The sequence below is a fragment of the Schistocerca serialis genome, chromosome 7, assembly GCF_023864345.2.
Source record: "Schistocerca serialis cubense isolate TAMUIC-IGC-003099 chromosome 7, iqSchSeri2.2, whole genome shotgun sequence".
Classification (NCBI taxonomy): Eukaryota; Metazoa; Arthropoda; class Insecta; order Orthoptera; family Acrididae; genus Schistocerca; species Schistocerca serialis.
In genome coordinates, this window is record NC_064644.1 from 251,896,508 (window position 1) to 251,968,596 (window position 72,089).

Here is a 72,089-nt window from a genome sequence, read left to right on the forward strand (position 1 = left end):
TTCGGCTTCCTGGCAACGGGTGTTTCACAGGAAGAGTCCTCATCAACATTTATTTCAGTGTCCTCTAGAGGACGGTTTTTAGTGGGAATCTCGCTGTCACGGGACGGAATTTCAGCAGTTAATGCAGGTTTTAAAGACGGAACTTCATTAACATTAAGTGCAACATTTACAGAGGTAGTAACAGGATCCACGACAGCCGCCGGCTCTGTTGTATTACTGGATGGCTACAAATCGTTGAGTGTTAATTTCCAGCGTTGCGTATGGTTATTTGTTAGCACAAAAACACGGCGAGGGCAGTCCTGACGGAGGTGACCAGACTCGTTACATACATGACATGTAGGGGTTTGACCTGAGTACATAACATGCGCCTTGTGCCCGTCAACAAAGATGTGGGAGGGAATGTTTGCCTTCACTTCCATCTCCACGGAGCGACTGCCGTTAAAACACTGCAGCTTGAAATGTGTAAGTAGGCTTTTTATGTTATCTTATTCGCAACGTTACGTAGCGCTCTGTACGAAAATCACTGGCTGTGCTGTGTGCAGTCTGTGGCTAGTTTGCATTGTTGTCTGCCATTGTAGTGTTGGGCAGCTGGATGAGAACAGCACGTAGCGTTGCGCAGTCGGAGGTGAGCCGCCAGCAGTGGTGCATGTGGGGAGAGAAATGGCGGAGTTTTGAAATTTGTAAGACTGGATGTCATGAACTGCTATGTATATTATGATTTTTCCACACTGTTAAGGTAAATACATTGTTTGTTCTCTACTAAAATCTTTCATTTGCTAACTATGCCTATCAGTAGTTAGTGCCTTCCGTAGTTTGAATCTTTTATTTAGCTGGCAGTAGTGGCGCTCGCTATATTGCAGTAGTTCGAGTAACGAAGATTTTGTGAGGTAAGTGATTTGTGAAAGGTATAGGTTAATGTTAGCCAGGGCCATTTTTTTGTAGGGATTTTTGAAACTCAGATTGCGTTGTGCTAAAAATATTGTGTGTCAGTTTAAGCACAGTCATGTGTAATTGTTCAAAGGGGACGTTTCATATGGCGACCCTGCCAGGATACCTCAATGGAATCTTCTGATTTTTTTCTTGTAGTTTGTGTAATTAGTGTAGCTTTTGTTTATCACTAGTGCGTAACTGTAGAGAGAATTTCCTTTGTAGTTGTAGTTTTTCATTCTTGTACAGTAAAACAGTTGTGGCATGCATGTAGATTTGCACCAAGTATTTCGCAGCTGCAATTGCGATTAACTAGATATTATTTTCAATGCTATGTTAATGTGTTTTCTTATTTTGCTCTTCAAATTGTGCTATTCTGTGTTATCGTGTGAAATATTGTGACAATAATGGCGTGTGGAAAACGTAATACTAGGCTCCAAAGTAAACTGAGACATGACAGTGAAGACAAAAGCTGTGTGTTAGCGCCACCGTGTAATGAATTAACTAATGTTCGAAGTAGTAATTTGATAATTGTTCATAGGGAAATGGAGCGGGGTGCAAATACTGGTGTAGGCAGTGAAACAATTAGTGAACAGGGAAGCAGTATCGATCGATCGGTCAGCAACAGGAATCCGAAATGACAGGTCACAATTTCGCAAATACTGTAGATTCAGGTTTTTTCTCAAATAAGTCAAGACACATTTTCTGCTTGTAAAAATGTGAATGTTGCCGGTGCAAATTCACTGCCGAAAAGCACTGAGGAACATGTTTCAGACACCAGTGCATTGTTATTACAATTAATACAACAAATGGGACAAACACAGCAAAAGCTTCAAAAGTTTGACAGAGTGGAACAAAATATTCAAAAGTTAGACACAATGGAACAACACCAGAGACAAACACAGCAACAGTTAGACGCAATGGAACAAAATATTCACACCACACTTGAAGAAACATGTGAAGATTTAACTACTGAGTTACATAAAATCGAATCGAAATGCCAAAAAGTCTCTAACGAAGTAAAAACACAAATTTGTGAGCATTTCCAACCTATTTTTTCGCGTCATGAAAATGCATTACAGAATCACAAAGCAGCCATAAAAAAACTGCAAACTATTGTTCATGAAAATCATGAGACCTTGCAAGTTAAAATTGACTCATTTGCATCTACGAATTCGGTTACACAACTTGCAAAAACTCAGGAAAACTTAAAGGACACAGTAGGTACTCTGAAAACTGGTTCAGAAAGACACATGGAGGAAATTAGTTCATTATCAGAGAAAGTAGTTGAACTTTTGGATCAGCTAAATAATTTATCTACAAAAGTAGATGATGATCTGAATAACACAAAACCGGTAGTCTTTAATGACACAGAAGAGTGTGAACAAATTAGGAAATTCAAACAAAATCAGAATCAAATTAATACGCAACACCAAAGAGAAATCCGGGAAGTACAAGATCAGCTGACACAGGTAATACAAGAATTACGTATTTCAGAGGCCACTCGCGCTCCAAAATGGGAAGAGGGATATAGAAATACGGAACAGCCACAAAATAATAACTCAGGGCACTTCGGAAATTATGAAAGAAATTGGCAAGGTACGCCGAATTTTGAGATGGAACCGCCGAAACGACGTAACAATGACCGACATGCGACTCGCCGACATGATGATTTTGACTATAAGCTGTTCATTACTACACGTAAATTCAAAACATTTAAGAATTCTGGCAACGACATTCATCCACATGCATGGCTCCACCAATTCTCTCATTGTTCTCCTCCCAACTGGAGCACAGATTAGCACAGATTAGAATTTATGTGTGGCTATTTAGAGAATTAACCAGCTGTAAGAATGCGATCGGTCATTTACGATTGCCACAGTGAAGGAGAATTTTACCATGCCTTCCTCTCAGCATATTGGTCTCAAGCTACACAAGACCGAGTAATGATGAAACATTTCGAATAATCTGAATTTTCCAGTCTTGTGAAATATTTTGAAGACGTGTTGCACAAGAATCAGTACCTGTCAAACCCATACAGCCCCTCAGAACTCATCCGCATTTGCTTAATAAAATTACCTGAACATTTACGACATATGTTTTTGGCAGGACGTTGCAAAGACGACATTGAAGCTTTTCAGGGACTGTTACAAGAATTAGTAAGTGACACAGGCAGTCGCGGGAATGTGAAAACGGGAGCACAACAATTACAGCTCACATGGGTCACAATTCCGTGACGACTTAAGTAATAACTGGACACGACAAGGCTATTCTTACAACGTAAATCGTGACCAAAACAGACATCACCCGTATCACAACCACTGGCAGAGTAATAGTTACAGAGAAAGTTGGTATTTCCATAGTAATGAATATGATAGAGACAATCATAGGAACAGACAATATGGCAACCAGAACAATTGTTATCAAGGGAGACAGAATAACTTCAGATACAACAGTCCACTGCGCAGTTACGATTCCAGGAGAAATTCTCCACCATATGACTGACAAAAAAGAAACTATGTAAACTACCGACAAAACGACAGCCTGAATTTCATCAGAACTGGCGGGATTGAAACAGAGGAGGGGACTCTCGACAAGGTGAATTTGTAGAAGTTAGGTCTCCTAATCCTAATGATGCACGCCAACAAAGAGACAGACAATGACCCGCACCGCAGGCAGCCACGTGCGCCGGCTGGCTCAGGGAAAAATTACATAGATGCTAACCTTGAGAAAAATTTTAGCATTCTTTACCGATGTACCATATACCACATGATAATTCCACTTAAGCTGAAACTCTGCTACTAGGAAGGGTAAAGGTTTACACCACATTTCACATGTAAAACCGTTTATTGAAAGATAATCTGCTCTTTAACTTTGTCTTTGCCATAAAACTTTTCACTTTACATTACCAGTATGCTTTGTCGGACTTAGAATCTGTTAACATGCAACAATGTTTGAAGTTAAATATCTAGTCAAGAACCAAGAGAACTTATTTCAACATAAATTACGAATGCATTATTATAGTGAGCAGATGACACAGTGTTGTTATTTGTACATTCTTGCTTGTTAGTTGCACGATCACATAACGACTATAAGGCTCACATATTTAGAACATATACTGGCACTGCTAATGAGATTTTCATGCAACATTTTGGTTTACTTGAAAAGACATTCTTTATTTGAAGTACTTTCTGTGGGATTAAAGATGACTTAGCACTTGGTTTCTTTGACAGCTACACAATTATATCACGACACTACTAATGTGTGACACAATTTACATTGTTGCTTTTGTGCTGTATCTGCTTTATATCTGCACAGTTTTCTGAATTCTTCTGGAAAGTAAAACATGTTTGATAGTAACTTTGTGGTATAGCTACAATAAGACAGCCTTTTTTTGTTTTGTAGCACAACAATACATTACAGTGTAGTACTTTCTTGATCACGGTACTGTACGTAATAACTAGGATATCTATACGCAAAGCATTTCACTTTGTTTATCATGAGGTAAGTACATTGACTTTTGCGGAACTTAGCTTTCGGAGGACGATAACTACAACACTTCCACAGATATTATCTTACAACAAGACGCACAGTTTAGTGCTACAGTACACGTATTTGAGTGATTAATTTTGTACTTAAAACATTTATTTTTAAAGATATTTGAAGTACAATGATACAAAGGTTTTCCGTGATACATTTCATTCCATTGCTGTAATCTGTAACACCTGAGGGTATTATTCATTAATCCTCAGGGGGGTACACGTCTACTTTGTGTACCATGTGTTTGGCAAGCACAAGGAGCCCTAGTTAATATGGTATTTGCTTATACAGCTTTACACATTGGTACCATATTCCTCTAACACACAAATTACACAGCTATCTGATCATTTAAATAAGATATAAACATTTTTTTTACTACATCAGTGACACATGTTTACACAATTACACAGTTGGATAATGTCATACTTATGAAATTGTATTTTGTCTGTACTGTGTGAACTGTTCATATTTTTTTGGAACCATTGCGATGCTATGGTGTATTTGGTATGGGGTCATGATTTTTCAAGTATGTTTGAGGTAGATGACACTATTGAAATGAGGAGAGAATTTTCTTTAGGTTTTGAAATTATTGTAGAAAGCTACGACGTTTTTGAGCTTTGGCTGAGTTTTTACGATGTTATTATTATGATGACGATGTGTATTATGCTGTTGAGGTATGTTTATGATCAATAAGCTGATCCTATATGAGGAATTTGATTATTCTACGTATTTATTATGATGAAATATTGAAGAAGTGTCGACGAATATGTGTATGTGTAATAAGGTAAGAAATAATGAGTAGTGGTTAGGGACTCTGACTTCTGAAGAAGTATGTTGGAAACCAAGAATCGTACTTTAAGAGTTATGCAATGTGTCTAAATGCGTGAATGTATCACAGTGCCAATGAATATTTTTTGGACACTGTTATATTTATAGGATTTTGTTTCTACACATTTGCAACACAAATTCTCGACCTGTGAAATTTTTTATATGAGACTGTCACTGTAGTTGCAAATTGGTGTCATAAATATTTCGGTGAGAAAGTTAAGTGACCACCTTCACGTAATGCGTCATGGCACCCAACTGCACGACAGACACCTGGAAAAAGCCATTTGTGTGTGCCTTTCAGAGGCACAGGTGGAGAAAAAAAAAGAGGCCATTATCCTCACTATTAACATTCCTTTGTAGAAAGCATGGCAAATACGACACACTCAAACTTGAAAACATATGATTACACTGTGGAGCTCTTAATTTATGATATTTACTGAAATGCCTAATGAAATGATGAGAAACATTTTACATTTATTGTCTTTCTAGTTGAGAGGTTCTTTTGCCTTTGGAGACGCCATTTGCCTAGTGAATGACGTTTCATGCATTGCTCTATATAGGCTATATATATTTGCTCATTTCGTTTAATATCCAGTTTCTAGTTGTACTGCAGCATTGGTTAAAATAAAATTTAATAGATGTACTAATATAGTTATTTTATGCCTACAGATCCAGTCAGTTATAAATTAAAGATCTACTTCCAAGAAAACGAGGGCATATAAATAGACATTTCCCTTCACAGGAATTGCATAAATAATTTTTTTATGATTTGGTAACTTATCTGCTAGCATAAGTTCTCGTGATGCATCACCCTCGTGTTAAGATGTGACATAGGTATTAGACATGGCCATCTTTAGTGTAATATTATTTCTGATTGAGCTTTGTCATGTTTAGATATAAGATATGGCAATTGCTGCTGCTGTTTGCCAGGCATAGTGCTACTAAATTTCACTTTGTATTACTCTGTTAAGCTAGTTTTACTACTGATTTATTTTTCTTGTTGCCGCACATTGGCTCATATTAGTTGTAATGTGGCATTGCTTGGTAATTTAGATTTATTGCAGCTTGATTTGACAATTTCCATTTTTTTCATTGCTGTTTGTATTAATTGTTTTATGCTGCTGCATTGCCTCATCCCTTAGTTTAGCATCTGATCTCAGTAGATTTAAGTTAGCTTAAGATGGGGTAGGCTGCATAAGAGAACGAGTTGTGATGAATGGAAAGAAATGCATTGACAAGTTATATGAAAAAGATTTGGGCCAAAATGAGTATTGTACACTGAGAAATTATTATTTTGAAAGAAATATGAATAGAATACGGAAAGCAATTATAGATAGGACTTTTTGGGAATAATGATGAATTAAGGGAGATCTCTAAGAAGTAAAGAAAGTTTTGTTTGCAAAATACTGCAGTAAAGCAAACCTCGTCCTTTCCTTTTGTATTATTCCGCTATGTGTTTGTGTACCCTTGTGTATTTGGTATTTGTGTTCTTCTTGTCTTTATGTGTTTAGCTAATAAGAGTTATGTTGTAGAATTTTCTGATAATATGTTATTTACCTTGTAAATATGCTTAGACATTATATATTCTGTTTTGTTTTAATGCTCATGTGTGAAGTTGATGTTTCAAAAGTTATTCTGATCTTTATGCATGTACTTATGTCATAATTCCTGTAACACTGACGTATCTGTTTATTTCTATTCTTTTGTAAAGCCTGTACTACTACAGATTTATCTGTATTGTTATGTTCTTTAATGATGTATTTTGTACCTTTGTAATTGTATTCTTATGTTATAAAATTGTAATTGACACCAGTTTATCATATTATTAAATTGTAAGTTCCATTTCACTGTACACGTTTCTGTTGGTCATAGTATATCGACTATATGTGAGAAGTAGGGACTGTTAGTGTCTGCACGTGTGTTAATAATTCCGCAAGGAACTGGATAACAGCATTGCTGGTTCTAAGGACATTTCAAAACATTTTTGTGAGTGCACAAGTGGTGGTTTATGTACTTGTTATATTCTCTGCAAGACTCTTCAATGGTGATTGTGCACCTGCACAGTCACAACAGATGGCTGCTGGCCATCTCTACAAGGACTACAGTGTATCTGCATCTTTGATGACCCACCAATACTATTATTTCTACAAGGACTAAAACTTCGAATGACTCTGCTGTGGTTTCGCTCTGTTGTGGCCCATTACCTGTCTGCATGTCGAGAGTAAGCACTGTCTTTCCGTTGGAAGGACAACTCTACTTCTTCAAGACTGCATGGAAATCCACTACTTTCGTGTGCATTTCCTTTTACTGCTCAGACTTTGAGAAAAACACTGCAATTTTACTGTGATGAATGATCAGGACTGTCTTTACGGACTGTGAGAAAATTTTAGCTTTTCACCAACATTGTATCAATAAGTGTGTGCATTTGATATCTTTGTTATTGTAATTATGAAAAATTTTATCAAATCTTTATTGGCCACTGCCCAAAACAATTTGTAAAATTTTTTGTGGGAAGCATGGGGGCTATGTAAGTAGGCTGTTTATGTTTTCTTATTCGTAACGTTACGTAGCGCTCTGTATGAAAATTACTGGCTGTGCTGTGTGCAGTCTGTGTCTAGTTTGCATTGTTGTCTGCCATTGTAGTGTTGGGCAGCTGGATGTGAATAGCGCGTAGCGTTGCGCAGTTGGAGGTGAGCCGCCAGCAGTGGTGGATGTGGAGAGAGAAATGGCGGAGTTTTGAAATTTGTAAAACTGGATGTCATGAACTGCTATGTATATTATGATTTTTCAACACCGTTAAGGTAAATACATTGTTTGTTCTCTATTAAAATCTTTCATTTGCTGACTATGCTTTATCAATAGTTAGTGCCTTCCATAGTTGGAATCTTTTATTTAGCTGGCAGTAGTGGCGCTCGCTGTATTACAGTAGTTCGAGTAACGAAGATTTTGTGGGGTAAGTGATTTGTGAAAGGTATAGGTTAATGTTAGTCAGGGCCATTCTTTTGTAGGGATTTTTGAAAGTCAGATTGCGTTGCGCTAAAAATATTGTGTGTCAGTTTAAGCACAGTCATGTGTTATTGTTCAAAGGGGACGTTTCAAATGCCAAGCCTATCTTTCGTTGACTATTTGCCTGACAACCCCATACTTTGAAAGGACATCTTTAATTTTCGAGTTGTCTACTTGTATGGGAATTTTCAAAACCCTAATATTCCTAATTACACACTTGAAATTCCGGAGTTTTACAGTACTTTTAGTACCATCACGGTGTATGAATTCGGTTTCATAACCACATTTTTCCAGAAAGTGGTCTGCACTCACGGAGTCGGCAAACTTTACAAAAATGCAGTATTCATCAGTGTCCAGATGCATGGTATGAACAGATTCAGAATGAAGGCCAATTACCTCTGTAATCCAGTCGTGTATTTCAAGTGCAGAGGGCTGTACTCGACGGGTGTACTTGTCGAAGGTGAAAATCACGGTGTTTTTTCTCACAGAGTTTGCCATGGTGTTCTGCAGCAAAGAAATCTCGGACAACACCGAAATCCCAAAGGCACTACGTAGAAAGACGACACGAACGAAGACCAAATGCTCAATTGATAACGCTTAATTCACGTGCAAAACGCCAAGAAACGATCACGAAACACGAAAACACTGACGTAAACACTGAACGTTCACGGAGCAAACTTGATGAGAGTGCAACCGCTGCGACAGCTAAAGCCAGACTAAATAACATCATAGGCCACAACCTTCTCAATCGGTGAAGTTTCGTTTAGTCTTTTTTTTCCAGTTCCCTCTATTCACACCTAGCAGATACATTGCTTAAATGTAGTTGTAGCTCCTTTTCATCTACTAACGAGTTTCGAGGCGCAAAACTACTGCGTCATCTATACACAAACTAATAGGACTGTTCCGATTGTCACATAAATATGTTTTGAAGATATCTATGGCTTGGTTTCATTTGATGTTCATACCATTTATCTTCATTGTTGTCTACGGTGACACAGAGTTTTCAAAGCTGGTGAGAAAGCGTGGCGTGGATTGCTAGTCTGCCTCCAGAGTAAGCGGATTTAGCTGCGTTCTCTTCTCGCAGGCCGCTCGCACCGGCCAGCTTTCAATAAGCGCAGCCAACTCCCAACTCCCCAACTGCGCCCGGAAATGGCGCCGCGGCGCGCCGTGCGGGGGGCTTCAGCGAGAATGAGAGAGAGCTGGAGATTAATTCCCCTGCCGTAGGCCGAGATCGCCAGTGCACGCGGCTGCCGTGACGCCCCTGACGAACAAAAGTTGCAATACCGTCGGACTGCACGTGCCGTTGTAAAACAGTGTCTGCCTAAAGCTAAACTTGTTAATAACACACTCGCATTCAACAACGTAAAATGCCTGTGGCTCTCGAAACAAGCTGGTGCACGATGCTTATACGCGTGCTGAAGGATGCCCTGCCGCTTTTCGACACGTGTCTCAGTGATACATGTAACCTCCACCCCTTCTCCCCTCCGCGCCCCCCTTAATAATCGGTTAATGCGATAATAGACCCTGATAGCGTATACTCAATGAATTTGATTTTCGATAAGGCTATCGTGACCGCAAAAACATGGACCGGGTAGTCGAGAAAGGTGTACAACAAGTTATTCAAACTTTCTACTCATGCCCAAAACAGTGCCATCACTGACTTAAGGTACGAAACACAAAGGGGCATCACGTGACTCAAAGAGCCTACAAAACACGTAACTGAAATAATCCAGAAATTAATCAGTACAGACGCCAAACCAAACTGGGCACTGTCTGTTCAGTATGTAAGTGATACTGCGGACAGCAACAAATATGAAACTGTTTGACTGTACGTTTGACAGTAGAGGGTTGACATACATTTCTGGGAAAACTACAAATTACAAATAATTATGAACAAAGAAGGCGGTCTTATATCATTAATACTCAAATATGTCAGCTTTGATTGCAAGTTTAAACTCGTTATTGAGAGGTAAATGATTGACTGCGTCAACAATTTACGTAACCTCAGATTCACTAGCTTCCTGGATACTGAAAGCTACCTTACGTTTTTTGAATAGATTGTGATTACTATGAAATTTTACTAACTTGAACAAGCAACTGTTGGTTTTCAACAAATGGGCAACGACAAAATGCGAACGAAGGCGGAGCACAACAGCTTTACGACTACAGACTCTGAATGTTATGGAAGAAAACTTTTTGAGGCATTATTATTAATTTCTTTCAGTTACGTTTTCAGCAAGCAAACAGAGTTGGCAAGTAAGTTTTCTTAGTCTTCTTTTAGCTTTAACAACGACACTCGGGTATTCAGTACCTAGAAACGAACTAAACTTTAAAGACATACATAGGGTAAAATGCATCCTTGCACGTATACATGTATATCACCAAAAACATTACACTTAAAATAGTAAAACTTGAGACTGTTATTTACAACGTAATGCTAAGTATTACGTGAAATTTTTGTTGGATAATGCGCATCGACATATAACTTATAAGCACTTGGAGTTTTCGTAACCACTGTTTCTATAATGTTCCTTTTCTCGTAAACTATTCAACCAATAAAACTGAAATTTCACAGTTTAACACCTACATAAAAGACCAATAAAACGTGTCGAACAGATTTTTGTTTAAGGTCATAATTGCTTCGAAATTAATTTTTCACTTTTGTGTTACCCTGGACTACTCTATTTTTTTCAAATTTTAAGGAGAACCCTTTTCAGGGAAAAGATAACGGAAACCTACTCCACAGGATTATTCAGTAAGGAATTCTTAAGAACTGTATCAAATTTCAGAATCTTTACTTTTATTGTTCCTGAGAAAAGGAACATTACAGCTCAAAAAAGTCAGTTTATTCCAAACCACATTTAAAGTTATTATTTCTATCTTCGACAATATTGCTATACCTCTAGTGACTAATGCTGTGCATATCCATAATCTTTATCCTCTTCCTTGTCTTCATGGAGTAATCTCTTCCCTGCCTTTGCCTAGCGAACTCTTGCACTTTTTTCTTCTGCTGCCTGAGCTTTGATCAGTCGCGCTTCATCGATGCTGCTGAGTATTTTCCGTGTGAAAGCACCTGGATGGAAGCCTAGTCTCTGCAGGCCCCTAATCCTAGTTACAATTCCACTACTTAACACTATAAAGACCTCAAATGCAGCTACCTTCACAGCAGCTGAGGATAGAAATACTGATTGTGGACTCCGCCTCCAGGTAAGTTGATTGTAACTCTCACTTATATTCTGTGTATTCCCATGTATATATTTTTTTCAGCATTTCAGGATTGTCTAGGTGCCTGAAAGCTGGTTTCACATAATGTGAACATCAAGTGGAAAACAACGTTAGTGAGTATATGGCTTTGCACAGGCTTCTGCTTGAAGATATTTGCACCACGATATGTCACCAAGGGAACGTTGAGGACTATCATCTGTGAAAAGTTTTTGAAAGAATATTGCCCACATGGCTTGCTGCATTTTTTCCACACTATTTGTATCTTCAATCTTTCTCACAGCCTTCTGGACTCATCTACAACGTGTTTCGATCGCGTGGTCGAAAAATTAAGGCACAAACGTATGTAGCGTAGAGAAGGTGTGGATCATAGCTTAGAAAGAGGGGGATTGGCAGGTGGAGACGCCTATGCAAACATTTTAAAAACATATTTCTAGCGAGAATTTGATTATGATACTTTGCGATGTTATTCTTGAGGAATCGATCTAATAAATTAGGTAATAAAAATTTCGATTATTTACCCAGTCTTGTCTACATCGTCCTTAACTAGATGACAATGACTGAGAAAAATGGTAAGATTAGGTACCCACAATTTTTAGGCATCTTACTTAAAGTCACTCAAATTATGCGATTGGGTAATGCATCACAAAGTTTCAAACGTGAACGAAAATGAAACGATCTTACAGATCGTTGCACACGTTAAGCCGTCGGCTTCGTTGTCGTCGGCAATGGACCTATAACTCCATGCAATATTGTAGACACACATTGAATAGCAATAACGAATCAACGGTCAGGATTCTCATGTTATTGTAGCCACTTACATATGCTGACACTTTCCAAGCTCTTGATGCCTTGTTAGTAACGTATCCGGCTGACGTTATCCCGACTTTCTACTGTAAACGTCGCTTGCATGTGTTAGCTCTCTCGTCTCACCCCTAAGTAAGTCCTCAGCACACTCTGCTCTCACGTCACACTCGTGTCTTACACAAGATTCTGCTCGCAGCCATCGATATTGCTTTTCCTAACTTCCCTTAACGGCATCATAAATCAAAATAATTTATACAAGTTACGACACATATTACATCCTACTTCTAAAAAACATAATTGCCAAAACCGTTTTAGTGGCACATCTGTATTATATTGTCACACACAACTGGCACGTATGCTAATCTATCGGCACTGGCCTGAGGAACTTTTTTTTTCATCGGCTCATCAGTCTTCTGAATGATCTGAATACACCCACTAAGAATATCTCTCATGCCCCAACCTCTTCATCAATTCCCTCTAGTACCATGAAAGTCATTCCGTGATTTCGTAAAACATGTCCTATCATCCTATTCCTTCTTCTTGTCAGCGATTTCCACATGTCCCTGCCTTCGTTAATTCTGCGAGGAACTTCTTTATGCCTATTTCGTCCACATTGTTTCCAACGTTTTAACCACATCTGAAATGCTTCGATTCTCTTCCTTTTCAGTTTTCTCTTAACCCTTGATTAAGTGCCATACATTGTTTGGTCAGAAAGTACATTCTCATTATTACTGCCTCAAATAAAAGCCTATGGTTGATATCAGTACACCTTTTCGCCAGAAATGTACTCTTTGCCTGTGATAGTCTGCCTATTATGTCCTCCTTGCTTCGACCGTGACGTTCCATTTTGCTTCATAGGTAGCAAATTCCTAACTTCGTCTAGTGCATAGCAACCTGCGTTAATGTTAAACTTTTAACTAATATCATTTCTTCTATCTCTGTTTACTTTCATCTTTCTTCGGTATGTTACAAGGTATACTCATTACATCTACATCTACATCTAAACGAATACTCCACAAATCACATTTAAGTGCCTGGCAGAGGGTTCATCGAACCACCTTCACAATTCTCTATTATTCCAATTTCGTATAACGCGCGGAAAGAATTAACACCTATATCTTTCCGTACGAGCTCTGATTTCCCTTATTTTATGGTGGTGATCGTTCGGCCATATGTAGGTCGGTGTCAACGAAATATTTTCGCATTCGGAGGAGAAAGTTGATGATTGGAATCTCGTGAGAACATTCCGTCTTAACGAAAAACGCGTTTTTTTTAAGGATTTCCAGCTCAAATCCTGTATCATTTCTGTGACACTCTCTCCCATATTTCGCGAAAATACAAAACGTGCTGCCATTCTTTGAACTTTTTCTACGCACTCCGTCAGTCCTACCCGGTAAGGATCCCTCACCGCGCAGCAGTATTCTGAAAGAGGACGGACAAGTGCCGTGTAAGCAGTCTCCTTAGTAGGTCTGTTACATTTTCTAAGTGTCCTGTCAATAAAACGCAGTATTTGGATAGCCTTTCCCACAACATTTCCTATGTTTTCTTTCCAATTTAAGTTGTTGGTAATTGCAATACCCAGGTATTTAGTAGAATTTACGGCTTTTAAATTACACTGATTTATCGTGTAACAGAAGTTTAACGAGTTCCTTTTAGCATTCATGTGGATGACCTCACACTTTTCATTATTTAGGGTCAACTACTACTTTGAGAATGCGCTAGGTGACGATCAGTTTGGCTTTAGGAAAAGTAAAGGGACGAGAGAGGCAATTCTGACGTTTCGGTTAATAATGGAAGCAAGGCTAAAGAAAAATCAAGACACTTTCATAGGATTTGTCGACCTGGAAAAAGCGTTCGACAATATAAAATGGTGCAAGCTGTTCGAGATTCTGAAAAAAGTAGGGGTAAGCTATAGGGAGAGACGGGTCATATACAATATGTACAACAACCAAGAGGGAATAATAAGAGTGGACGATCAAGAACGAAGTACTCGTATTAAGTAGGGTGTAAGACAAGGCTGTAGCCTTTCGCCCCTACTCTTCAATCTGTACATCGAGGAAACAACGATGGAAATAAAAGAAAGGTTCAGGAGTGGAATTAAAATACAAGGTGAAGGGATATCAATGATACGATTCGCTGATGACATTGCAATCCTGAGTGAAAGTGAAGTAGAATTAAATGATCTGCGGAACGGAATGAACAGTCTAATGAGTACACAGTATGGTTTGAGAGCAAATCGGAGAAAGACGAAGGTAATTAGAAGTAGTAGAAATGAGAACAGCGAGAAACTTAACATTAGGATTGATGGTCACGAAGTGAATGAAGTTAAGGAATTCTGCTACCTAGGCAGTAAAATAACCAATGACGGACGGAGCAAGGAGGACATCAAAAACAGACTCGATATGGCAAAAAAGGCATTTCTGGCCAAGAGAAGTCTACTAATATCAAATACCGTCCTTAATTTGAGGAAGACATTTCTGAGGATATACGTCTAGAGTACAGCGTTGTATGGTAGTGAAACATGGACTGTGAGAAAACCGGAACAGAAGAGAATCGAAGCATTTGAGATGTGGCGCTATAGGCGAATGTTGAAAATAAGGTGGACCGATAAGGTAAGGAATGAGGAGGTTCTATGCAGAATCGGAGAGGAAAGGAATATGTGGAACACACTGATAAGGAGAAGGGACAGGATGATAGGACATCTGCTAAGACATGAGGGAATGACTTCCATGGTACTAGAGGGAGCTGTAGAGGGATAAAACTGTAGAGGAAGACAGAGATTGGAATACGTCAAGCAAATAATTGAGGACGTACGTTGCAAGTGCTACTCTGAGATGAAGAGGTTAGCACAGGAAAGGTATATGTGGCGGGCCGCATCAAACCAGTCAGTAGACTGATGACAAAAAAAAAAAAAAATAAAATAAAATAAAAAAACATGAAATAAAAAAACTTCCGCACTATTCATATATTTCTTCTAAATCATTTTGCAGTTTTTTTATCTTCTGATGACTTTATTAATCGGTAAGTGACAGCGTGATCTGCAAACAAAAGAAGAAGGCTGCTCAGATTGTCTCTCAAATCTTCTATATAGATTAAGAACAGCAAAGGGCCTATAACACTACCTTGGGAACGCCTGAAATAATTTCTGTTTTACTCGGTGACTTTCCGTCAGTTACTACGAACTGTCACCTCTCTGACAGGAAATCGCAAATCCAGTCACATATCTAGACCAGGACCGTCCAAGGCGTACAGATCTCGGTGGGGGCCAGACGTGTGGGCCATGTGTCGGCTGACGCTCGGCCTATCTCGCCTTATGCAGGCGTATAATCGACGGGTACTGCCAATTCGCTATTTAAAGATTTAGTTGACAGTGAAAGAGCAAAAAACTACAATGACCGAAGACATTAGTCATTATTCTGTGGATCACAAAGTACTTTCTGCTATATTTGCAGTTATTGCACCAAGTGAAGACGTCGGACACACTACTCAGTTGTGAAATGCAGCCATTTTCAATGGAGGTGAACGAAGAGTTCGGAGACTTTATTAATTACTTTGTTGAATTTGTGAAGGAAGTCCAAGAACAAAAATTAGAACATCCGGAATAGATTTCACACTTCACACTTTAATTGCACTTCCACTGCCCACAACAAGACGTTGCTATGTTTCTGATTTAATGATGACACACTTAAAAACAATGACATTATAGAAGGGACAGATTCTGACAAACACAGTGGAATTCCCTAAACCCACTGGCATTAAAGATAACGTGGATTTGAAGAATTCATGGAGGTCCTGAACAAATGACGAGGACATTTTTCTAAACGTTTTGATGACACTGCTAACTGTACACCTATTTTGGAGCGCCAGAGCAAGAGTCCTACTTCCAGTTGACCAGTTCCTATTTTTCCTTTTTTCTTTTTTTTTTGGGAGCGATTCATCAGGGTTACTACCTTTACAGTCTTTTCTAGCAGAGATCGGAACAAGTATCTACAGCGCGATCGATCAAGTTACATTTGACAAGCTGCAACGAAATTGGCAAAACACCGACTTCTAAAGAGATGTTTGATACATAACCAATAGAAGTCGCATTGAACTGTTCAGAAATAACGTAAAAAAACGTTATATACACGTCTGTAAATCTTACGAATAAATCTATACGAATTTTGGAAATGGTTAATTTATTATCGAAACACTCTTTTTTCATGTTACAGTGTCTGCATTTTGTTTTCATAAAGTGATGAAAACCACTCGGCATAGAGACATCATATAAAAATGCGCACCCATTATGTCATCGTTAACACTTTATTTGTCAAATCTGGCTTAAATCTATGATGAAGCTCCCTTTGCTCTCCGTAACAACTTAGTAATACGGCTACTGAAAGCCTGTTGGTCTTTCGCACTTCTCACAACTTATCTCGGCACGAAATGATCAAAGGTGTATTGTACGTTGCATTTAAATTACTTCATTCTAGCGTCTGCAGCGTAATATAGGTCACCGTATGTCGTTTTCATGAATAGGTAATTCCTTTTAGCTGCGAAGAGTTAATTATTCTTTCGTACTGTAAGCTCTTCTTGGTGTAGAGCGATTTTCTAGTAGACCTTGCCATCATTAAACAAGTACTGAAGTTTCTCAGTTAGAATGTAGTTTACATAGGATATTTATAAATGCATATCTACGTTAAGTTTTACATAACGCTTGAACATACTGCATATGTATCTGGTCGCTAATTTCTTGCTGTCAGACATTGCGAGCAATTATGTGTTTTTCATAAGATCTGACAAGTGGTTCACTGTTGACCGATTTGTGGCCTGATCCACAGATGCAAAATGTTTATACACTACTGGCCATTAAAATTGCTACACCAAGAAGAAATGCCGATGTTAAACGGGTATTCATTGGACAAATATATTATACTAGAACTGACATGTCATTACATTTTCACGCAATTTGGGTGCATAGATCCTGAGAAATCAGTACCCAAAACATCCACTTCCGGCCGTAATAACGGCCTTGATACGCCTCGGCATTGAGTCAAAGAGCTTGTATGGCGTGTACAGCTTCAACACGATACCACAGTTCATCAAGAGCAGTGACTGGCGTATTGTGACGAGACAGTTGCTAGGCCACCATTAAAAAGACGTTTTCAGTTGGTGAGAAATCTGGAGAATGTGCTGTCCAGGGCAGCAGTCGAACATTTTCTGTATCTAGAAAGGCACGTACAGGACCTGCAACATGCGGTCGTGCATTATCCTACTGAAATCTAGGGTTTCACAGGGATCGAATGAAGGATAGAGCCACGGGTCGTAAAACATCTCAAATGTAACGTCCACTGTTCAAAGTGCCGTCAGTGCGAACAACAGGTGACCGAGACATGTAACCAATGGCACCCCATGCCATCACGCCGGGTGATACGCCAGTATGGCGATGACGAATACACGCTTCCAATGTGCGTTCACCACGATGTCGCCAGACATAGATGCGACCATCATGATGCTGTAAACAGAACCTGGATTCATCCCAAAAAATGACGTTTTGCCATTCGTGCACCCAAGATCGTCGTTGAGTACACCATCGAAGGCGCTCCTGTCTGTGATGAAGCGCCAAGGGTAACCGCAGCCATGGACTGCGAGCTGATATTCCATGCTGCTGCAAACGTCGTCGAACTACTCGTGAAGATGGTTGTTGTCTTGCAAACGTCCCCATCTGTTGACTCAGGGATCAAGACGTGGTTGCACTATCCGTTACAGCCATGCGGACAAGATGCCTGTCATCTCTACCGCTAGTGATACGAGGCCATTGGGATCCAGCACGGCGTTCCGTATTACCCTCCTGAACCCACCGATTCAATATTCTGCTAACAGTCATTGGATCTCGACCAACGCGAGCAGAAATGCCTCCATACGATAAACCGCAATCGTGATGGGCTACAATCCGGCCTTTATCAGATTCGGAAACGTGATGGTACGCATTTCTCCTCCTTACACGAAGCATCACAACAACATCTCACCAGGCAAGGGGAACGCCGGTCAACTGCTGTTTGAGTGTGAGAAATTGGTTGGAAACTTTCCTCCTGTCAGCACGTCGTAGGTGTCGCCACCAGCGCCAACCCTGTGTGAATGCTCTGAAAAACTAATCATTTGCACATCACAGCATCTTCTTCCTGTCGGTTAAATTTCGCGTCTGTAGCACGTAACCTTCGTGGTGTACCAATTTTAATGGCCAATAGTGTATTTGTTTGTATCATATATATTTTACTTAGAGTTGTTGTTTGTGCATTCTTTAACGTATGTTTTAATTTGGTTCAACCCTTCGAAATGGTAGTAAAATTTTCTACATGTTGGTTGTGTTCGGTTGTTGTTCGTTAGTTCAGAGTATCTTGCGGGTTAGTTTTTATCCGTAGGGAAATTTCTATTTCTTCAAATTATCCATTCTGATCCCGTTGGAGATTTTTGTAATATATGGAGCGCTTGTTTTCAGTTAATTTTGTCTTACGATTATGTGTTTTTAGATGTAGAAATAAAGGAGGTGCGTTGGTGTCGGCATCTTTTGCGTGTTCTCTACATCTGGTGTAGAAGTCATGTCCCATGTGTACTACGTAATAGTTTTCGCAGATCCCACAGTTAATTTTATTTACTCCGGGACATGGGTGTTTGATATTATAACTTTGGCTGTTTTTTTATGCTTAAATTGTTAGATGTTTTTAAAGCTAGTTCTGCAGATGTGTTCTCTAACGTGACATTTAACTTGTCTGAGATATTGCCTGTATAAATGGCAGATATATCTGTGTTTTCTCTTTGCGGTTGAATTTTCGTATTAATGCTGTTGTTTTATTTATAGGTTGGTGTGTGGATATGGGTTTTTCTTTGTATAATCAGTGTGCTATGCCTAGATTGAAGTCATTTTTTTATGCTACGTATTCTACTGTTTTTATTTCATTTTGTATGGTTTCTGATTCGAGTGGTAGAGCTATAATTCTCTTTACCATAGAGTGGAACAATGCTTATTTTTCACATTTTGGGTGGCTGAAATTGTCATTTATTGTGGTGTCGTAGGAGCTTGGTTTTCTATAAATTTTAAAGATGTGTTCGTTGCTAGTGTTGCTTGCCTTTAGATCCAGGGACATATTCCCCTAGAAGATTGTTAAGTCCTTGGTAGATTAATTGTGCGTCCATTTCGGTTCCTTCTGTTAGCAGAATGTATTATCTACATATCTGTATTAATACATAAATTTGTTGATTAGTGGATAGTGTGATTTCAAATATTATTCTTCTAGTTTGTCTAAGAAGATGTCTGAAGTTGTTCCCGCTATTCGGCTACCAACGGTTACCACGTCAGCTTGTCTGTACATTTTGTTGTTAAATGAGGAGTAGTATTATTTCTTCTATTCTTGTGATTGGTAATTTCCTCTGTTTGGAGAAGTTTTGTTGAATAACGTCTCTTGTTTCATCTGAGGGAATATTTGTGTGTACGTAGAATTTTTAATCGTAAATATATTTTCGTCCGTGTAGAATTTTTTTAAATTTTGTTCTTAGGTTCTTTGTTAGATACATCAGGCTACTGATGCATTTAATTGTGGGGTATACGGGATTAATGTCTTATGCACCTTCGGTTGTCCTCTAAGTGTGAGTATTGAGCATTCACGACGGTGTTGTGTTCCATCTCAAAATCTGTCAGTAATGTACGACAATTATTTATTTGTTTCTTGATTGTTTGGTTATTTTTAACTATGTAATATGGTTTGTGACAGATAAATTTATATGTGGTTGATGATGCTATTACCGTTACCAGATTTTATTGCTGTAGCGTTATCGCTTGTCAGTTTATGGCTAATTTTCCTTAGTGAGATTTCTTCTGTTATTTATCGTGGGCCATATGTGATTTTGTCATATATGACTTTCCCTAGTAAGTTAGCTATTTTTATTGTGATTCAAATTTTGGTTTTATCTGTGCTGCGTCGATTTCCGTTTTCGTTGTGGTAATAATTTTTTTTGTTATTATTATGTTGTTTCGGTGGACTACTATATTTAAGTCCTTTGCCTGTTAGTTTCTTGGTTCGTCCGTTCTTGTATCACCTTACGTGTAAATATTAAGTTCTTGAATTTCTTTTTGTGTAGTTCTGTGTTTTGCCTGCTATCATGCCACCTGAATTTAGCTATGTGATCAAATGTTTTAGTTATGACGCTATGACTGAGACATAAGTGTGCTGAATATATTTCTTGATGCAGATCTTTTTTATGAGGAACTTTGTTTCTGATTTCTTCTTTTATCTGTAATCATTCACCATATTTCATCAGTTTTTTCTCTGGTTTCTACCATCTTGATTTTCAGGCGAATAAATAGCGAAATGTTCCGCTTGACTTCGCAGGATATTACTGTCTGTAATTTCCGCATTGTAGTGCCTGCAGCGTAATACAGGTCGCGGTATGACATTTTAATGAATAGATAATTCCTCTTAGCTCTTTAGAGTTTGTTACTGTTCTGTAGTAGAAGCTTATTTCGGCGTTATTGCCATTTTGTAGTACAACGTCCAATTATTATACATAGTACAGACGTCGTTAGTGAGAAGGTAGTTTAGAGTTGTTACAGCGAGTTTATATAGTGGACTTGTATTTGGTCGTCATTTTGTTGCTTTCTTTTGCTGTGAACAGGTACATATTTTTCAGAGTATTTAACAGGTAATTCAATATTGACAGCCTTATAGCTTGATCCATAATGCTCTACATTATTGTCCAAGAGTGTTCTTTTTAATGCAGACTACCCTAGTACTCTGTTCCCCCTCAGTCTTGATAAGCAAAAATATTTTCCGACTTCTCATAACATCCATGTCAGACCATGAATTACTGATGTCGTCCCAGTCTCAAGATTTATCAATCCCATCTCTATATTAACTGACTTGTGAAACATGAGTCGGTTGGTTTCTATAAGGTCTGACATGGTACCGTGACTAATTTTTTCTCTAATTATCTGCTTGAAGTCTGTTTCAGCCATAACAATCTGATCCCCTATCTTTGGCAGCAGTAGCGATCAGATACCTGTCCCATTCTATAGCCGGTAAATTGAAGTCTCCTTCTATTATAACAGCATGTTCAGGAAACGTATTCCTGATCGTCTTCAGCTTCTCGAAGAAGTGCTCTGTCACTTTGGTTACTGAAGCAGATGGTCTATAAAAGCAAATGATTCCTTTGTTCGATCCACCTTTGAGCGTCACCTCCACACAGGTTATTTCACATTCGGATTTTGTTATAACTACACCAGATATTATTAAGATTCTTAAGGCAATAAATAAGCTGCCACGATTTGCATATATCCCGTCCTTTTGATATATATTTCTATCTTATTTATTATGTACCTTATTACACTACCGTCTCCTATACCATAACCTTGAAGATGGAGGGAGGTCGTGAAATAAAACTATCTTGTTAAAGCAATTACGGTATAAAGCAACAGAGCAGTGCTACCCTCTGAGAGGAATTTCGTTATGTTGACCGTGTTGTACCTAATGGAGGTGGATTATCGGAAATGAAAGTCAGAATTACGTAAATATTTAAACAGTAACAAACTATATTTTACCTATCTACACTGTTCAAAGAATAAAGAAAACGGTTGACAGCCGAATTAGGCAAGAGAGTGATTGACATTCTGGTTCAAGAAAATAGGTATGATTAACTTCAACGTACAAACACAACCTATAATTTCTTACTCGCGAGTGCAATGAGCTCTGGCACCTGAAAACAGTATGTTCACGTTAACGTTGGAGCTACCAGATCAGAACAAACTACTTGAATAAATGTAACAGATAACAAAACACATTATTACCTTGAGGACTTAGTCAAACTGAATGACCTCAATAACGTTACTCTTAATATTCGCTGTAGAATCGTAAATAGGACGTAGCTTTATTTTTACTTTTCAATCAAATTCCTATCTGACATGAAATGTGGATCTGGTTCACAACAAATTTATGAACTGGTCATAGGTTAAGTCTCTCTCAGCAAAATACTTTTCTATTTAGAATGAAAATTAAATGTGTTTCACTAACAATCATTTTCTCACTGAATATAAAAAAAAGAAGTTCCTGTTTTCATAAACAGTGGTCTTTCTATTAATTTTTATTTATCATGAGCAAATAACAGACCAACTGTTGATCCTGTTACACCAATAATATGCACTTTTAATACACAAGGGGAGTACAATATTGTACAGCATTTCACTTGAATAGCAAGAGTAATTGTATCTTACTATAATTAAGTAAATTTTGCATTTGAAATACTTTCTGTGGAGGGGGCCTTTAATCTTGACCACTGTAGCAGAGCATACTAAACACAATTTCAATACACTAAAGAAACAAGTCCTTAACAAATATGATCATGTTACGTTCAACAGTATTAGTTCTCAACTCTTACTGCAGTAGAACACAACTTGATGTGGTTATAAGACATTGGCTTCTCTTTGGTTGATTTTCAACAGACTGCATTGTGATCATTTACTAAGCAAAACTTTATAAGCCTCAGTTTTGAGAACTTTCACTTTCGAAGTTGGCAATGAAATTTTGATAAGATGTTTTAATAGAAAAATTATTTTCAGCGAGCATTATTTACTATATTACTCAATTCTGCTAAAACAATGAGCTTCAATGTTCTTTCAATAAGGACACTCGACAATCACTTTAGCATGGGAAGGACCCTAAGTGGTTGTGTGACTAGGGATAAAAAATCAAGACATCCAATGAGCTGATCCTTCACCATACGTTTGTACTATTCCTTGGTTCCTTTTCAGTGATTGTGCAATGTGGTGGCGATTGCATGTTGGCAGGTGGACTTGCAGTTGGAATTGCTGGACTCTGTCATTTCTTGGTGGCCATGATAGATATCAATTACAGAATAGCTCCAGCTCTTTATCCATCCATCCGAGGCATTGGAAAGCGGCACAGAAAGCCTCTCTCGGCACCAGCACAATATACAACTTTTACATGAGCAGGTGACTGTTTGGTAGCTCGTCCCCGACTGACTTTCAGTTCTACCTTTCTATCCATGCCAACCACATTTTGCGCGCACTACTAAGTTCCGTTCCGGAGGGGAACCACACAATCTTTTACATACAATAACTAAGAAACCTAAGTGAAGATCAGCAGCTTACATAACAGGAACCAAACATATTAAATAAAAAACCAAAAAAAACATTTGCACATATTGGTAGTTCTACACAAAATTATTTAAATAAAATTATTTAATTTTAAATATAACCAAAGAAATTATATGACAAAGACAAAACAAATAATTTGCTCATGTTGTACATATTACAGAGATTACACTTCCTACACTTTAAAAGACAGCAAAGTTTCTACAAAGAAAGCAGTATACAATTTTGTGTTATCGATTCAATCAAACTCATTTACAGAAGCTCAACGATGTAACATTAAATAAAACAAAGGCAGAATAAATCAGTAGAGCATTAGAGCTATGGTGTTACAAGCTGCTACTTACATCTTGTTTCAGCCAGTTTTTTGTTCCTAATTCTGTGTGGGTACATTACCGGTAATAATCGAAACTAATTCCGTGACTTTTCCATTTCCGGTTAATGAACAAAACATAAATATAAATTTGGCACTTTCTCCCTGCAAGGAGCTAACATTAGACTCTAAAATCCTAATATGGACCCTACTGTTTCTTTATTTTCAGGAAAAAGTTACTCCCAAAGTTACGTAATGTACAATACTAACACCTTATCCTTTTTACGAACTCACTACACAGGGGTTCTGATGCAGTTTTTTCGCCTGGCAAATGGGAAGTTGCGTTACACATAAGAGAAACAAAATAGCGTCGATGTGGTTCTGACGAAATCTGATAGTCTGTGTAATGTTGCACTATTAAATAACGTGTGCATTGTGTATCTAGTGTGTGCAGTGACTAGGAATGAGAAGAGGATGAACAGTGAAGCACTAACCTTCTACATCATTAAATAACTTGTTTGCAAATCACTATTATGTACTAGGGATAAATGGAATTAGTTAGCAATGAGCACAGTTTCACTGGCTCTGTCTTTGGCAGGGTGAATATTCAGATCTGTATCTGGCCATATTGATGTAAGTTTTCCATCGTTTCCTAAATTACTTTAGGCAAATGCCGAGATGGTCCCAAATGTAAGACAATGGCGAGTATTATTCTCATAGCTATCAAAATTGAGTTTTAAGTATGTAAATGCTTGTACATATGAATTACATTTTTTTTCTTAAACCAAAGTACAATGAAATGTCTAATATCACTGAAAAATTAATCAAGAAATGAGTAAAACTACTACTGCTATTACTACTTTCACAAATTATAAGCTTGTAATGGTCAAGAGAATATAGGTACTGATGATGACGCTGAAGAATCCACATTCAACCTGGTATCACTATCACCTACTGAATCAGACATAATGAAAACCTTTATACGATATACAAAAAAAGACTTAAAATGTGATCTCTTTTGCTACCAGATATGAGAACGTAACAGAGACATGAGTATTGTTTTGTGTAATACTGGAATTTTTATTGAAGATGAGGAGACTAATGTTGTTGCCCTTATTGTTTTCATTTTATTATGTATACAACACACAAAATAACAGTTGTGAAAAATCGCTTTTATCCATATCATATCTGAACAAATCATTCACATAACAAACAGCACTATAACATGTTCATATTATAGTAGCATACGTGACTTTTTGGAAAAGTGACATTGATTTCTTGGCAATTGTTGCAGTTTTGATGATCAATTTCTCTAATTTATTTATAAATTGATTCAGAAAATTGTCAACTCAGAAGAGAGAAGGTGTTGCGCCAGAAGATGTTGAATCTACCTCGTTCAAATAAAAAATCTTCTTTTAGGCGCAAGAACGTATTCGGGTATTTTCCTTTTTCCTGTTATCTTCTATCTGTTTAATGTTAATAATTTAGAGGATGTACTGTTAATTGTTAAGCTTTATATTAATATTTGTGCTGCAGTTTAATATATTTTCTTATAGCATACGCGAAATAAACATTTAATAAAGTTAAGTAGGGATGACTTTTAGCAATAAGCAAGAAATTCACCTTAGACGTAGGGTATGACATAATATATTGTTTATCAGACCTATTCGTTACATTGTAGAAATAGGTTTTGTAAATGTTCTCCACTGACCTATCTTGTCATAACATGATCACTGTATCACATGCGTTAGCTCCATCCGTTTCGTTTCAGTGAATCGAATGCAGATGCTCATTCCCTTACGCTCTCTCTCGCACTAGACAGCTCGTTAGCATTGTAGATGCAGTCTACTGCATGCGGTTAGTTGTCATATGGCTCACACGGTCTCTGCTTAAGGGAGAATCCCATAACCTCCTTAGGTTATTACGAGGGATTCTCGGATTCTGACAGCATAGGAGAGTGAGAAGCAGAGCCGTCTTCGGCGGCTGCCTTTTAGTCCTGATGCCTGTCATCATACACTGTGTCATCAAAAGATTCCGGACAAGTGGCTGAAAACGACTTACAAGTTCGTAGTGCCCTCCATCGGTAATGCTGGAATTCAATATGGTATTGCCCCTCCTCCCATTAGTCTTGATGACAGCTTCCACTCTCGCGGATATACGTTCAATCAGGTGTTGGAATCCTTCTTGGGGAATGGCAGCCCATTCTTCAAGGAGATCTGCACTGAGGCGAGCTATCGAAGTCGGTCGGTGAGGCCTGGCACGTAGTCGGCGTTCCAAAGCAACCCCGAGGTGCCCTATAGAATTCAGGTCAGGACTTTGTGCAGGCCAGTCCATTACAGGGATGTTATTGTCGTGTAACCACTCCGCCATAGACCGTCCATTATGAACAGGTGCTCGATCGTGTTGAAGGGATACAATCGCCATCCCCGAGTTGCTCTTCAACAGTGCGAAGCTAAAGGTGCTCAAAACATCAATGTAGTCTTGTGCTGTGAATGTGCCACGCAAAGCAACATGAAAAGCACGACCACAACACAACACCACCGCCTCCGAATTTTACTGTTGGCACTACACAAGCTGGCAGATGACGTTCACCGGGCATTCCCCACAACCATACCCAGCCATCGGATCGCTGCATTGTGTTCGTGATTCGTACTCCCACACAACGTTTTTCAACTGTTCAGTAGTCCAATTTCTAGGCTCCTTACATCAAGCGAGGCGTTGATGGTACTTACCGGCATGATGTGTTGCTTATGAGCAGCAGCTCGACCATTACATCCAAGGTTTCTCATCTCCCTCCTAATTTTTTCATCTCCATATAATTTTGATCACGTAGTACTTGCGGTGGATCCTGATGGAGTTTGGAATTCCTGTGCAATGGATTGGATAGATGTCCACCTATTACACTGCAATGTCCCCTTAGAACGATCATACATGACTGTGCTTAAACTGACACAATATTTTTACCGCAACGCAATCTGACTTTCAAAAATCCCTACAAAAGAATGGCCCTGACTAATATTAACCTACACGTTTCATAAATCACTTACCTCACAAAAATCTTCGTTACTCGAACTACTGCAATACAGCGAGCGCCACTACTGTCAGCTAAATAAAAGATTAAAACCACTGAGGCACTAACTATTGATAGGCATAGTTAGCAAATGAAAGATGTGATAGAGAACAAACAATGTATTTACCTTAATAGTGATCAAAAGTCATTATATCCACATCAGTCCATGATATCCAATATTAAAAATTTACTGTCTCTGTCCAAGTCATCCGCTCTCTAAACTCGGCCATCTCACTTCCCCACATCCACCACTGCTGGCGGCTCACCTCAAACTGCGCAACGCTACGTGCTGTTAACATCCAGCTGCGCAACGCTACAATGGAAGACAACAATGCAAATTAGCCACAGACTGCACACAGCACAGCCAGTGATTTTCATACAGAGCGCTAAGTGGCTTTACCAATACAAAAACCTAAACAGCCTACTTACATAGCCCCCATGCTCCAAACAAAAAATTTTAAACAAAGACATCAAATGCACACACTTATTGATACCATTTTGGACAAAAGCTAAAATTTTCTTACAGTCCATAAAGACCGCCCCTATCGTTCATCACAGATAAATTGCAGTTTTTTTTCTCGAAGTCTGAGTAATAAATGACAATGCACAGGGAAGTAGTGGATTTCAATGCAGTCTTGAAGAAGTAGTGTTGTCCTTCCAACAGAAAGACAGTGCTGACTCTTGACATGTAGACAGGTAATGGGCCACAACAGAGGAAACCCACAGCAGAGTCAGTGGAAGTTTTGAAGAATATTGGTAGGTAGGTCATCACACAACAGACCACTGTAGTCTTGCTAGAGTTTAGGGTATTGGTGGGCCACCTGTGGTAAAGACCCACTGCAGTCCTTGTAGACATAATGGTATTGGTGAGTCATCAAAGGTGTAGACCCACTGTAGTCCTTGTAGAAATAATGGTATTTGTGGCTCATCAAAGATGCAGACCCTCTGTAGTCCTTGTAGAGATGGCCAGCAGCCATCCGTTGTGTCTGGCAGGTGCACAATCACCATTGAAGAGTCTTGCAGATAATATAGCAAGTCCATAACCACCACTTGTGCACTCACAAGGTTTTTGGAATTGTCCTTAGAACCAGCAATGCTGTTATCCAGTCCCTTGCAGAATTATTAACACATGTGCAAACACTAAAAGTTCTAACTTCTCACAAATTGTTCATATACTATGACCAACAGAAATGTGTGTAGTGAAATGCATCTTACAAGTTACTTAATTTGATGAACTGGTGTCAATTACAATTTTATAACATAAGAATACAATAACAAAGGTACAAAATACATCATTAAAGAACATAACAATACAGATAACATTTGTAATAATATGGGCTTTACAAAAGAATGGAAATAAACATATACATCAGTGTTACAGGAATTATGATATAAATAAATATATAAAAGATCAGAATAACTTTTGAAACATCAACTTCACACATGAGCATTAAAACAAAACAGAATAAATAATGTCTAAACAACTTTACAAAGTAAATAACATATTATTAATGCAAATTGTATTTGAAGATAACAGTATTCCTCATCATAGTGAATGTACCTTAGTACTAGAAAAATTCTACAACATAAATCGTATTAGCTAAACACATAACGACTGGAAGAACACAAATATACAAGAGTACACAAACACATAGCGGAATAACAGAAAGGAAAACGACAGGGTTTGTTTTACTGCAGTATCTTGCAAACAAAACTTTCTTTACTTCTTAGAGATCTCCCTTCGTTCTTCATGATTTCAAAAAGTGCTATCTATACCTGCTTTCTGTACTTTTTTCGTAAAACTTCTCAATGCATTTCTTGCAATTCATCGCAACTCATTCTCTTATATAGTCTACCCCTCTTAAGCTAACTTAAGTCTACTGAGCTCAGATGCCAAACTAAGGGACGAGGCAATGCAGCAGTACAAAACAATTAATGCAAACAGCAATGAAAAAATTGTAAATTGGCAAAGCTAGCAGCAGTAAATGTAATAACTTTTATGTAAACATGACAAAGCTCAAGCAGAAAAAATAGTACACTAAAGACAACAATGCAGATAAGAGAAATGTATATTCACATCTTAATGTCTATGTAATTAAAGTGGTGCACCACAACTTATTCTACAACAGAAATTACCAAGTACATGAAAAGAATATTTTCTATGCAGTTACTGTAATTAGTCCCTTCTTATTGCTCTTTCCTTTTCAAGTGCTCCTTTTTCGAAGAATGTGGATCATAAAATTATTATTTAATAGATCTGTTGACAGAAAGTTTTCACATTAGCAAATGCATTTAATTTTATTTTATAAAACCAGTGTTGTAACACAGCTGGAAACCAGATATCAAATGAAATAAGCAACTATGAAAAGCAAAGCATAAAAATATCAATCAATAGTCATGTGGCATTTCATAAGTTAGTAGAAATTCTTTCAACTCCCGTAGAAAGACACTTGTCATAATCAGGAGTGCAGATGTAAGAATATTTCCCATCAGTTCATAAGCATTTCAGTAAGTAGCACAAAGTACAATATGTTTCCAACTAATGAGCGTGTCGTATTTGCGATGCTTTCTACAAAGGAATGTCAATAGCGAGGTTAATGGTCTCTAGTTCTTTTTCCTTTAAGGGCTTTCTTTTGTCAGACGGCTATCTCTCAGCTGGGCGCCCAAAACGCATTACGTCACAGTCGCTTACCTTTCTTGCCGAAATATTTTATTTATGACAGCAGTTTCTGTTACAGTGACAGTCTCATACAAAAATTTCACAGGTAGAGAATTTGCGTTACAAATGTGTAGAAACAAAATCCTATAAATATAAAAGTGTCCAAAAAATTTATGTCGGCATTGTGATACATTCACGCATTTACACACATTTCATAACTCTTAAAGTACGATTCTTGGTTTCCAACATCCTTTTTCACAAATCAGAGTCCCTAACCACTACTCATTACTCATTACCTTATTACACATATACATATTCGTCGACACTTCTTATTTCATCATAATAAATACATATCATAATCAGATTCCTCATATAGCATCATCTCATTGATCATAAACATACCTCAAAAGCATAATACACATCGTAGTCGTAATAATAACATCATAAAAACTCAGCCAAATCCAAAAAAACGTCGTAGCTTTCTGCAATAATTTCAAACCCTAAAAAAATTCTCTGCTCACTTCAACAGAGTCATCTACCTCAAACGTACTTCAAAAATCATGCTCCCTTAGCAAATACATCATTCAAAGGTCTCATAGTATCACAATGGTTCAAAAAAATATGAAGGGTTCACACAGTACAGACAAAATACAATTTCATAAGTGTGAAATTATCCAGCTGTGTAATTGTGTAAACATCTGTCACTGCCGTAGTAAAAAAAAATTTTGATTCTCTGTTAAATAATCAGGTTGCTGTGTAATTCTGTGTTGGAGAAATGTGGTACCGATGTGTAAAGTTGTATAAGCAAATACCATATTAGCTAGGGCTCCTTGTGCTTGCCACACACGTGGTACACAAAGTAAGCATATACCCCCTGAGGTTAAAAATGGTTCAAATGGCTCTGAGAACTATGGGACTCAACATCTTAGGTCATAAGTACCCTAGAACTTAGAACTACTTAAACCTAACTAACCTATGGACATCACACACACCCATGCCCGAGTCAGGACTCGAACCTGCGACCGTAGCAGTCCCGCAGGTCCAGACTGCAGCCCCAGAACCGCACAGCCACTGCGGCCGGCTAACCCCCTGAGGATTTATGTAATTATACCCTCAGATGTTACAGATTACAGCAATGGAATGAAATGTATCACGGAAAACTTTCTTTGTAATTCAAAAATCTTTAAAAATAAATGTTTTAAGTACAAAATTAACCACTCAAATACGTGTACTGCCGCGCTAAATTGTGCGTTTTGTTGTAACATAATCTCTGTCATTACTTAAGGGTAAGAAATGTGCCAAATGCCGTAATTATCATCGTCCGTGAGCAAGGTTCTGTGGAAGTCAATGTACTTACCTCGTAATAAACAAAAGCGAAATGGTATGCGTATAGATATTGTAGTTATTATGTACAATTTCGTGATCAAGAAAGTACTACACTGTAACTTATTGTTGTGCTACAAAAAAGGTTGTCTCATTGTAGCTATACCACAAAAGTTACTACTAAAACATGTTTCACTTTCCAGAATAATTCAGAAAATCTGTGCAGATATAAAACAGATACAGTGCAAAAGCAACAATGTAAATCGTGTCTCATATTAGTAGCGTCGTGATATAATCGTGTAGCAGTCAAAGAAACCAAATACTAAGTCATCGGTAATCTCACATAAAGTACTTCAAATAAAGAATGTCTTTTCAAGTAAACCAAAGTGTAGCATTAAAATCTCATTAACAGTATATGTTCTAAGTATGTAAGCCGTATATTCGTTACATAATCGTGCAACTAACAAGGAAGAATGTACAAATAACAACACTGTGTCGTCTGTTCACTATAACAATGCATTCGTAATTACTTGTCGAAGTTCCCTAGGTTCTTGACTGGATAGTTAACTTTAAAACATAGTTGCATGTTAACAGTTTCAAAGTGTGACAAAGAGTACTAGTAACGTAAAGTGAAACATTTTATAGCACAGACGAAGTTAAAAAAACAGATTATCTCTCAATAAGTGGTTTTACATGTGAAGTGTGCTGCAATTCTTTACTCTTCATAGTACTTAGAGTTTGAACTTGAATGCAACTATCGTGTGGTATACATCAGTAAGGTATGATAAAATTTTTCTCAAGGTTAGCGTCTACGTTATTTTTCGCTGAGCCAGTCGGTGGACATGACTACCTACGGTGCGTGTCAATGTCTGTCTCTTTGTAGGCGCGCGTCGTTATTGGGATTAGTAGACCTAACTTCTACAAATTCACCTTGTCGAGAGGGCCCAACCCTGTTTGAATCCTGCCAGTTCTGATGAAATTCAGGTCGGTCGTTATGATTCTATTGCTGTCGTGATGTCGGTATTTCCTGTAGTTTCTTTCTTGTCGGCTAAGTGGTGGAGAATTTCACCCTGTATTATCATTGCATGGTGGACTGTTGCGTCTGAAGTTATTCTGTCTCCATTGATAATACATATTTTGGTTTCCATATTGTCTGTTTCTCTGATTGTCTCTGTGATAGTCATTACTGCGGAGAGGTGATCTTTCCCTATATTTATTACTACCCTGCCAACGGTTGTCATATGGGTGGTGTCTGTTTTGGTCACGATTTGTGTTGTGAGAGTAGCCTTGTCGTGTCCAGTTATTATTTCTTTCATCGCGGAATTGTGACGAGTGTGATCTGTAATTGTTGTGTTCCTGTTTTCGCGTTACGCGATTGTCAATGTCAATTTCCAATTCTTGTAACAGTCCCTGAAAAGCTTCAACGTCATCTTTGCAACGTCCAGCCAAAATAATATGTCGTAAATGTTTAGGGCGTTTGATTTAGCAAATGCAGATGAGTTCTGAGGGGCTGTATGGGTTTGACAGGTACTGATTCTTGTGCAGCATGTCTTCAAAATATTTCACAAGACTGGAAAATTCAGATTGTTCGAAGTGTTTCATCATTTTGATGCTATGTTTTACTCGGTCTTGTGTAGCTTGAGACCAATATGCTGAGAGGAAGGCACGATAAAATTCTCCTTCGCTGTGACAATCGTGAATGACAGATCGGATTCTTTCAGCTGATTCATTCTCTAAGTAGCCACACTTAAACTCTAATCTGTGCTATAATGACCAGTTGGGAGGGAAACAATGAGAGAATTGATGGAGCCACGCTTGTGGATGAATGTCGTTGCCAGAATTCTTAAATGTTTTGAATTTACGTGTAGTAATGAACAGCTTATAGTCAAAATCATCATGACGGCGAGTAGCATATCGGTCATTGTTACGTCGTGTCGGCGGTTCCATCTGAAAATTCGGTGCACCTCGCCAATTTCTTTCATAATTTCCAAAATGCCCTGTGTTATTATTTTGTGGCTTTTCCGTATTTCTAAGTTCTTCTTCCCGTGTTGGAGCGCGAGTGTCCTCTGAAATATGTAATTTTTGTATTACTTGTGCCAACTGACCTTGTACGTCCTGGATTTTTCTTTTGTGTTGCGTATTAATTTGATTCTGATTTTGTTTGAATTTCTTAATTTGTTTATACTCTTCTGTGTCAGTGATGGCTACAGGTCTTGTGTCATTCAGATCATCATCTACCTTTGCAGAATAGTTAGTGAACTGATCCGAAAGTTAGGCAACTTTCTCCGATAGTGTACTTATTTCCTCAGTGTGTTTTTCTGAACCAAGTTTCAGAGTGTTCATTTATGTTGAAATCGTATTTACTGTGTCCTTTAATTTTTCCTGAATTTTTGCAAGTTGCGTAACCGAATCGGTAGATGCAACTGAGTCAATTTTAGCTTGCAAGATCTCATGATTTTCATGAACAATAGTTTGCAGTTCTTTTATGGCTGCTTCGTGATTCTGTAATGCATTTTCATGACGCGAAAAAACGGTTGGAAATGCTCACAAATTTGTGTTTTTACGTCATTACAGACTTTTTGACATTTCGATTCGATTTTATGTAACTCAGTAGTTAAAACTTCCCGTGTTTGTTCAAGCGTGGTGTGAAGATTTTGTTCCATTGCGTCTAGCTGTTGCTGTGTTTGTCTCTGGTGTTGTTCCATTGTGTCTAACTTTTGAAGATTTTGTTCCATTGTGTCTAACTTTTGTAGCCTTTGTCCCATTTGTTACATTAATTATAATAACAATGCACTGGTGTCTGAAACATGTTCCTCAGTGCTATTCGGCAATGCATTTGAACCTTCAATATTCGCATTTTGAAAACCAGAAAATTTGTCTTGACTTATTTGAGAAAACGGCGAGGACGCAAAACCTGAATCTACAGTATTTGCAAGATTGCGTCCTGTGATTTCGGGTTCCTGAGGCAAGCTGTTGCCGACCGATCGATCGATAATGCTTCCCTGTTCACTAAATGTTTCACTGCCTACACCATTATTTGCAGCCCGCTCCATTTCCCTATGCACAATTACCAAATTACTACTTTGAACATTAGTTAATTCATTACACGGTGGCGCAAACACACTGCTTTCGTCTTCACTGTCATTTCTCAGTTTACTTTGGAGCCTAGTATTACGTTTTTCACACGCCATTATTGTCACAATATTTCAAACGACGTTACATAAAAGCACAATTTGAAGAACAAAATAAGAAAACACATTAAGATAGCATTGAAAATAATATCTCGCTAATTGCAAGCGCAGCTGCGAAATACTTGGTGCAGATCTACATTCATGCCACAACTGATTTACTGTACAAGAATGAAAAACTACAACTACAAAGGAAATTCCCTCTACAATTAGGCGCTAGCAATAATCAAAGGCTGCACTAATTGCACGAACTACAAGAAAAAATCTGAAGATCCCAGTGCGGTATCCTCGGCTAAGGGTCGACATATGAATCGTCCCCTTAGAAAATTTAATTAATTACTGTGCTTAAACTGACACACAATATTTTTAGGGCAACGCAGTCTGACTTTCAAAAATCCCTACAAAAGAATGGCCCTGACTAACATCAACCTACACGTTTCATAAATCACTTACCTCACAAAAATCTTCGCTACTCGATCTACTGAAATACAGCGAGCGCCACTACTGTCAGCTAAATAAAGGATTCAAACTATTTAAGGCACTAACTACTGATAGGCATAGCAAATGAAAGATTTGATGGAGAACAAACAATGTATTTACCTTAATAGTGTTCAAAAGTCATTATATCTATATCAGTCCATGATATCCAATATTACAAATTTACTGTATCTGTCCAGATCATCCGCTCTCAAAACTCCGCCATCTTACTTCCCCACATCCACCAATGCTGGCGGCTCACCTCCAACTGCGCAACGCTACGCGCTGTTAACATCCAGCTGCCCAACACTACAATGGCAGACAACAATGCAAACTAGCCACAGACTGCACACAGCACAGCCAGTGATTTTCATACAGAGCGCTACGTGGCGTTACCTAACGACTCTCTTCAGCTGTCGGTCAGCCTGTACACTTTAGTACTGTACGTGTCCCTTCACGTTTCCGCTTCACTATCACATCAGAAACAGTGGACCTAGGGATGTTGCGGAATGTGTAAATCTTGTGCACAGACGTTTGACAAAAGTGACACCCAATCACCTGACCACGCTCGAATTCCGTGACTTTCTCAGAGCGCCCCATTTTGCTCTCTCACAGTGACTAATGACTGTGGCAGCACAGTGTACCTAATATGAGAAACGTATGTTTTTGGAGGTGTCCGGATTCTTTTGATCACATAGTGTATCTGAGCGCACTGCTGGGGCCATGCATCACAAATCAGAGTCAATGTCTCTGGATGGACGGAATGTTACACAGTAACGGTCTCTATCTAAAGCGGAACCTACCTTCCGGCAATTCAAAAGTCACGTAAGTAGCGAGATCGCATCGATTACGTTCGCTCTCCATGGTTTAAAGTATAGGCAGTGACGTGACGATTCCACTACCCACCTTTTGCTAGTGGCGAGAATTCTTCCGATGATCACCGTTCGCCTGGATCACGTGTTGCTCAAAGGTCATGTCCAATATGTACTTTTAATTGGCATGTCGGTACCTGATAACATCACATTTTAATTTCTTATGATCTCTATGGGCAATTTCAGTTCTTTGTTCTTGCTACTCGTACTCCAAATCGAAATGAGAACTTTATTGTTGGATTCAACTTACCACTAGCGCAACGATAATCGAATACCACGAAAAGGCCAAACTCATGGGTTTTATTATGATAATTGGATGAAAAGTAACGCTGAACATAACTAACGCACCAATATTCACTTCAGAATTATGTGGGAAACACTCATGATATCTTAGTGCGGCTGTGTATTTATTTTTGACTTGGGATTTTGTTGGTATTCGTTGTGGTTAATGTAGTATGAATTAATTGCACACAAGATACCAGTATTTACTGGTGGTATGCGTGCAGCAGTAGTACTGCATTGAGTTGGCTAGCAACAATAGCACTAGTCGCTACACCTTTGTTGCTCATGTCAAACCGGCTATCTTAGAGTTCATTTTCACTGATTCTAGTGTCTCAGTCCAAAATATACCTCATTTTTCACTGTTTCCAGTTCCATTGTCCAAAATACACGACCTCCATGCAAATTTTTGGTATACTCTGCGACAGTAGCGCTCTAAACGGCCAGCACGAAAAACTTCTAATCACGATAACGGATGAGTACGAATAGCATTATTTATACTAGTCTTTAACATTGATTTTACAATGGAGAGCCAATGTAGCTCCATCAATATTGACAGTAACTGAAATATGACCATGAGAAAAGATGGAATAATCAGTTTAATGACAACTTTCTCCCAGTCAGGGTGTGGAATATCAGAAGCTTGAACGTAGTAGGGAAACAAAAAAATCTGAAAACGAACATTTAAACTTTCTTGCTAGATACAGTACGGGCCAGTGAAGTGAAATGGAGGAACACAAGGATTTCTGGTCAGATGAGTATACAGTGATATCAACAGCGGTAGAAAATGCTATAACGGGACTACAATTCGTTGTGAATAGGAAGGTAGGGCAGAGAGTGTCTTCCTGTGAGCAGTTCAGTGACAGTGTTATTCTTACCAATATCGACAGCAAACAAAATCCGGCAATGATAGACCAGAAACATATGCCGACGTCGCGAGCTGAAGATGAAGAAATAGAGGAAGTATATGAGGATACTGAAAGGGCCACACAGTACGTAAAAGGAGATGAAAATCTAATAGCCATGGGGGTCTGGAATGTAGTTGTAGTGGAAGGAGTAGAAGAGATGTTTACAGGAGAATATGGGCTTGGGACAAGGAATGACAGAGGACAAAGACTAATTGACTTCTGTTGAAGAATCACAAGAGGAAGAGATATACTAGGAAAAAGCCGGGTGATATGGGCAGATTTCAGTTAGATGACATCATGGTCGACAGAGATTCGAAAATCAGATAGTGGATTATAAGGCGTACGCAGGAGCAGATATAGACTCAGATCACAATTAGTGATGAAGAGTAGGCTGAAGTTTAAGAGCTTAGTTACGAAGAATCAATATGCAAAGAAGTGGGATACGGAAGTTCTAAGGAACAACGAGATACGCTTGAAGTCTTCTAAGGCTATAGATACAGCAATAAGGGGTACCTCAGTATGCACTACAGTTGAAGAGAAATGAACATCTCTAAAAAGGGCCATCACAGAAGCAGGAAAGAGAAACATAGGTACAAAGAAGGTAACTGTGAAGAAACTGTGGGTATCAGAGGAAATACTTCATTCAATCGATGAAAGGACGGAGTACAAAAATGTTCCGGGAAACTCATGAATACAGAAATGCAAGTCGTTGAGGAATGAAGTAAACAGGAAGTGCAGGGAAGCTACGACGAAATGGCTGCATGAAAAACTTGAAGGAATCGGAAAAGAAATGTTTGTCGGAAGGACAGACTCAGTATACAGGAAAGTCAAAACAACATTCGGTGATATTAATAGCAAGTCTGGTAACATTAAATTTGTAAAAGTAATTCCACTGGAAATGGTATTTGTTTTAGAAGAAGTAGAGGATTCAGTATTAGAATCAGAATTTAAAAGAGCTTTGGAGAACTTAAGATCAAATGAGGAAGAAGGGAAATGGCAATCCATCATAATTTCTGTATTCATTGGTGGAAGGGGGCAACAAAACGACTATTAATGTTGGTGTGTAGAATGTATGAGTCTGCCGACACACCATCTGACTTTCGGAAATATATCATCCACGCAATTCCCAAGACTGCAAGAGCTAACAAGTGTGAGAATCACCACGCAATCAGCTTAATAGCTCCTGCATCCAAGTTTCTTATCACTATCGAATCGAGAACAGCTACCAACATGAGTAACGTAGAAGTAAATAGCTTCGGAGCAGTGAAGCAACTTAAACCACTTAATGAAAGTAAGTCTTCTGGTCCAGACTGTCTACCAAATAGGTTCCTTTAGGAGTATGCTGATGCATTAGCTTCATACTTAAGAATCATATACAACCGTTCGCTCGATGAAAGATCCGTACCCAAAGACTGGACGGTAGCGTTCTCGCTTTCCGCGCCCCGGTTCCCGGGTTCGATTCCCGGCGGGGTCAGGGATTTTCTCTGCCTCGTGATGACTGGGTGTTGTGTGATGTCCTTAGGTTAGTTAGGTTTAAGTAGTTCTAAGTTCTAGGGGACTAATGACCATAGATGTTAAGTCCCATAATGCTCAGAGCCATTTGAACCATTTTTTTTTTTTTTGTACCAAAGACTGGAAAATTGCACAGGTCACACCAATATTCAAGAAAGGTAGTAGGAGTAATCCACTAAAGTACAGGCCCATTTCGTAAACGTCGATATGCAGCAGGATGTTAGAACATATATTGTGATCGAACATTATGAATTGGGAATCACGAACTAGATGCAGTTACGGAATTCTGCTGCCTTGAGAACAAGATAACCAACGACGGACGGAATATGGAGGACATAAAAAGAAAAACGAACACAGGCATAAAGAGCCTTCCTGACCAAGAGAAGTCTACTGGTATCTAACATAGACCTTAATTTGAGGACGAAATTTCTGAGAATCTACGTTTGGAGTACAGCAGTGTGTGGTAGTGAAACATGGACTGCTGGGCAAATGGAAGAAAAGAGGATCGAAGCATTAGAGATGTGGCGCTACAGAGGAATGTTGAAAATTCGGTAGATAGATAAGATAAGGAACGAGGAGGTTCTCTGCAGTATAGGCGAGGAACAAAAATATGGCAAACACTGAAAAGAAGAAGGGACTGGATGACAAAACATTTCTTAAGAGACGAGAAGTTTGGTACAGGAGAAGAATTCGTAGCGGGCCGCAGACGGAAGCCTGATGACTCAAAAGGAGAAACGGCCATCCGAAAAGAAACGAATCAGAGGCAATAAAATAAAAACCGCTGATGAATTCATAATGGCGTTCCCTACGGTAGAAGTTGTGATCCCTATAAGATCGCTGAGGCACCGAGTTCATCGTTAGAAGGGACGCTAGAGCACACGCACGTGGCGACGGAGCGAGCACATGTTTGCATCGAGTGTCCACACCACTCAATGGTGCTGATACCAGAGAAATAGAGGCTTTAAAAGGAAAGAAGAGGGAAGAAAAATCATCAGAGAATACCTAGAGTTTGTGATGGGCACTTCACGTCCGTTGCAGGGGTCAATGCGTGGCACAAGCGATTCAAGGAGCAGATGGATGTCTTTGGCCGATGATGCACGACCTGGATCGCAACATCGCTTTACCCATACCATTTACATCAGGTGGTTGCCATAATTACTGAAGATCGGCAAGTTTCAGTTTCCCCAGAGATCTGACTGAGCATCAAAATTGCAACGGGCATTCAGTAATCTTCGTACGCCTGCGCTATTTTTCGATGTATTTCCGTTTTCCGTACCCCTTCCACTATAATGAAACGCACTACAACCCTTTCCTCTTTTTTTGAAGTTTTCATTCCTCTGTTTAGATACGGCTTTGTCCAGTGGACGATCAACACGTGCACTTGCTCACTCCGACGCCACTGGCATCATTTTCGTGTAGCTAGACTCTCGTCATTTTCGTGTAAAGTGAACATTTATAAAATTTGGGTATAAAGTTAAAAATATGGAAACAAATGGTTTTCGGACATGTTCGAAAGAAAAGACACCACATATAATTAAGGTGAGGACGATCACTGATCACTTCAGTCCCGATGCACCCCATACTCGAACTCTTACGGGAATCAGCAAAATGCCGCGAATAATGAGGATGATGGGCAAGAGGCACTAAATCAATAGTGTGCGAATAAGCTGAGAATTTAGGCCTGACTGAAGGGGTACTGGGGTATTCCGAAGAAATGCAGTAGCTACTGTACCCGGACGGTGCGGTGACCAGCGTATCTGCCTTAGCGGGAGACCCAGGCTCGAATCCCAGTTCAGTACAATTTTCCAACATCCACCATTGGCTTAACCAATCCCCAGTGGCAGCTACTGTCATTAATTTCTTTGTTCATTAAATGGTTTATTTTGTGTTGATCAGTTCCTAGCAGCATCTGGTTGTGAGTTATTACTGCACAATACTTCCCTGATAACTAGAAGTTACACGTCCCCTCCATGAAAATTTCTGCTCTTTATGTGAAACCTAGATGCATCATTGAGCTACCTGTCAGACAAGAGGAAAAAGTTAGAATTTTGTGGACATTTCAAAGAAGATTTAAAAGAAAACGGATGGAAAAATGAACTATAATCATTATCAGCGAGTTTCAATCTAATTTCAACCATCACCTTTTCAGCTCGTGCGAAGCAAGGTAGTAAGACACTGATTGATAACAGTTTTATAGACAGCGCTTATCCAGAGACACTTAATGTGTAGCCAGTTGTTAATGGACTATCAGATCATGATGCGTAGTTAATGGAAATAAGCAATATAGCACCATACATACCGTACGCTTGTTGATACAAGCAACGAACCTCATTGATGAGAACATGATATAAGCGTTTAAGAGTAAGCTAAGAGGAGTGGTATGGGAAAGATGTATACAGAAACAGATGGTAATGTCAATTTCAATTTATGCCGTAGTAGATTTGTATCACATTAGAAAGTTGATTCCATAAAAAAAAATTATCCAGAAGATCCATTAAACACAACGAGCAAGAACTGGATAATTAAGGGAGCTAAAATCTCATGTAAGAGGAAGATGGAAATTTGTACCAAGGCCTGAATAAGTCAACACTTTAAGGATATTCGATAAAATATCCAGACGTATGTATGTCCAGAAGTATGCATGTCCCAGCAGAAATAAAAATTCAGATAATAAGATTAAAACTATATGGGATATTTCGAGATGGAAGACAGGACAGTCAGTGTACAAGAAAACATAACAATTACATTGAATGACAATCTTGTGACTTACAACTCAGAAGTTTGACAACAACTTTCTAAATGTAGCATCAAAAATAGGATTAAATGTTCAGTTGAAGAGGCAAGAGAATATATTAAAAATGTCATTTCACAGAATTTTAAGGAAGTAGAAGTAGCACCAACGTTCATCGCTAAAATTAAAAAACAGAAACTCAGGTGGCGCTGGTGTAATTTCTGACAGAATTGTGAAATATTGTTCCGGCTTAACGAACAATGTCGTTAGTGATACAACCAATGCAAAACTGGCACAGGGAACTTTTGCTGACGGGTTAAAATATACAATTTGTAAACCTCTACATAAGATAGGTGATAAGACAGACTTAATCAGTTACCGTACTATATCATTCCTGCCATCTTTTTCGAAAGTATCCGAAAAAGTATTGTACTCAAGAGTAGTCCTACACATACATTGAACAATTCACTTAAGGTATCACAGTTTGCATCTCAGAAGCGTAGCCGCGAGTACAATTTACAAATTTCGTCATCAAATAGCGCAAGCCACAGATAGTAAATTAACGCTAGCTGGAATTTTGTATGATCTTTCCAAGAAGTTTGATTATGTAGATCATGTTTCTCTATTTGACTTATTCTAGTTTTATGCAATTGCCTAGTTAATGCGCAGCTGGTTGAATCATACTTAACAAAAAGAATACAAACGGTTACGCTGGAAAAGTGAAACAAGGGTAGAAACATTTACTGAATAGTGGAAATAATAACGGGTTTCATTTTGGGTCCACTCCTATTCTTTATATAAGTGAAAGACCTCACACGTAACATTCTACAAAGAGAATCGGTACTTCTTGCAGACGATGCTAATGTAATAATAAATTCCATTAGAGAGAAAGCACCAGAAGGAATGGTTAATCACGATTTTGAAATTATTATAACTGGTTTTCAGAAAATGGACTCTTAAAAAATTTAGAAAATATATGCTAAAATCAGTTGTGTAGAACAAACACAGTAATTTCATCAACAGATTTCACACGTAAGTAGGAGTCAGTAAATACGGTAGAAAGCTCTAAGTTTTGGATTTACATATTGATGAAGACTTGAAATAGAAGAAGAATCTTCCTGAGATTCTCAAACAGTTAAGTTCAGCACCTTCGTTCTTGGTAACAAATGCATCCATCTTCCGACATATTTTGCATTCTTCCCTTCAAAGACATTAATGATTGCGCAAAAGCGAGTAGTAAGAATAATATGTGGTGGTCGCCTACCAACATCATGTAGGTATTTCTTCAAGTATCTAGGCATTTTAGCTGCACCCTCGCCGTATATATATATATATATATATATATATATATATATATATATATATATATATATATATTGGCTAATGTAATTCGTCATAAATAGTCCATAAATATTTGAGAGGAACGGTGACGCCCATATCTACCATACTAGAGGGAAAAGTGACCTTCTTTAGTCATTATTAAAGACGTCAGGGCCTCGGCCTTGAGAGATTTTCATTTTATGGCCCCCGACTTTTTTTTTTGTTGAATGGTCCTTGTATAATGAACATACAAGACGCTATTCTCTTGCTTCTTTGCCTCTTTGATCCATTTTTCAGGATCAAATTAACCTGTACTTCATGCTTGAAGCCCTCAGTTAAATTTCTGATATTTTCTTTTTCATTCTTGTTGATACTTTGGCAGACTCTACCCACATTTCAGGGAGACAAAATAAAGTGGCAGGTGACTCTATCATTTAAAACTAAAGTGAACTTTAATTAATGACTATTGCATACATTTATGGTACAGCCTCCTGAGTTCCTCATTGACCCTGAATTCTCTTTAGAAATTTTCCTTCGTTTGCTTCCACAACTGTCTAGAAAATAATGAAAAAATATTTTCTATCATACTAGAGGCAAAAATTACCTTCACTACTGATTATTAAAGCTCTCAGGGGCTCGAAAAGGTGTTAAATATGCAGCAAAAAATATCAGGGATCATTTAGCGAATAACGTAAAATATCTGAGAGGTAGAAGGCTCTACTTTGATACTACCAAACAAAATAAAAGCTGATCGTCTCCAGTTACAATATGCCAAGTATTTCCATTCTAAACGTATGTAACTATTCTTTACACATAAAATAACACAGACGCTACTCACTCAGCATCGACCAGAATATACACCGATTCTTTCTACACATTACCGCAATTTCTATTAAACGCTGTTCCTCTCTGAATGTATGTCCGACTTGTATATTCGGTAATATGGGACCTTTCTCTGAAAATGGTCCGTTCTGGACAAACAATGAAGTGCCCTTCTAGTTTCGCACAAAAAGTAAGTAACGGCAAATGTCTTCGTTCACTACACAATGTTTCATTTATTAAAGCAACACTAAAATATTATCCAAAATTCACAGCTTGTCGTAGTTGCGGCAATCGATACCAAGCGTTACGTATCTCGCTTTCATTTCTCTGTATAATCAAAGACATTAGCGCCTTGAGTCCCAAAAACATAGAAAATTTTTTTAATTTTATAACTATCTTTTGTTTTTAGTGGAAGTGTATGCATGAAGTTGATTGTGTTTTTAATGTCACATTTTCCATTATATACTAAACTTTGCGCTTCCTGTTTTTAATGGTGCACCAAAGTTGCTAGCTTGTGTAATGCTAACCTTTGGTGACAATATTCAGCTGCGATAATGCCTAGAGAAATCTAGCTGCTAGAATACCAAGATCCCATGTCCTGTCTGAAATTTATTCTTATCTCAAATTCTGACTACGAACATTGATGAACAACTCACTACTTTTTAACTAAAGTTGATCTCTCTGAAACTCAGTTAAGGGGCTCCGGAACGCCCTATACTTGCAATGTTAAATTAACGCTTATAAATTACATCTTTCCTCACAAAGTATTTGAGGTAGGAAGTTGAACTTTTTACAGATTATTTATTGGAATATGGGCTACAACTTAACACAGGGATTTTACAAAATTTTAGCTCAGTTATTAAACATGATTTTTTTCAATTGTAATGAAAATTCACAACTTTTTTTGCAATTTTTTATTTATATATTCAAAAATATACAGTTTTTTGGAAAAAGGCTGTGTTAAATGATGCAGAAGGTACTGTGTAACATTTACTGAAAGTTTGAAACAAATATGTTTGGAAGATCCTTAGAAAACATGTAATTAGTATGAGAAAATAAACGTTTTGGGAATCGAGCGACAAAGAATGGATTAACTTTTTAGTGCTTTTCAGGTCCATAGGATGGATTATCTTCATCCTCTGCAAACTCCTCCTCCAGCTTCCTCTTGTTCCTCCTCCTATTTACTCTTGCTTGTATTTCTAGACTCTTTACAGCCCTGTCTGCAGCCCGAAGGCGTTCCTTGTCTAAAGCAAGCATAGCTCGTTGTTGTGTTCGTAGATTTTGCTACCATTACCTTCAGTTGCAGTTACTGCAACACTGTTCCAAAAGGTGGTCATGTATGAACACTTATCACATTTCAGTTGTATTTCACTAGCAAGTCCTACGTGCTTTATTATGGAGAGTTCCAGACCAACTTCACTACAATGAATACATCTTACACAGTTTGAAAAAATTCCTTTGAGAACCGACATATCAAATATTTCATTCACATCCGATTCGCCCTTAAAACATTCATAGTTTTCACTCATTGAACCAAGCTTCTTCTGTGAAGTATTTTCTTTCCCACTTTGACTGCTGTGGGCAGGTGTACTTGAGAGGTTAGTTTCACTCACTTGGTTATCGTCTTTATTGTTTACAGTAATAACACATACCTTTGGCTTTCCAACATTTCTCCTTTTCTTAAAAGCCTTCAGAGGATTTCTAATAACTTTACTTTTACTCATTATTATACTTCAACAAAACAGAGACTCAAGAAACAGAATTATTTACGAATATTTTCGAGATAACGACAGAGTAAATAAACATGAAACAATCGACAATCACACCAGAGATATATGTTGAACCATCACAGGTTAGCCGCAACATCACTAAAATGTACCTAATGAACACGGACGTTAATAATAACACCATTTGACAGCAGTTTAACAGCGCCACAGTGGGTCACGCCCATGTAGAACACATTTCAAAAAAATTTAAAAATAGTTGTAGTCTTCGGAATTGAATAAATTATATATCTATTGAAAGGTAATAGTCTGCAGATTCAGAAAACGCAAAAAAGTAAAAATTGAACTTTTAATGATTTTGAGCCTTTCCGGAGCCCCTTAAAGAAAGAATCTGTGTTCTACACTATTTCGCTTACCTGCGTCGCACTGGGTAACACCATGAAAACTGTTCTCGTAGCTACAGCAGATCTCGATAACAGAGTTGGAAAGTATAACTACGGAGTTATGCAAAAGTGCAATGCGTTTTCTAAAAGCATTGCTGTCGTTCTTCGTTCAACATTTTTTATAATCGTTTGAAATAAATGGAAAATTAGTTGACTATTGGGATGTGAACTATGATTCCGGATTAAAATGACGCAATAGCAGTTTCACTTAGTAACATTTAGTGAAACTTAAATAATAGTAAAGCTTCCTCTGAAATCACACAACTATAAGCATTACAAAAATTAAACTTCATGTGTTTAATACTTTCTTAAACAAAACTCCTAAAGCTAATGCTTAAATCCGTTTCTCTCACAATGATCGGTAACCCGAACGAAAAATTAAAAGCAAAAAGATTACTGATTTGGATCCATGACGAAAATGCTGCATTATCAAATCACTGCGTCAAATAAAACGTTCTTAATCGTTACCGGTACCTGTAATCCATTCTTCACAAGGAATGTAATCGTACCAATGTAAAAATCAATTCTTTCTCTCCACAATAAATCTTCCATCAATCCGTGATACAATTTCCAGAACTTTGTTGCTTACTGCTACCAATACAAAACTCGACATTTCACATATAACACCGTAGTTCTATTGTCTGTCTCCTCTCCTCACCTCGAAATCAACGGAAAAATCTTGCTCCTACCTTCGGAAAGGTTACCTGTAACTCACCTCTGTGCAACGCAGGTTCCCTGCTAAGAATGTGCACGCATGTTTAAGCAATTAAAAACGTTAGAAACATCCAAAGCCAGCAAAATTTCTATAAAAACTTAAACACGCCTCTTTCACTATCCCTCGGTATCTCCAGCCAAAACTATGCAAGATGAGATTTTTGATGAACGAAATTTGGACTGAAAATCTCGCTGAAGATGTTAAAACGCATGGTACGTAAGTAGAAATGAGGAAACACTAACCATAACAGCTTAAAAATATAGCATGATCCACAGTATTTACAAATTGTTTCTGACTGTTGTGCACAGGTCCACTAATAGTACTTGACAAATGGTTTTAAATCAAAGGCGCACATTAAGTCCATCAGAAACTGGCGCACCAACAGTCTCATAAGCATCAGTGTGCTCAACGCATCAGTCGGAATACAAATGTGGTAGTATGTTGACTGACTCTGTACACAGCATATGAGGCCACTGTTAAGAAATCTGATCCTTCGTCACAAAAACGAGGACAAAGCTTCTCATAAACACCACATTTTTTTACATCACTGCATTATATGTATTCAGAGAAGACCGTTGTAAATTTGAGTGTATCCAGCACCCCACTAATGAAAAATAGTAGAAATGTGCCTTGAAGTATACTTGTTTCGTCGAAGAGTCAGTGCAAAAACTTTGAATGGTTTCCAGCAATGTATTGGTTTATTTGTGAAGAGGCTAAGAACAGATTCAGAGGCTGCGATGGTGGTCCATAAATATTTCACTTACAACTCAGAGCCAATGTCTGTCACAGCAGTACTGTGAAGTTTCATAGAAAGACGGAAACGTACCATTAATTCACCAGATGTCTTTGGAATAGTAGGATAAATCTATCTCAGTGGACCTAACATGTTGTCTTTTTAAGAAAACGTTCATTTGTTCCGTAAGTAAGTCACAGCGGAGAATATTACGCTTAAATATTTCCATGAATGTTTGCATCAGCATAATACATAATGGACAAGGGTAGTTGTAATGGTTCAAATACATAACCTAGAGTAAATCCTAAATTATATGTATCTTACTATATGGTTATGCAAACAAATAACTGAAGTACGACACTCTGCATTGTTGCCAAATTTATTCAAGATGGCGGCAATGACGTCATCCAAGATAGCATTCAAACAAGACAATCTCAATTTAAAGCATATTTACCAAGCTCATATACGGACCGACATGTCAAATAATGAATTTGTAAGGATATGCGCTTATTGTTGGAACCACTCACAATACGGGTTTCTCGTTACTGATAAGACTCGCCAACTGAATGAGGGTAAATATAGCCGGAACTTCCAAGGCTTTCTCCACATATAAACGTGCAAAATAGCTTAGTTGGGCAGTTGACACTACAGCATGGACAAATTCGCACTCATGGCGCACGCTCAGTCTCAGAGGTTAGGTGTACAAGAGCCAGAATGCTCGCATATACACCGATATCAAATTTAACAATCTTGAGGCGAGACTCGTTAAGGTTGTAAGGGAATTAAAGAACACTCAGAAACTTCTTGCGATTAACCAAAACCGGATACAGAACAGAATTAGCGCAATTGACCGGCAGATAGAGGCAGAGGCTGTTGTCATTGAAGAAGGTAGTGTAGGAAACAGGAAAAAAAAAGAGCAACAAAGCATATATAAAACCACGTGACATTCAGAGCTCTGGTTAGTATCCTTCGAGATGTCGACAAAGCATAAAGCCATTCAGGTTCACAAAGCAGTTTGACATAAATTACGTTTGCTGAAGTTGGGACATATCGACCGCGAGCCAACTCTAAAAGAAACTTTTAAACCTGTTACTGAAGCTATCACCAAGATGGCTTCAAGTGATAATGATCCAATAGCAGAATTCACCAACCAGTAATCACCTGTTAAGTTAGATAGACCATTTGGTGTCAGCGGGGAGAGACCGTACATGCTAGGCTTTCAAACTATTAGTTCATCCGATAGTACAATACGCATCGGGGATACAGAATTTAAAAGAACGCCTGGCTTAATGAACCTAATCTTCCTAAGGCCATCAAGAAACTTAAAATACTCTGCCGATGATCGCAAAGTCTATCGTGATATACTTCACGTGACTGATCTGTATAAAAATCCTGACGGAACACTGAGAAAGCCGGAAAACTCTAAATACACGACCATTATACAACCACTACTGAATGAACAACCTAAAAGCATTGGTGAGGGTGCAGACTTCCAGCATAAAGGAGTGGGCAATCACGTCCCGCAATATATATATTACGGTGACCCCGATGAACTAATAGATTTCGACTGTTGATGGCTTCGGCTGCTCCGGGCAATACAGCTCATTCGAATGAGGTTGTTTCGATAATCTCTGAGCTTCGAGAGAGAGGTATCATCGAATAAGTATGGAGACAGCAGTTTGAGAACTGCACAAGCCAGCACGCAAAACATACCTTCGCAGGCATGTTACGATTAAAGGGCTGGATGACTTGTGGCAAGCTGATCTTGTAGATATGAGTCAATATTCACATAATAATAATGGATTCAAATACATTTTAATGGTTACTGATACATACTCTAAATTCGCATGGGCATTACCTGCGAAAACTAAAGCTGGTAGAGATGTTGCTTCGGTGTTTGAGCGTTTGCTGCAGACAGGAACGAATCGATGCCCGGATAATCTTCAAACCGATCACGATGGCGAGTTTTACAATGAACGTTTCAACGCCAATATGGAGCGGTACGGGATAAATCGCCACTCTACGTTTACCCACCTGAAAGCTAGCGTCGTGGAGCGTTTGAACAGAACAGTCAAAGCTAATATGCGGATGCGGTTTGATCTTCAGGGTTCGTGCAAGTGTCTAGATAACCTCCCACAGATAATTACACGGTTTAATCGAACCAAACATAGTACAATAAAAACGAGACCTATCGATGTTCGCGATAATTCACTCATGGACACAGTGTATTTCCGCATTAAAATGCTGGACCCTCGCAAACAGAAGTTCAATGTAGGCGACTTAGTACATATTTTAAAACAGAAGACAGCGTTCGAGAAATCGTACTTACCAAACTGGTCCATGGAGATATTCACAGAGTCCGCAGCTCGTGGTCGTGCGGTAGCGTTCACGCTTCCCACGCTCGGTTTCCCGGGTTCGATTCCCGGCGGGGTCAGCGATTTTCTCTGCCTCGTGATGACTGGGTGCTGTGTGATGTCCTTAGGTTAGTTAGGTTTACGTACTTCTAAGTTCTAGGGGACTGATGACGATAGATGTTAAGTCCCATAGTGCTCAGAGCCATATATAAGATATTCGCAGTATCCAAAGTGCAGAGAACGAACCCTAGGACATATATCTTATGACAGCAAGGGTGAAGAAATTGCTGAATGCTTTCACACGGAGGAATTGCAGAAGAGTTCTGAACCAAATGTATTTCTCATCGAACGCGTGATGAGACGTCGAGGGAATAGAGCGCTAGTTAAATGGTTAGGATGTCCATAATCAGAAAACAGTTGGATTGACGCCAACAAGTTGGTATACAACAGGGGCCCTAGTCATCTATCTCCTCAGTAGCGTACCATGCACGAGAAGAGGCACATCATAATGAGAGGTGGAGGTGGCGTTCTCGACAAATTGCCTGTTGAATTACACATCCCTGGATATAACTTCTGTCCGCCTGAAACAAAGCTTCAGAAACGCCTAGCACGTGGTGATAAACATATTAACCAATTAGATGAAGCCTGCCTTGGGCACGACCTCGCATACGCCGCAAATAAGGATCTCTCAGCACGCCACGTCGCCGACCAAATATTAGCAGATAAAGCCAAGCAAATAAGGCTTGACGCCTGTCCTAAGAGACAATCTCCACTCATTCCAAATTAATAATATTAAGTGTGACTAGATGTGGCTTAAATTCAAAGAAATAGTATGAGCAGCAATTGAGAGATTTGTACCCAATAAATTAACAAACGATGGAGCTGATCCTCCTTGGTACACAAAACGGGTTACAACACTGTTGCAGAAACAACGAAACAAACATGCCAAATTTAAACAGACGCAAAATCCCCAAGATTGTCGATATTTTACAGAAGCTCGAAATTTAGCGTCGAATTCAATGCCAGATGCTTATAACAGTTTCCACAACGAAACTTTGTCTCGAAACTTGGCAGAAAATCCAAAGCGATTCTAGTCGTATGTGATGTATGTTAGCGGCAAGAAACAATCAATGCCTTCTCTGCACGACAGCAATGGAGATACCATCGAAGACATTGCTGCCAAAGCAGAGTTACTAAACACATCCTTCCGAAATGCCTTAACTAAAGAAGACGAAGTAAATATTCCAGAATTTGAATCGAGAACAGCTGCCAACATGAGTGACGTAAAAGTAAATATCTTCGGAGTAGTGAAGCAACTTAAATCAGTTAATAAAAGCAAGTCTTCTGGTCCAGGCTGTATACCAATTAGGTTCCTTTCGGAGTATGCTGATGCATTAGCTTCATACGTAACAATCATATACAACCGTTCGTTCGACGAAAGATCCGTACCCAAAGCCTGGGAAGTTGCACAGGTCACACCAATATTCAAGAAAGGTGGTAGGAGTAATACACTAAATAACAGGCCCATATCGATAACGTCGATATTCAGCAGGATTTGAGAACATATATTGTGTTCGAACATAATGAATTACCTCAAAGAAAACGGTCTATTGACACGCAGTCAACATGGGCTTAGAAAACATGGTTCCTGTGAAAAAAAACTGGCTCTCTATTCACATGAAGTGCTGAGTGCTATTGACAAAGGATTTCAGATAGATTACGTATTTCTGGATTTCCAGAAGGCTTTTGACACTGTACCACACAAGCGGTTCGTAGTGAAATTGCGTGCTTATTGAATATCGTCTCAATTATGTGACTAGATTTGTGATTTCCTGTCAGAGAGGTCACAGTTCGTAGTAACTGACGGAAAAGTCATCGGGTACAACACAAGGGATATCTGGCGTTCCCCAAGGTATTGTTATAGGCCGTTTGCTGTTCCTTATCTATATAAACGATTTTGGAGACAATCTGAGCAGCCGTCTTCGGGTGTTTACAGATGACGCTGACGTTTATCGACTAATAAAGTCATCAGAAGATCAAAACAAAGTGCAAAACGATTTAGAAGAAATATCGGAATGGTGAGAAAAGTGGCAGTTGACCTTCAATAACGAAAAGTGTGAGGTCATCCACATGAGTCCTAAAAGGAACGCGTTAAACTTCGGTTACACAATAAATCAGTCTAGTGTAAAACCTGTTAACTAAACTAAATACCTAGGTATTACAATAACGAACAATTTAAATTGGAAGGAACACACAGAAAATGTTGTGGGGAAGGCTAACCAAAGACTGCGTTTTATTGGTAGGACACTTAGAAAATGTAACAGACCTACTAAGGAGACTGCCTACACTACGCTTGTCCGTCCACTTTTAGAATACTGTTGCGAGGTGTGGGATCCTTACCAGATAAGACTGACTGAGTACATCGAAAAATTTCAAAGAAAGGCAGCACGTTTTGTATTATCGCTGAAATATGGGAGAAAGTGTCACAGAAATGATACAGGATTTGGGATGGACATCATTAAAAGAAAGGCGTTCTTCGTTGCGACGGAACCTTCTCACGAAATTCCAATCACCAACTTTCTCCTCCGAATGGGAAAATATTTTGTTGACACCGACTTACATAGGGAGCAACGATCATCAAGATAAAATAAGGGAAATCAGAGCTCGTACGGAAGGATATAGGTGTTCATTCGTCTCTCGCGCTCTACAAGATTGGAATAATAGAGAATTGTGAACGTGGTTCGATGAACCCTCTGCAAGGCACTTAAATTTGATTTGCAGAGTATCTATGTACATGTAGATGTAGATGTACATGTAGACAGTGAATTGCTAGCCGGCCGCGGTAGCCGAGCGGTTCTAGGCGCTTCGGTCCGGAACCGCGCGACTGTTACGGTCGCAGGTTTGAATCCTGCCTGGGGCATGGATGTATGTGATGTCCTTAGGTTGGTTAGGTTTAAGTAGTTCTAAGTTCTAGGGGACTGATGACCTCCGATGTTAAGTCCCGTAGTGCTCAGAGCCATTTGAAGTGAATTGCTGCTGTATCGTGTTGGACGTGTGGCCCAAAATTCTAGTGGTGTTTTTTGACTCACTAGTGTTTATTACCTCAAACAAAAAAAAAACGCAGACCGAAACAGGCCTTGGAAAGTCGAGCGGTACCGACACGCAGCCGTGTCATCCTCAGCCGATAGGCGTCACTTGACGCGGATATGGAGAGGCATGTGGTCAGCACACCGCTCTCCCGGCCGTATGTCAGTTTACGAAACCGGAGCCGTTACTTCTCAATCAAGTTGCCCCTCAGTTTACCTCACAAGAGCTTAGTGCACCCCGCTTGGCAACAGCTCTCGGCAGATCGGATGGTCACCCATCCAAGTGCTAGCCCGGCCGGCCAGCGCTTACCACTGCGTCAAGGCTGTTGGCATTTATTACATACGGCACATTAAATTATCTTACTGTGAACATAATCATTTAAATTTTATATTCCACTTTACAGAAACTATCTTTCATTAAGGAAAGATTTTAGGAACGAAAATACTGTGACCGTAAACTTTAAGTAATGCAAAACCTCTGGAATTTATTATAGCACCAAGAGATTTCTTTCCTGTTTGTTAAATCTGTGGGGTATTGCTCTCGCTGCGGTTCTGATACTTTACTTCCGCTTTCATTTCTGAAATTTTCTAATATGGAAAAATCTCTTCCTTTCTCACAGAACTCTCAGTAAATGCTGTAGCTACAAAATTACATTAAACTTTAGAATATTCGTGTTTTAGCGAACATATTACTTGATGTATAAAAACTGCAGGAATTCAGGAGTAACCGCATTTTGCCTGCAGCCAATACATTTGGTGTAAGCCTGTAGGTCATCGACAGGGCTGAATTTCTGCAATATTGAAGGTATATTAATTTACTACGTTATAACATGGTACACACAAAGGTATATTATGTGGACACTTTAACGCTATGGTAAAATTCGGAGGGGTGCTTTCAACTATGTTTGTGTAAGATATCGGTACACGTCGGGGCTGAACCACCACGTTTAGTTGACTGCCACCCTCGCGAACAGTTTCACTGTAGCCGTTATCGATTGCTTTATGAACTCCGCTTTGCTTTGTTTGCGCATACTCTTTGTTTACTTTTCTTGTTTAGAAATGGCTACCCTGGGCAGTTCGAGTACAGCTCAATAGCACCAGATGGGATCGTGATCCCTATGACCATTACGTCAGATGTGCTTTCGCAGAAGCGCAAAACATGTAGTTATGTTGCCAGTCCTGCGACAGGGAAAAGGTTCATTTTACTCCTCACACAGAAGCGAGTTCAGGATGTCCACACATTACCATTCAGAGACAGGGCCGTACTGGCAAGGTGGCATCATGAGTCACCACGAAGGACAAAAGTACAGATGTGGCCCAATAACAGACTGATAATAAGTAAATAAAACGAAGTAAAAGACAGTTTCGGAACCAAACGGAGGAAATACATCAGCTCTCCTGATCATCGTGATTCTATCTGCTACCTATTCGCAGAAGCTTTTGAATTGGTTTGCGACGGTAAACGTCCGCTATTTTCATTGTGATTCATGTAGCAGAATCGACTGCTACAGAACAGACATCTATCGCTAAAGTGGCTTATGTTGCAACAGCACGCTTGCTGCACCCAGCTGCAGCGTACAAAGCTCTCTAATGTTCAATAATGTAATTCTTACTGCCACTTCACTGCGATATTGTAGGATCTGAAAGATATGCGAGCAAATGCTTAAGCAAATATGCTGTTTGACAGGAGCCCACTTACTCAATTTCTTTCGACTGAGGAGTGGAGCGGGATGAGACAGTGGAGTAATGGAACAAGTACACATAATAAAAAACCTCACAAGGCATGAGGAAGACGCCTGAGTCATTCGTCGAAAAACTCTGCATTACTCTGCTTAAATGGAACCTATAACTCGACATAACACTCAGAAGCACACTATTAAAAAAGATGGAGAAGGTAGATGATTTGCTTGCCCCTCGAGTCAGTACGTTCGCGCTTCTAAAACACTGTGTAAATGATAAAGACTTCAGGCGTAAGCCCTTGTCGCTCGTTAATAATATTACTGGAGCTCTTTGTCGTTGGACCTATATAGGGTGACAGGTGTGCTCGGGCACACTTAGTGATTATTGGTGCCTCAATATGTAGCCACTTCTTTTGTCTTCCCTCTGTGTCCAACATTCTTACCGCAAACATGTCACATAATTAACTACTTGCTGTTTTCTGTGCAGTCGTAACAGAATCGCTAAGTGAGCTATATCTGTCAGTATAGATTTATTGTTTAGCGTCCACACATCCACACTAGAACATCTGACTTGCTGCCCATGGCAAAATAAACATTAATGGCTTGCTTATCAGATGAACGTGGAGACACTAACCAACCCAAAAGCATACTATTTCTGATAGCTATAATTATTTGTCTACAAATGATGTAAATACAGATTTAATGTTGTACAGTACACTGTCCTCAGTCACCAATAAAATATCTGCACTTAAACCCCTTACGCCATATATATAGCAGTAGTGTGTTCATGTAAGCTAAACCCTCTAGAAAACTACCACATGATCTACCATTGGTCACTGGCTGAATTACTCAAACACCTACCGCAGTAAGAGAACTGTAAGTAGGCCTTGCTCACGTAATAGGTGCTTTGTTCTTGTCTTAGCGCTGATTTTTACTAATCTATCTGCTAAGTTTTTAATCTTTGTAGCTCTTGTATCAAATCTCACTGGAGAGCTGGTTTCTCTGTGCTTCATATTTAAGAAACCTACTTACAAAATTATAAAATTTTCTGCACCTGTGTAGAAAAAATTGCAGAAAAGTAGTTGTAATGGTGGGAGTGGTGACTATGACGGTGGGGGGGGGGGGGGGGGGGAGGTTGTAGGGGACGCACTTTTGGAATTCGGCGAAGCAAAAAAGATTACCTCGGCATGGCTCCACTATACGACAGTAACCCCCGCTTGACTATGTCCACCTTAGACCAACCAAGCTCAAAAAAGACAATTAACAGCGCAATGACGGTCGCTCGTCCTCATTCAGCAATAAAACACACCCTATAATGATGGACGTGTAGTTTTATCGACATATTGCTTCATCAGACACGCTTTAGTACTCCTTGAACATGCTGCTTTCTCTTTGTCTTAATGTATACCATGTCCAGCAGATTCCTCGTCTGATCTATTTTGTGCTCTGCTCTCGTGACTGTTCCATCTCATAGGAATGGGATGTCCCCCTTGTCGTTCAACACTTTTGTTCCTGCCACTCTAATTTATTCAATCTCTCTCACCAAACAGAAAAAGTTTCGAGGAATATTAGTTTATTTTAGGAGCAGTTACCTTGCGTGCCCTTAAAAATTGCAACTGTCAGTGACATCTTGTGTTCGATTGAGTTACTTCATTTAGTGACGATAAATAAACTAAAATACTTGCTCAATCATCACACTTGGATTTAGTGTACCAACGAATATTTTCAGTAACAAAGTAAAGGAAACTGAAGGAACAGAACTGGTAAAATCGTTCTACTTAATACGACACGTCTCATCTGTGCAAGAAGCTTTAGTTTTTAAAAAGATACAATGAACGTGATGCTACACAAATCGCATGCACCAGGAGAATTTCAAAGAATTCTTATGCTTCTTGTGATTACCTTTGACGCAATAATTTGTATCAGTGGGATTTTGTTCCCTTGAAAATTGTTTAAAGCTGAAACATATAAGAATTAAACAAATATAGTATTTGTGGTAAAGGCGAGAACTTTATTTATTACAAGTAAAATTGAAACACTGCGATGGAATTTTACGAACTCTGCTATTCAGAACAGAAGAGAGGAATGCTGTTGTAGTGGGCTTCAGTTTGATGACTATTCTGATGAGGTTGTCCTCCTTAGAGAATTGTGTGCAAGCCCCATTGTGTCTGTTATCACTACTGCAACTTAATTTAGTTTCCACTGGGCTATTGTATAGAAGTTAGACCGTGGTCTCTCTCTGCAAGGTAATGACCCTCAGTTCCATCCATTGCCAAATAAACGAACCCTTGACGTTGTGATTTTCCCCTGTAAGAGAGATCAGAATGAATGGTTCAAATGGCTCTGAGCACTATGGGACTTAACATCTGAGATCATCAGTCCCCTAGAACTTAGAGCTACTTAAACCTAACTAACCTAAGGACATCACACACATCCATGCCCCAGGCAGGATTCGAACCTGCGACCGTAGTGGTCGCGCGGTTCCAGACTGAAGCGCCTAGAACCGCTGGGCCACACCGGCCGGCAGATCAGATAAAAGATGGAATTCCAGGCTGCATTTACCTCGGAATGCTAGCTGTTCGGAAGTGGAATAAATCGGTAGGGGTGTAACGGGAGTAAAAATTGTCATGTTAAGTTTGCAGATAGGATAGAATTCAAACACAATTCAACGCTGAAACTGAATCGGAGTTTTGATACTTGTTAAATTTCCTGTTACAATGAAAACAAGCGCAGATATCTCTGTAGTAAGGCGATGGCGGTAAGTTCAAATATGCAGTACAACGCGATAAAATATGTTTCAGCGCCCAGCGACTATTATCTGACTTCGTACATCAAATAATTTACACTGCAGCTTCTAACTGAAATGGTGCAGATATGCTTGTGATAGCTTGCCGATAGCGCTTAATGGTCACAACTTTCGCTTCCCTGCGGAATTACGCTTCCGAAATATAAACCGAAACTGTACTGATAATTGTTGACTGTTAAAGCATATGTTAAGTGAGATAAAATTCACTTTAACTCGCTATTAAAATAATTGTTCGCAATTAATTCGGAGGTAAAAACAATGACGTTATTACTGTTTTAGATACACAAGGAGAAGTGGATAGCAACAAGGACTCTAAGAGAGCCTCCTTCGCATTTTGCGAAAGAATACCGTAATAATTCCGTCGACTCTAACGTATTGAATCTATGTCTGTATCTACGTCTATATCAATACTTCGCAGTCCACCGTACGGTACCTGGCGGAGGGTATACGTACCACCATTAGACATTTCCTGTCCCGTTCAATTCGCAAACAGAGCGAAGGAAAAACGGCTATCTACATGCCTCCGTATCAGCCCATTTTCATGGTCCTTACATGCAATGTGTGTTGGAAGTAATAGAATCGTTGCACAGTCACCTTCAAATGCCGGTTCTCAAAATTTTTGCAATAGTGTTCCTCGAAAATAATGTGGTCTTCTCTCCAGGGATTCCCATTTGAGTTCCCGAAGCGTGTTCGTAACATTTCCGTTTATTCTAACAAACCAGTAACTAATCTAGCATCTCGCCACTGAATTGCTTCGAGTCTTCCTTTAATCCAACATAGTAAGTGTGGTGTCGCCGCCAGACACCACACTTGCTAGGTGGTAGTTTTAAATCGGCCGCGGTCCATTAGTACATGTCGGACCCGCGTGTCGCCACTGTGTGATCGCAGACCGAGCGCCACCACAAGGCAGGTCTCGAGATACGGACTAGCACTCGCCCCAGTTGTACGGACGACTTTGCTAGCGACTACACTGACGAAGCCTCGCTCCTTTGCAGAGCAGATAGTTAGAATAGCCTTCAGCTAAGTCAATGGCTACGACCTAGCAAGGCGCCATTAGTAACATTGCATTTATCTAAAGAGTCTCACTTGTATCGCCACAATCTCCAGATGTACCAAAAGGATGGATTAAAGTTAAGTATTCCAGAAGCTACGTACTTTTCTTTATAGCGTTCATAGCGTGTCCTGTTTCAGACCTCACGCACCCTGCTTTGGCTTAGTGCGTGCCTTTCGGCTTCCTCTCGTTGTGTCTGGGCTGTCTTGTCTAGACACAACAGTAAGAATCCCAAACAATCGAGCATTACTCAAGAACATGTCGCACTAGCGTCGTATATGCGAATATCCATGACGGATGAACCACACTTTCCGATAATTCTCCCAATAGATGGAAATCGATCATTCTTCTTCCCCACCACAAACCTTACATACTCGTTCCATTTCGTATCGCTTTGCATCGTTACGCCCTTATATCTAAACGACGTGACTGTCACGCAGGGCGCTCATAATGATCTATCCCAAAATTAAGGTTTTTTTTCTTACTCATCAGCATTATTAACTTATATTTTCCTATATTTAGAGCTAGCTGCCATTCATTGCATCAGCTAGAAATTTTGTATAGGTCATCTTGGATCTGCCTACAATCACTGAAATACCACACCTTACCGTACACCACAGCACCATCAGCAAGCAATCGCAGGTTGCTGTCCACCACTTCCATTAAATCATTAATGTACTGTACGAAGAATCACAGCTGTCCTATCACACCCTCTGCCGCGCTCCAGTCTCTGACCAGCACTCATCGTCGAGGACAAGATACTGCGTTCTGTAACCTAAGAAGTCTTCGAGCCACTCACATGTATATGAACCTGTTCCATGTGCCGTACCTTCTTTAAGATCCTCGCAATGGGACGCAGTGTATAATGCTTTCCGTATATCTAGAAATACGATACCTGCCTGTTGTCCTTCATGTGTAGATCACAGTATACCTTGTGAGAAAGGCGCAAGCTCATTTTCACACGAGTGGCGCTTTCTAAAACCGTGCTGATACGTGGGCAGAAAATTCTCGGTCTCAAGAAAATTTATTACATTCGAACTGAGAATGCACTCAAGGATTCAGCAGCAAACTAATGTTAGGGATGTGGGTCTGTAATTTTGCGTGTCTGTTGCTTTGGCCTTCTTATACACACGAGTCACCTGCGCTTTCTTCCACTCGCTTAGGACGTCGCGCTGGGTGATAGATTCGCGGTAATTGAAAGCTAGGCGGCTACGGACCAATGCTATAGAGCACTCTTTCAAAAAACGAATTGGTATTCCATGCGGACCTGGTGAATTATTTTGTTTTCAACTTGTAATGACCTATTTCTGACAATCGATTACTACAAGTGTACAGTACTTCATAAACTTTCCCTGAAGTGTTAATTTACGTGCAGTGATATAGTTATTCTTTGACTTAGCTTTAGTTAGTTATTCCGTGCTGTTCATGTCTACACAGTTCATTCATGTGTGTAATGTTAAGTTATTGCTAAATATATGTGGGAATAAAGGAATTGTTTTCTCCAACACCCACATTTAATGACACCCGACGAACTACGTAACTTCCGCGTCGGTTTCAGCGTTTAACGAAGTTCCGCAACGTTCACGTTTGTAACTTCCGCGCCAGCCGCGTTGCGCTCGTTTCAGCACGATAATGACCGATTCGCCAGTCTCAATTCAACCTGAAGCCAGCAGTGCAATTAACAGGTTGACAATAAAACCTCCACCATTCTGGTTACATAATCGTCTATTGCGGTTTGCCCAGTTAGAAAGCCAGTTCGTCCTCGCACAAATATCGGCGGACGAAACTAAGTACAGCTACGTGGTTGCAGCACTAACAGAAGATCTAGCAACAGAAGTACAAGATATCCTAGCCGCACCACCGGACACCGATCGTTATGCATCCATTAAAAACACATTAACAATGCGTTTGTCACAATCGTGCAGTGATATAGTTATTCTTTGACTTAGCTTTAGTTAGTTATTCCGTGCTGTTCATGTCTACACAGTTCATTCATGTGTGTAGTGTTAAGTTATTGCTAAATATAGGTGGGAATAAAGGAATTGTTTCCTCCAACCCCCACAAACTCTTTCAGTTGTTTCTCTGCGCCAGGGATGCTTTATTACTAAGTCTTCCACACGGGAGTCTGTTAGATGGTCACATGACAGTGTCTTTGTACGATTCTCCTACGCCGGCGGTGGTGACCGAGCGGTTCTAGGCGCTACAGTCTGGAACCGCGCGACCGCTACGGTCGCAGCTTCGCACCCTGCCTCGGGCATGGATGTGTGTGATGTCCTTAGGTTAGTTAGGTTTAAGTAGTTCTAAGTTCTAGGGGACTGATGACCTCAGAAGTTAAGTCCATAGTGCCCAGAGCTATTTGATTCTCCTACGTAAATGTTTTCTTGAATGTGAAATTCAAGACCTTGGTTTTCATTTCGTTATCTTCAACTGACACACCAGAGTAGTCAACAAGTGACTGGTTAGAAGCATTATATCCACTTAACTATTTTTACCTAAGACCAGAATTTTCTGCCAGATCTTTTGCTAAGGTGTGACGATGGTAACTGTTGTATGCTTCGCTCACAGATCTTTCACAGGCGCACTAATCTCTACTAAACTTTGCTTGTTGTCATCTGAGCGTTCTCTTTTGAACCAAGAGTGCAAAATCCTTTACGTTGTCAGCATTTTCCGAATCTGGTCATTAAACCATGGTGGGCCTTTGCCGTCGTTAATCCAATTACTCGGCACGTAACTCTCCGGACTACGATTTACAGTCTGCTTTATTTCTCAGCATGCTACTTAACTACACAACAAAATTTTATGTCCCACATTGTCTCAGGATGAGTCCTATTAACGGTAATACTTCCCTGCCTGGCACTCTGTACAATAGGAGACGCTTAATCCCTAGCATTCACGTGAGATTTTCCAAAAGCCGCACTTGTATGGCTTATCTGAAAAGTTTTCTATGATTAGAAAGGTTTGCGTCATTTAAAGCCTGACGGACACCACTGACACTAAGTCACAAACATCAAGGGTCACTTTGACAAAGCACCCATCGGAGACCGACCGTTGTTTTACGCTTTGATGCCTTCCTGACAACTTAGGAGTGATACACATGAAACAAATCCTACCTGCGAGAGATGTGTTAGGAAGTCACAGCCCATAATATGAATTATCGCAGCATGAAACACTTGTTGAAATATTTTGTACAAATACTGGAATGCATAGAAATGCAATATCTATCGTTCACTGTAACTGCACATGCAACCCATCAGTGACAAAGACGACAGGAAATTCAGTACCATGGAGGACAGTGTGTGAGACGATGTAACACAACAGCTAAGCATCAACACCCGTGGATCAGTCAGTGCAAGCGGTTAGTGTAATGAGTTAGTCCGTGAGAAGTTAGCAGTACAGTCAGAGATAACTCAGGATGGAAGAGAGAAACGTTCAAATATGTGTGAATTCCTAAGGGACCAAACTGCTAAGGTCATTGGTCCCTAGACTTACACACTACTTAAACTAATTTATGCTAAGAACAACACAGACACACACCCATGCCCGAGGGAAGACTCGAACCTCCGGCCTGTGGGGCAGAGCAGTCGGTGACATGGCCACTCCGCGCGGCTGGAAGAGAGAACTTGTGAGTTTACTTCCTGGCTCATATCAATCTATAGTCCACAGTTTTCTGACTTCGAGTCAGATCCCTACATTCATAACGACATCTGACGTCTCTCTGTGACATAGTCACTATCTTTCCACGTCCAATGGACTTTCCTTCCTGTCCAATTCAAGAATCTGTACGCATCTGACTGCCCTTTCCTGTCTGACCTCTGCGTCCTTAACACAAAAACTCCATCCGCTAGAACAATAGTATACTCACGGGATTAATCATCGGAGTGTTGGGAGGGGGGGAGAGGGCATGGGACGGTATTTTAGCCCACTTCTTCAAAATATTTTAATCTAGTCAGTACATTGTATTTCATAATTTTTAAAAAGTATTAACTGTTTATAATTAAGTCTTCTACTAAATTCCATATATTATAAATTTTTCCGTTCAACGCAACCCAAATTTATACACGTCAAATAAAGATTTGCATCACCTCGGTTCCAGGAGTTCCGGAACCTGTACAGAAAATTGGAATAGAGATCAGGATAAACATCATTTCCGCCATTTGTATTGCTAATGAAAACCATACATTGCATGTTGTACTACCATACAGCGAGACCTTCAGAGATGGTGGTCCAGATTGGTATACACACTGGTACCTCTAATACCCAGCAGCACGTCCGCTTGCATTGATGAATGCCTGTATTCGTCATGGCGTACTGTCCACAAGTTCATCAAGGCACTGTTGGTCCAGACTGTCCCACTCCTCAACAGCGATTCGGCGTAGATCCTTCAGAGTAGTTGGTGGGTCACGTCATCCATAAAGAACCCTTTTCAATCTATCGCAGGATTGTTCGATAGGTTTGATGTCTGGAGAACATGCTGGCCACTCTAGTCGAGCGATGTCGTTATCCCAAAGGAAGTCATTCACAAGATGTGCACGATGGCGGCGGGAATTGTCGTCCACGAAGACGAATGCCTCGCCAATATTCTGCCGATATGGTTATACTATCGGTCGGAGGATGGCATTCACGTATAGTACAGCCGTTACGGCGCCTTCCATGACCACCAGCAGTGTAAGTCAGCCCCACATAATGCCACCTCAAAACAGCAGGAACCTCCAACTTTCTGCACTCTAAGGCGTTCAGCGTGACCGGGTTGCTTCCAAACTGGTCTCCGACGATTGTGTGGTTGAAGCGATATGCGACACTCATCGGTGGAGAACGTCATGCCAATCCTTAGCGGGGCATTCGGCATGTTATTGGGCGCATCTGTACCGCGCTGCATGGTGTCGTCGTTGCAAAGATGGAACTCGCCATGGAAAGTCGGGAGTGAAGTTGAGCATCATGCAACCTATTGTGCAAAGTATGAGTCGTAACACGACGTCCTGTGGCTGCACGAATAGCATTATTCAACATGTTGGCGTTGCTGTCAGGGTTCCTCCGAGCTATAATCCGTAGGTGGCGATCATCCACTGCAATAGTACCTCTTGGGTGTCCTGAGCGAAGCATGTCATTGATAGTTCCTGTCTGTCTGTGTCCCCTCCATGTCTGAACAACATCGGTTTGGTTCATTCCGAGACGCTTGGACACTCCCCGTGTTGAGAGCTCTTCCTGGCACAAAGTAATAATTCGGACGCGATCGAACCGTGATATTGACCGTCTAGGCATGGTTAAACTACAGACAACAAGAGCTGTGTTCCTCCTTCCTGGTGGAATGACTGGAACTGATCAGGAGTCGGACCCCATATGGCTAACAGGCAGTGCTCATGCACGGTTGTTTAAATCTTTGGCCGAGTTTAGTGACATCTCTGAACAGTCAAAGGGACTGTGTCTGCGATACAATATTCACAATCAACTTATATCTTCAGGAGTTCTGGGAACTGGGATGATGCAAGATATTTTTTGATGTGTGAATAAGTCTCAATAATAGACGTCACTTTCCGAATGAACGTCGTATTCTGCATTTCCTTGAGGAGAAACTTACATACACGATAGTATCTCTTTCAAAAAGTATATTGAGAGTAGAAAAATGAAAGGAGTTTGTGTTTTTTGATTTTTACTTTGGCAGTCGTAAAGTCGGCATTACGGGTGGGTTGGTATTGCTGAGAGTGTGTTAAAAGGTATTTTCAGGTTTTGGACCCTACTTTCACATTAGAACGTCTTCAAAGAGTATGTTTTTAACATAATTCAGCAACATTTAACGATTTTGGTTTTTTTTATCTTTTTAGGTTAGGCTTTAAATATACCCACCTCTCCCCATTGGTAATGTGTGTAATGGAAAAGGCCTTGGTATTGCTATGGTTATATCATCCATTGCTGAAAAGGTAACGAAGCAATCAGGCCGTCGCCTCTAAGCTGCAGAACACAGAACACGACCACTGTCTACTTTCAGACACAGTCGGTCACATATCGAAAGGTGATGGACATATGGTGTAAACATCATCCCTGCGACGCACCCCTTCATTTACAACTGACTCCGCTGATTGGCGAGACAGTTTATTTCTCCCCCTGCTTGCCCAGTTAATGAGTCATGGCCATTGACCAGTGTAACTTCCCTGAATTAAGATTTATTTTGTTCATCCAATAATAAACAAAAATCCTTCCACTTACTAATCCCAATTTTTTCATTTTTATTGGAACCTCATTTGTAGATTAATTTCATCAGTGAAATTGTCTCCTTGCAGCTTTATGCCCAATTTACGGCCATCTAAATATCAATCCCATATGAGTTCACCACTTTTCTACAGCATTTGTGGGGCGAACTTGTTTCACTCTTATGCTTTTCAATTTCCTTAAGTGAAACTTTGCCTTAAACATCTTTTCCTTAGCAACTGCATTGTGTACCTCGTCATCAGCTACCCTATGTACCAATCTTGAAGAACAACATTTCAAAAACTCCGATTAACTTTTTGTCTGAAATTTTTACTGTCCACATTTCATTTCAGCACAAGAATTTACTCCAGACAAAGGCATTCAGGAAAGATTTCCCAACATTTAATTTTATATCTAATGTTAATCAGTATCCGTGCTTACCTCGTCGTCGCCTGACTTTATTCAGATACATTCCCTTACATTTTTTTTGGGTTTGTTGCTGATCGCTTTAAAATTCAAGAAACTTTCCATCCTGTTAAACTGCTTCTTCAAGTCGTCCGACCGAATTACAGTGACTTCCCGCGACTAAATGGATAAAAAATGAATAAGATAAAACTTGTGGCTATCTTATATATTCCCCAAAGTAATTGTTCTTTCATTTTCTAGCTCTTGAGCGTCCCAATACAAACACATGAATAATAAATTGTGAAATAGAAGTCACAGTTTGTGGAGCCACTAAATGTGTAGTCAAATTTTTTGTGTTGGCATTGTTACAGCCTAGAGACCTACCAATGCATCTGTCGCATTAACCCTAAAATCAAATCCAGTCACAAAGTGTAAACCAATGCAGGCAGGAATTTGACGGGAAAAATAATGTTCACTGCTCACAGTATTTAAAATTTTAACAAAATGATTTTATTTGATCACTCAACACTTACCACAAGTTAATAATGGTTGATCATTGTATTAATTAACATCTGAGTGTGACCATAAATAAAGCAGGATAGTATCTCAACTTCTAACAAACTTCCAGAAAATAATCGAAGTTCCTACGGTGCTCATTTATTATTAAAGTTCCATACTTGAAAACTAGGTAAACTCTACGTGCATGTCACTTGTAAAAAAATTACTGTAGTAAAGCCTTAGAATTCAGATTAGTTCGCCTGATGTGGAATATTCTAAGTTCCAAAGTTGAAAATATTTCAGAGTATTCAACAGTTACACATGTGAACATCGCCAGTCTGTGACTCAACACTTAGGATAATTTCAACACACAGTTGAGCAGTGCCTGTATTTTACGGTGCCAGTATAGTTCTATTTAATGTTGCTTCAAATATGTGTGTGTGTCAGAAGGAATATTGCATCAAACTAATCAGACAATGTAAAATATGGATCCTGCATACTCTGCTTCATGCAACAACAATGCAACGACTGTATGCGGGAATCACATGAATTACGTACGAGCACTATGGGGCATAGTCACTTGGACACATTGAAGTTTGGGTCAGTCCCAGGACTGTGTTCCGATAGCTGAAGCGCGTAAGGTGGCCATTCGTGTAAAGTGGGAATCTGAGTTAGAGTCCTAGTATGGTATCAGTTTTCATTTGTTGCTAGTAAGCCACATAGCTGTTGGAAAAACATGTTCGCAATTTGTTAATATATTTGATAATTTTAACACAACTGAGAGGCGACTTGCTGCTATTCATATGTACTCCCTGTTCTAGATTTCAAACTAGATTACTACACATCTGCACCAAAATTAAAATCTAAAGTGGCCCCCACGTAGATAGCTACCCTGCTTAAGGGTAGCCTTGACGTGAGTCAAATTCAGATACTCCTGACTTCGGCAAAATACTGAAAAACCATATACGTAATATTATATACATGTATCATGCATCAGATTATATTGAAATTATTTCACCTTCCTAGAGCTATCCTTAGTTATTATCTAACAAACAGCTTGCTCATAAATGTCGATTTATTTCCAGGTAAATATTACTTCATATAGTTCTGTTATTTACAAATATAAAAAGATATATGCCTGTGTATGTCTACATCGTAGTGTTGAAACAGTTCTTAATGTTTCATTTATTGTTAATGTGATAATTCTGGTTTCTATGTGTGGAATGCACATTTCGATCTGAAATTGTTGTAGACAAAGTTTTAATAAAATCTTAAGAAAAATCTACTACGATGATCAGTGACATCTAACAGTAGACGCTCTTAACCCGTTGTCGAGGTATTAGTTTCCATAATATGTTACATACATAAAACATTTAACATGAAATAATGCATAAACCACTCTCCGAACTAGGTGCACATTTTCAGCCACACATTCAGTTTTTTTTTTTTTTAATCTTTGTAACCATGTTACTAGTTAGCCTGTCACTAGACGGGTTCCGGTTTTATTCGATTTCCTATTACGTCATAATTACTCGGGACACTCAGTTCAGCTGTGGCGATTCCCCTATTCCCCTTTCTAAATATCACGCCAAATATGGGACACATGCGTTTTCACAATCACGCGACCAGAACGTGCTAGCTGCTGCCCTGTCGTATTGGGAATTCTCACACTGATAGCGGTGCCCATTATCTGATGCTGAAAGAACGCCGTCATCTGTAGGTTACTCTGAAAGAACTGTGTTTACTGAGCTTTCGCGGTTTTGCCACCACGCCTCCACAGCTGTCTAATATCTGGCACCCGCTTGGTTGCGCTCGTATCTTGTTACAACTGGAATGCGGAACGCGGCTCTTCTAGTTTTAAACACTCCAGTTACGTTTAGCAGCATGTACCCTCATAAAGGCCACGCTTTATACTCTATACACACGATAATTCCTGTCGCAAGTTGCGCCAAACACTACGATATTTCTACAACAATTTATACTGTAATATACCTAAACACACAGATTTAAGGAAAAGGAAAAAGTCATTCAACTGATGCGGCAATATCTTCTAATCCTAACCTTTATCCTAAACATGTTTAACCTTCTGTATCCGTATGTATACCAAAAAAGTCAGTACCTGTCAGTAAATAAAAACATAAACGAGCAAATAAAACCTAGTAAACTAATGCTTGTAACCTCCCACACTTTGTTGTGTGTGTGGGTGAGTTCAACAGTTGTTGCTGGTCTTCAGTCCAGAGACTGGTTTGATGCAGCTCTCCATGCTTCTCTATTCTACGCAAGCGTCTTCATCTCTGAGTAACTACTAAAGCCTACATCCTTCTGAATCTGCTTGGGGTATTCATCACTTGGTCTCCCTCTACGATTTTTACACTCCACGCTTCCCTCCAGAATCAAATTGATGATCCTTTCATGCCACAGAATGTGTTTTACTAATCGATCCGTTCTTTTGGTCAGGTTGTGCCAAAAATTCCTCTTCTCCCAGTTCTGTTCAGTACTTCCTCTTTAGTTGCCTGATCTACCCATCTAATCTTCTGCATTCTTGTATAGCACCACATTTCAAAAGCTCCTATTCTCTTTTTGTCTAAACTATTTATCGTCCATGCTTCACTTCCAGAAAAGACCTACTGACACTTAAATCTATACACGATGATAACAAAGTTCTCTTCTTCAGAAACGCTTTCCTTGCCGTAGCCAGTCTACATTTTATATAGCAAAACTCACGTACTACTGTGAGTGTCTCATTTCCTAATCTAATTCTCTCAGCATCAGACTACATTCCGTTATCAGCATATTGCTTTTCTTGGCGTTCATCTTATATCCTCCTGTCAAGACACTGTCCATTCCTTTCAAGTTACAGGTCCTTTGCTGTCTCTGACAGAATTACAATGTCATCAGAAAACCTCAAGGTTCTTATTTCTTCTCCTACTCCACATTTCTCTTTTATTGCCTTTACTGCTTGCTCAACATACAGAGTGAACATCAATGGGGATAGGCTACAATCCTATCTTACTCCCTTCCCAACCACTGCTTCTCTTTCACGCCCCTCGACTCTTATAACTACCATCTGGTTTTTGTAGAAACTTTAAATAGCCTTTCGCACTCTGTATTTTACCCCTGCCACATTTAGAATTTTAAAGAGAGTATTCCAGTGAACGTTGCCAAAACTTTCTCTACGTCTACAAATACTAGAAACGTAGGTTCGCAGTTCCTTATTCTATCTTCTAAGATAAGTCGTAGGGTCAGTATTGCCTCGAGTGTTCCTACATTTCTACGGAATAGAAACTGATCATTGCCGATGTCGGCTTCTACCAGTTTTTGCATTCGTCGGTAACGAATTCATGTTAGTATTTTCAAACTGTGACTTATTAAACTGATAGTTCGGTAATTTTAACACCTGTCAACGCCTCCTTTCTATGCGATTGGAATTATCATATTCTTCTTGAAGTCTGAGGGTATTTCGCCTGTCTGATACATCTTGTCCACCCGATAGAAGAGTTTGGTCATGGCTGGCGCTCCCAGGGCTATCAGTAGTTCTAATGGAATGTTGTCTGCACCTGGGGCCTTGGTTCGACATAGGTCTTTCGGTGCTCAGTCAAATTCTTCACACAGTATCATATCTACCATTTTGTCTTCATCTATGTGCTCTTCCAGTTCTATAATATTGCCCTCAGGTACATCGCCCTTCTACTTCGCCTTCTTTGCTTACAACTGGCTTTCCATCTGAGGTCTTGATATTTTACAAGTGGTTCATCTTTCCTCAAAAGGTCCCTTAAATTTTTCTATAGGCAGTATCTACCTTACCCTTAGTGATATATGCCCTATACATCATTACATTTGTCCTTTAGCCATGCTTGCTTCGCCATTTTGCACTTCCTGTTGATCTCATTTTTGAGACCTTTGTATTCCTTTTTGCCTGCTTCATTTACTGCATTTTTATATTTTCTCCTTTCGTCAATTAAATTCAATGTTTCTTCTGTCACCCAAGGGTTTCTACTAGCCCTCACCATTTTATCTACTTGATACTCTACTCCCTTCACTATTCCATCACTCAAAGCTGCCCATTCTTCTTCTACTTTCCCCTGTTCTTGTCCTTCGTTCCCTAATGCTCTCTCGGAAACTCTCTACAACTCTGGATCTTTCTTTTTTTCCAAGTCCCCTCTCCTTACACCTTTTTACAGTTCCTTTAGTTTTAATTTACAGTTTATAACAATTAGATTGTGATCAGAGTCTACATCTGCCTCTGGAAATCCCTTACAATTTAAAACCTGGTTCGTAAATCTCTGTTTTACCATTATGTAAGCTACCTGTAAACTTCCAGGCCTCTTCCACGTGTACGACCTTGTTTCATGATTCTTAAACCAAGTCTTAGCTATGATTAAGTTATGCTCTCTGCAAAATTCTATCAAGCAGCGTCCTCTTTCATACCTTACCCCCAGCACATATTCACCTACTAATTTTCCCTCTTTTCCTTTCCCTACTATCGAATTCCAATCCCCAATGAATATTACATTTTCGTCTCCGTTTAACTATCTGAATAACTTCTTTTATCACATCATACATTTCTTCAATCACTTCATCATCCGCAGAGCTAGTTGGCATATAAGCTTGTACTACTGTGGTAGGCCTGGGCTTCGTGTCTACCTTGGCTACGATAATGCATACACTGTGCTGTTCGTAGTAGCTTATGCCCTCTCGTATTTTTTTATTAATTATTAAACCTATTTCTGTATTACTGTTTTTGATTTTGTATTTATAACCCTGTTTTCACCTGACCAGAAGTCTTGTTCCTCTCGTCACCGAACTTCATTAATTGCCACTATATCCAACTTCAACCTATCTACTTGCCTTTTGAAATTTTCTAACCTACCTGCCCGATTAAGGAATCTGACATTCCACACTCCGATGCGTATAACGCCAGTTTTATTTCTCCTGATAACGACATCTTCCTGTGTAGTCCCCGCCCGGACATCAGATGGGGGGTATTTTACCTCCGGAACATTTACCCAAGAGGACTCCATCATCATTTAGCCACACAGTAAAGTGAGTGCAACTAGTATGACAAATACAACAAACTAATGAGATTAGAAATTGAACTTCTGTGGCCGCAGTATCATAATCGTATTCTTAGAGTTCTCTTTATATCGTGTTTCTGTTTTTGTTAACTTGTCAGTTTGATGTTTTGCGACGTTGTACCTTTCATATACATTTTGAGTGGCTCAAATAAAACGCTGAACACTTTCATTTTGCTGTCATCTCGTGTGCTTCACAAGATCGTTGCAACGATGAAGCAGAACACTCGTGCCACCCAGTTGACATGTGGCTAGCCAGAAACAACAACAAGACAATGAATCGCCAATTATTTAAATGGGTCTGAATAGCACCGAACATATCGAAACTCATCTCCTCTGTTATTCATAATCGATACCATCAAAACTAAACTCTACAACGAAACCTGACACAAACGAACAGATGGCGGTGTTCGCAAGGAAAGACTGCTAAGCACAGATTTCTCATAATAGTAGCAACAATATCTTCTGTACTATATTGAGATAAAGTTCCTCCAACAAAATTTAACTGAAGATGTATTGTAAATAATGTCTAGAATGATGAAAAATTGACTGGTATTGTGGATAAGCCTCAGCAAACTAATCTTCCTTTAAACAAACCAAACTGGCTGCTTGCCTTTTTGGTGCATCACAGACGTAATGCCAATCAACCAAAACATAATAACACTGCACAATAAAGTAAACAAACCCCAATTGTATAAACAGTCCTACAAACCAAAATAATAGCTTTGGTATAAATATAGCTGTCCAGGCATCTCAAGTTACAACTTAAAACCACTTCCAATTTCATTTTCTCATCATCACCTGATCCTTCCTCTGTTAACAACTGGAGCCCCATGAATCAAAAGAAGTTTGGTGTGGCCAAAACAAAATCACAATCCATGATAAAACGCAACTGAATTTTCCAAGGCTTGTATCAACACTAGTTAAAGTTAGATATATCTTACTTCAAATAATTACCTCTTCCTTCACAAACACAGTTTTACAATGTGAAGTAACTGCAGCATTCCATCCATTGTTGCACAAAATACACACAGTTAACCCATCCAAAGCTTTAAATCTCACAATCCCTTAATAAATACACATCCTGCAGAAAAATACAACCGCCAAAACTTTTAAACTAAACATACTGGATACAAGTATATACAACAAATTGCTACAAGAAGCTTAACCCAAAATATGCCCATGACAAAATGGCATTTAAAATTTTAAGCTGACTACAAGAAAATAGTCCACGTTATGTGTGTCCTCTGAATTAATCACCAGCCATTAAAAGTTTTGTGAGAGCATGGTCATTCTTTTTTAGAGCTTCTTCAGAATCTTTAAATACATTTATCACTTTCATCCAACCGCTGTTAAAGTAATTGCTACCTACAAACATCTGTTGTTTACAGATACTTTATTACAATAATTTATATTTCGTCATCGTCATTACTATTTGCACTATTACGAAAATCATCAACCCCACTCTCATTATGTATTTCATTATCCATTGAAAACGTTTTCTCACCAAACATACGTGTTTTCCTCTGACAAATACTTAAAATAATTATCAGCAGTAAATTTGGGGGCATGCCGTAAAGTAATTCGTAGATATTTTTTATTGTGTTCTCAATGTCAGTTCAGGTATTAATGACATGCATATTAGTCAGTCGACCTACCCACTATGCTGACGTACGTTTCAGCCCTCTGCCACTAGACGGCGCCAAATTGTAGTGTGTAACACGGCTATGTATGGCTTAATTGCGTCGTTGTGTGGGAAACAGGGTGCTGTAATCGAGTTTCTAACTGCAGAAAACATAGCAAAGTGTTTGTCGCCACGTAGAGCATCTTCCCCTTCAGCATGATGGTGCGAGACCAGACATTAGTGCTGCGACGTCCGTAACAATCCGATGCCTTGAATCCACAATCACTGATCATCCTTCGTACAAGTCTGACTTCGCCGCACCCAATTTTCATGTGTGTCCAAAACTTACAGATCACGATCTATGACTCCACTTTGATAGTGAAGAAGTGGAGCCAGCTGAGGTGAGGTTTTGGCTCTATTAACAAAATCAAACAGTCTACAGTGATGGTATCAACAAACTGGTCTCTCATTGGGAGAAACATGTTGACCACCAGTATGACTATGTTTGGTAATAAATCAGTAGATATGAAGATTAAAGATGTAGACCCTTAATAAAATTTGTTTTATTTAAAAAGTCTTCAGAGTTTTCAAATAAAATTTCTTAGGCAGTACTTTCTAGCAAACTCTCGTGTCTCGTTATTATCACTTAACTACTAAACCACATCCACAAATAAATTTAACCGGCACAACCTTTTCGATCATACATTTAGCAATATAATTGCACTTCCTTACCATTCAATGTGTTCCCCTACATCTCATATCAACAGAAAAATTT